The sequence below is a fragment of the Xenopus laevis genome, chromosome 5S, assembly GCF_017654675.1.
Source record: "Xenopus laevis strain J_2021 chromosome 5S, Xenopus_laevis_v10.1, whole genome shotgun sequence".
Lineage (NCBI taxonomy): Eukaryota > Metazoa > Chordata > Amphibia > Anura > Pipidae > Xenopus > Xenopus laevis.
In genome coordinates, this window is record NC_054380.1 from 32,186,073 (window position 1) to 32,258,161 (window position 72,089).

At 40.5% G+C, this 72,089-nt stretch overlaps 3 protein-coding genes across 4 annotated transcripts; all 3 read left to right on the top strand.

The window, feature by feature from the left end:
- Window positions 1-2,432: 2,432 nt before the first annotated feature.
- Window positions 2,433-11,897, top strand: LOC121394355 (cAMP-dependent protein kinase type 1-like). Its single transcript, XM_041565181.1, has 9 exons — window positions 2,433-3,075; window positions 4,658-4,764; window positions 4,875-5,042; window positions 5,527-5,618; window positions 6,683-6,745; window positions 8,706-8,844; window positions 10,322-10,513; window positions 10,615-10,743; window positions 11,311-11,897. The coding sequence occupies exons 1-9, from the start codon at window positions 2,433-2,435 to the stop codon at window positions 11,425-11,427; spliced, it is 1,650 nt and encodes a 549-aa protein (XP_041421115.1). The 3' UTR covers window positions 11,428-11,897.
- A 12,573-nt stretch (window positions 11,898-24,470) lies between these two features.
- LOC108705897 (protein kinase C theta type-like) lies at window positions 24,471-55,738 on the top strand. 2 transcript variants are annotated; one of them, XR_005961533.1, is made up of 10 exons: window positions 24,471-25,368; window positions 26,478-26,584; window positions 26,695-26,862; window positions 27,347-27,438; window positions 28,550-28,612; window positions 30,591-30,729; window positions 32,227-32,418; window positions 32,520-32,648; window positions 33,217-33,557; window positions 54,880-55,738. XR_005961533.1 is itself a non-coding variant. In XM_041564368.1 (9 exons), exons 3-9 carry the CDS (start codon window positions 26,698-26,700, stop codon window positions 33,331-33,333), a joined length of 897 nt encoding a protein of 298 aa, XP_041420302.1. In that variant the 5' UTR covers window positions 24,471-25,368; window positions 26,478-26,584; window positions 26,695-26,697; the 3' UTR covers window positions 33,334-34,413. The 2 variants fall into 2 exon arrangements, 1 of the variants encoding a protein (XP_041420302.1); XM_041564368.1 differs by lacking the exon at window positions 54,880-55,738 and having other exon boundaries at window positions 33,217-34,413.
- LOC108717545 (cAMP-dependent protein kinase type 1-like) lies at window positions 45,707-54,884 on the top strand. Its single transcript, XM_041565182.1, has 9 exons — window positions 45,707-46,346; window positions 47,928-48,034; window positions 48,145-48,312; window positions 48,798-48,889; window positions 49,953-50,015; window positions 51,898-52,036; window positions 53,559-53,750; window positions 53,852-53,980; window positions 54,548-54,884. The coding sequence occupies exons 1-9, from the start codon at window positions 45,707-45,709 to the stop codon at window positions 54,662-54,664; spliced, it is 1,647 nt and encodes a 548-aa protein (XP_041421116.1). The 3' UTR covers window positions 54,665-54,884.
- Window positions 55,739-72,089: the final 16,351 nt, after the last annotated feature.

Genomic DNA, 72,089 nt, shown 5'->3' on the forward strand with positions numbered 1-72,089 from the left:
AAGTCCTTTATTACACAGCCTGTTTATCTTCAGCGCTCTTTAGTGTACTGTCCCTTTAAACAGGATACTCACAAATCCTCTTTGGATACTTCAGAGCTCTCTTTAGGTGAATCCAGCACAGTCAGTCATACAGTGCGATTACCAGCCCCTTTGGATATTCAGATAGGAATCTCCTGCTGGTTGTTCCTCCAGTCTGTATTCCTCTCACACTCTCTGTCTCTCCAGGCACAGTATGTGGCTTCCCTGTGCCAGCCTGATCCAAATGAATGCCTTTGGTGCAGCCTCTCAGCTCTCTGGTCCCACCAGCAGCTCTCTTGCTTCCTTCTCTGTCCACCATGCGGCTCTCTTTGCCAGGCTTTCTTCTTTTGCCAGTCTCTGTGACTTCCTTTTCCTGCCTGCCACTCCTTAGCTGCTGTGTCACTTCCTACTGCACTGAATAGCTGGTTGCTAGGTAACAGCTTACAGCACACAGACACAGGCTCTCTGCCCTTACAGGGATAAGTGCAATGATTTTGCACGGATTCCCTGCAAGGCTTTAACACTGTAAGGGATCAGAGAGTCCTTCCCCCTGTTCTGCCTGTGACATGATCCAGCCCAGTTACAGGCAGACAATGAACTGATTGGTGGGGAGGCGGGAGAAAGGCCTGATGCATGCTGGGAGCCCCAGAGGCACCTGGGAAAAGAGAAGGACCCAGTGAGAGCCTTCCAGGGGCGCCCCCTGTATAATTTTCCAGAAAGTGAGTGAGAGAGCCGCCCAGGATACAGAAAGGATCTGTGACAAGCTGTGGTGTGCTGGGCTTGGGTGAGAAGCCTAGGGCTCTAGCTATACAGGAAGAGCCCATCCTACTCTGTGCCCAGTTTCCTGTGAATCCCTCTGTCAGCTTTGTGAGTCCCCAGTGTGTGATGCACCAGAGGGAAGGTATTGGAAGGTACCAGTGTGTAGCCCCCTGTGTGAGGACATGAGCCTGATACATAGGAGCAACTGACTAGTCCAAAGGAGAGACACTCTGGAGCAGGTAGCCAGGGCCGCCATCAGAGGGGACAGTTGTCCCAGGCCTGTGGATTTTTGTGTGTTAGGGGGGTCCGGCCATGTTTCACTTACTTGATAAGCCGGGCCCCTCTGCTGTCAGCCTGCTGCAAAGTTTAGAAGAGAGGACAGGAGCTCTGGTGTACCCTCATTGGTTGCTTAAGTCTAAGTCCCGGTAAAGCTGTACAGGCATTGGATGGGTGTAGTAGCAACTTCCCCTCCAGCCTATACAAACCCAGTGCAGCTTCACCGGGACTTAGCTTAATCGACCAATGAGGGTACAGAGAACTGAATAATAATACTGGCACCAGAGCTCCTGTACTCTCTTCTAAACTTTGCAGCAGGCTAACAGCAGGGGGCGGATAATCAAGTAAGTGAAGCATGGTATAGTAGATGTGGTATGTGAGGGTATGGTCAAAAATGTTTTCCATGTGAACCAGATCTTTTGGTCCCTCTTTCTCTTTCTAAAATGCTGGGAGGTATGATACTGTATTTAATGTGTTCATCCGTCAGCAGCCCATAAATAATCTGTACATAGTGAGTAGCTGGGCCACTTCCTATATGTGGTGAATAAATACTCCACTCATGAAAACCCCTTTTCTGTCTTATTGCAGTAGTGAGTAGCTTTCTCGTACTTTAATTCACAAGAGTCTCTCAGTGTACAGAAATATCCCCAAATCTTAAAAAAGTAGGCCACATTCCTATTCTGCCTAGTCCATTTCCCCATTCAAGCTAAACCAAACCATGCCCTCTTTCATCCAGACCAAACCCCTCTGCTACTACTAGGGGGTATACAATTTTGGTAACTCCTGATGACAGATCTGAGCTAATGATGTAGTAAACTATGCTTGTATGCCTTTTCTTTCCATTCCCATCATAATTACCTTGCATTCTACAAATATACATTATATTATATTATTAAATTAGACTGTATTAGAAGCTCTTCCATTTCACACCTTAATTATGGTACTAAAGCTGTTCAATCACACTGTGAGTATCAGCTGTACATTCATCTAAAGAAGGCATCCAACCTGAACCAATAGCATTCAAGCTCTACCAGTTTTGTTGTTATTGATCTTTTATATACTTTAATGTAGAGCAGCATACATTTTTGCTCTTCAAAAGTTTTATTTTCTTCTGAATTAGAGAAATGTTTGTAGTAGCATAGTCTTCAGCTTTCAATTGCATGCTTGTTACCCTATGGTAAACCCAATGATGTCGCATGCTACTGCTGTGGTCACATGACACACCTAGCTTAACGGTCACTGCTAGTTCAGACCAACTGCCGTTAGGACAGTGAGTAGGAGAGAGGAGGAGTTTTAGGCTAGCGAGAGCTAAATTCATACAAATTGCGATTAAAAACAAAAAACAGTATAGGAGGTATAGTATAGGAGTAAAGGACATCATGGATTTGCGTGAGAAAAGGAGTGAGAGTCCGGCTGGACAGGTAAGAAATGTAGTGAAAAGCTGCATTGAGGAGAAGACCAACAAGGATTGGATCAAGGATTCAGGTGAAAGAAAAACAGATACAGAAAATAAGAAACGATGCATAAATGCACAGACGAGTCAAGATAGGAGAAGACGTGTCAAGAAACAGACAGAAAACAAAGAGAAGACCATTAAAAGGAGAAGAAATGAAGAAGAAGGACAGATTGAAAAAGAAAGCCAGGCAAAGAAGACCAGTAAAGATGGGAGGATTGAAAGGAGAAGATTTGAAGAAGGACAGATAGTAAAGGAAAAAAAGGGAGAGAAGACCAGCAAAGATAAGAAAATTAAAAGGAGAGGAATTGAAGAAGGACAGACAGAAAAGGAAAGCCAAGCTGAGAAGAAGACCAGTAAGGATGCAAGGATTAAAAGGAGAAGAGTTGAAGAAGGACCGTTACAAATGGAAAGCCATGCAGACAAGAAGACCAGTGAGCATGAGAGCTATAAAAATATACAGATTGATAAAGAGAATAAAAAAACCACAGAAGAAAACAGTAAAGGAACAAATATAGAACAAAAAGAAGAGAAGAATAAAAGATTAAGATCAGAAGACCCCTTAGAAAGTAAGGAAACGTTACTACTCTTTTTGTATATATTTAATAGAGGCATATAGGCTACATCATCAATTCATTTGCAAATTCTTAGTGCAATCATGAGCAATTTTACTAAGCCCCTATCACATTCATACACATTACAGGTATAGGACCTGGGTTTTTTTCTGGATAAGCGGTCTTTCCTTAATTTGGATCTCCATACCTTAAATCAGCTAAAAAAAATAGTGTAAACATTAATTAAACCTAATAGCATTGCTTTGGCTTCAATATGGATTAATTATATCTTAATTGGGATCAAGTACAGGGTACTAGTTTTTTTTAATTATTTGATGAAATGTCAATAGGAGGTGGACATACAGTAATTCAGAGCTGTCTGGATAACAGGTTTCTGGAGAATGGATCCTTTACCTGTATTATCAATTAGGATGAACATACACATTTCTTTAATCCCTAGCTGGAATTGAATCTAGGTGCCCAGTACTACAAGGCAGAACTGTTGTCCCACATTGATATTAACAGTATATGGACTATTGCAAATGACAAAAGTGCTTATAGTAGCAATTTGAGCAATTTAACATTGTCCTAATGTACCATTTATGTGCCCTTCGACCGATACCCTCACTTGGTAATAAACAGCACCATACCTGCTAATTTCCCTATATACCCTGTGCTGCCCAAATCCCACTGCTCCTTTATGCAACACTGACAAACTTAGGCAGATCCACTTACAGATAGAGAGACAAAGGCACAACTCCATCTTGGGCTCTGTGTATATATTTAGAGAGCGTTGGTGCAAAGTAGAAAAAACATGGCACTTTGCAGTACAACTTTTTTCTGCATCTTGTCCCTCACATTTGTAAATGAGCCATTGGGTCATAAAATGAGGTTATGAATAGCCATACATATAAGTGTGTAGGGATCATCCTCTCAATGACATGTCATAAACAAGTACCTTCCAAGAAACCATTTCTAAATTTGAAATATAAATACAAAATGTAAAGGCTGTTTTTATTTCCATATGTCTATTTGTTATGTGTCTAACATACGCTACTATGTACAGTCTAATAATGATAAGTTTATCTGTGTTTCGCAGAAAAATTGTGAAACTGACGAAAAATTTGTGAAACGCATTAAAGTCTTAGTGGGCAACCTTTTTCCAAATGAATTGTCAATGGTTGTTTTTTTCTCACTCTAAATGTATAAAGTCAGTGAGGGTCATTTATAAGCTCAAGGCAAATTTTCACCTGGGCAGTAACCCATGGCAACCAATCAGATGATTGCTTTCATTGCTTAACCTGCAGCTGGCTGGAAAAACGCTAATCACTGATTGGTTGCTATGGTTACTGCCCAGATGCAAATTTGCCCAGCGTTTATAAATGAGCTCCAATGGATGTTTTTTCTCACACTAAATTCATTAACGTCAATGGCAATTTTTTGTGGCAAATTTCTTTTGCAGTTTTGTGAAAAAAAACCCCACTATTGTTGAAATGCAGAATTTCAATATGAATCCATGTGTGGCAAAAAATTTTTGCTCCTCACTACAGTTAATCTTTGATGTGTTTGAATTAACGTAATTCTTTTCTCTAACAAGGTGGAAGCATACAGAAGAGACCCTGTCTGGACATTGAAAGACCTGCTCCCCTGGATGTCAATAACTACAGCTTCCACTCTATAGTTGGACGAGGAGGCTTTGGCTGGGTGAGTGAAGGATTTCCCAAGTCATTAAGCATGTTTGTATAGCAAGATACATTGCTTTTGTTTCTACAAGAGACCCTGTGATATTGAATCTCTTCTCTTATTTTTATTAGGTGATGTTGGCTTCTTTTAGGCCCAAGAAACAACTCGTGGCAATAAAGATCTTGACGAAGGAGTCTGAGAAGAACGACTGCCATGCCATCGCTAAAGAGGCCCGTCTACTGAAGATCAGCAGAGAATGTGCATTTTTATGCCAGTCTTATGCAGTTTTTCAGTCAGAGGTAAAGTATACTGGGCCTCATGCACAATAACGGGTTAAACATAGCACTTTCCATATGTGCCTGAGATTTAGTTCTTGACACTCACAGGACTTATTGTCAGGGGTACTTAAATATATTAAAGTCACATGACTTTGAAATGCACGCTACACAACTCCTAATACTGCCCTATTTGCCCTGTTATGCCGTGATCACTGCCAGATTGCTGGGGAAATGGCATCAAGCAGCAATAGATTGCAGCTACCAGATCCACAGCGCAACTCTGCATTTTATTAACAGGTACTAGCAAATGGGGCAGTATTGGGAGTTGTGTGTGATGCAGTTTGGTGATGCAGTTCGGGGGGTTGGAAGTCACTGCAGACGGCCCAAGTTGCATAGATAGTTTTGTTCCCCTTTAAACAAGTACCTTAAAGCCCGTCTTATCACCAGCTCTATTTTTTGGTATTAATGTCTAATGTCTCACATTCTTCTATTCTGCACTTACCAGCTGGAAGCCTTCTTTGTCCTGGAATATGCCAGTGGGAAGTCTTTATGGAAAATGATTTCGCGTGAAGGAAAGCTACCAACATCAAGAATAAGGTGAGTAATATTAGGCCGAAATAATAATTCCAGAAAGGGTTGCCATCTTTTTTGGAAAAAAATACCAGCCTTCCTATATGTTCGCTTTTTTTCCCTATATCCAGGGCAAGTAAAAGGGAAATAGATGCAATGCTTATACCTTTTCACACTAGCTCTTTTGATCTTGCACCCACATCCTCTATTTATATACGTAAATATTAGGCTAATGAGAATGGTTTATATTTGTAATCTAATGATCTACTTTGCAAAGTCTGAACATGTTTGTCCTGTTAATAGGGATGGTTCACCTTTAAGGTAACTTTTAGTATGTTATAGAATGGCCAATTCTAAGCAACTTTTCAATTGGTCTTCATTATTTACTTTTTATAGTTATTTGCCTTTTTCTTCTGACTCTTTGCAGCTTTCAAATGGGCGTCACTGACCCCTTCTTAAGCTCTTTAGCAAATGCTCTGTAAGGCTACAAATTTATTGCTATTGATACTTTTTATTATTCATCTTTCTATTCAGGGCCGCTCCCTTTCATATTCCAGTCTCTTATTCAAATCAGTGCATGGTTGCTAGGGGAGTTTGGACCCTAGCAACCAGATGCAAATAGAAGAGCTGCTAAATAAAAATCTAATCAACTCAAAAGCCTTAAATAATAAAAAGTGAAAACCAATTGCAAATTGTCTCAATATCACTCTCTACATCATACTAAAATTTATCTCGAAGGTGAACAACCCTTTTAAGAAATAATTTAAACAATAGGCAAAAAAGTAAGTTCATCAAAACCACTTTTCCTTGCCCTCATGTTAAACAAGGGGGTATTATGTCCCATTAATATGTTTATTTTTTCTGGAAACATAGTGTTTAAGTCTCAATTACTCTTGGCTTACACAAACACAAGGCACATCATTGGGACAAACTTGTGCCCAATAAAATACTTTATTTAACAAAAAACTGTGTTCCTGGCAGGATGATTTTTCTAAATACACTAATTGATATACAGATAAGTGCATTACTTCTGAGAGAAACATGAGAAATGATGTGATACAGGAACGTTGATTATTTTCTTCTTTGAACAGGTTCTACACAGCAGAGATGGTGGTTGCCCTCCAGTTCCTGCATTCCAAGGGAATCATTCATCGGTCAGTAAAATTTCATTGAATTGTGTTATACCTTTAACAGGGCAGCCATCAGGGGGGAGAGTTGTAGGGGGCCCCGAGGGTAAGGGGGGCCCAGCCACGTCACACTTACTGTATTAGCCCCCCATCTTTCTAAGAGCTGCTGACTTCGGGAAGGCATGGACGTTTAAGGGGCCCTGGCCACCAATTTTCTCATAATGTGGGGGGGGGAATGGCCACCAATTTTGGCCACCAATTTTTTTTTTCTCATGTAGGGTCCTAGCAATATTTTTTAATGGGGCGGCCCTGGCCACAAATGTTTTTTTTTATGGGGGGCCCTGACCACCAATATCTTTTTATTTTTTATTAACATGTGGGAACCCTAGCAATCAATATTTTTTTTGTTTTTTTACTGTGTGGTGGGGGCAGACCTGTGGGGTGGGGAGGGCGGACCTGTAGGTGGGGCTTGCGGTGGGTGCAGCCCAGGGGGCCCAGGAAATTTTGTGTCGTATTCGGCCCTGTGATTTCTGATGGCAGCCCTGACATTAAGGGCTATTATAGACGAGTGTTTTTACCTGCGCTCCCCTGCGCAGGGATAGACGCATTACATTTTTTCCAATAGGGCTGTACTCACACAGGCGCCTGTAGGCGCCGAATGCAGGAAAAATGCAGCATGTTGTGTCTCAACCGGTGTTCGGCGCCTACAGGCGCCTGTGTGAGTACAGCCCCATTGGAAAAAATGTAATGCGTCTATCCCTGCGCTCCCCTGCGGCTGAACGCAGAAAAACGGAACGCATAGGAGCGCAGGTAAAAACGCTCGTCTGTAAGAGCCCTTAATGTGTTATTTAATGTATAACTATCATGATTCCAATTACTGGTGGAGATCTGTCTTGTAAAGTTCTTTGAGATACCAGTTAATTTAATACAGGCATTTAGATATACACAAAAGGCCTTTGTCATACTAGGGGGGGTTTAGAAGTGGATACTTGTTAGCTATAAATAATTTGCTAACAAGTATCAATCAATCAAGGACAGTGGCACGCAGTGGTTTTTATCACCCACTTACGTTCTCAGTTGCTGGCAGGTGACAAATTGCTGAAAAATACCCTTCAATAGAAGATAATGGTCCCAACTCTAACTGGAAGTGTATTTTTCAGCAATTTATCTCCACTACTTTCATGTAAAAAAAATGTCTTTTTCTAGCCAGATGCAGGTAGCAGCTACTAATACATCTGTGTGGCAGATAATTAATACATATATGGGAAGCTTGTTCACGGATCACATTTGCAGAACTATAGGGGAGCAGACCCCCATAACTGCAGATTAGTACAGAGGAACAGGTAGGGAGAGTGGACAGCAAATAAGGGGACCAATGAATATCCCTGATGCAGTGGCATAACGGCAGGTTGCAGGGGAGCCCAGGGCAACAGAGGGTGTGGCATGAAGAGCTGCGGGTGACCTAGTAACACTTGATTTTGCCCACATCACAATTTCATGTAAGGGGGTCTTGTGAAATCTATTTTGGGGGGTTGGCTTTTGAAGATACACAACTGCTCTGATGCCTATGCTTGTGCAGACAATGCAGGTCATTCTAATGCAACAAATATGGGGGTGGTCATGTGGACCCAGAGTCACACCCCTGACTGCCCACTACAAGAACCTCATGCAAGCACAACATCTGTACAGTACATGATATAAGGCTAGACTTTCTACACAAGTGCTTATAAGGGCCAATGTGCAGCCACCTTGGCTCTTGCATGTGTGCTACAGAGAAATTTATGTTTAGCACCTTTTTAACTTGTTTTTTTTATTCATTACAAGGTTCCTAAAGAGACATAGAAGTGCAGTGTCTTTTGTGACATAGAATGGAATGGAATATGTCATTATAGGAAACCTATACAGGCCTTTGTCTTATTAAATAACCCCTGACCTCTTTCCCAGAACTCTCTCTGAAATATGAAATTTCATAATATTTAACCTGCAGTGATCTCAAGCCGGGCAACATATTGATTGATAAAGACGGCCATATAAAGATCTGTGACTTTGGTATGGCGGAAGAGAATATCATTGGCCAGAGGAAGACCTACGGCTTAGCAGGAACCCCTGGATACCGGGCACCAGAGGTAACATCATTTCTTGTAAAACATTTACAATATATCCATAATAGAATATATATATATTATGCCGCCAATATGATAATAAATGTCATTTTTTATAAAATACTTTAGACCTGTGAGTGCGGTTTCTATTCGATGGACTATTACTTTGAATTTTGATACTGCATCTAGGCAAGTTATTTCTATTTTTCAAGAGTGACGACTTTTGGATGGATTATATATATATATATATATATATATATATATATATGTATATATATATATATATATATATATATATATATATATATATAGAAGGGTTTGTAAAGCTATAAAACAAAAAGTATAGAATAGCTTCAGAATCTCAGATGATCCCATTCCCATGGGAAACCATCACCTAACAAGTGTGCAATCCTACTATACAGTATGTCAGGCAATTTATATTCTTAGACAAGTTTAGACTGGTCTGAACCCACTATGGCCTTTAAAAATGATTATTGAAATGAAATTAAAACTGCCAGGGCCAATGCTAAAACCTTTAAAATTTTACCAGAAGAGGGATTGACTTTGTTGTCTAAAAAACATTTAAACACACTGTACTTCAATATTAAAAGAAATATATTTATTAAATAACAGGCTAACAGTACTTCTCACCTAAAAATCACTGGTGACTAAAAGGAGGGGTCTCTCCTGTTGCAATTAAACTTCAATTAACACAAAGTATACTCAATTACATTCAGTAAATATCAGTTGAAGGTGCAAATTCGTATATGTGTCCTTAGAATCAATAAGTTGATTATAATAGTTTAGGCACAGCAGTACTGTAATTCCTCCCCTTGCCCAGGGTCCTGCTGTGGGAACACATGAATCCACTGACAATTCCTATTATACGTTGGAGTGCATCAAATATCCAGAACTCCAATGCAAATAAATCCCACCCATGTGTGATTCACTTTGTTAGTTGTATGGGAAATTGCAAATTAAATTGAAGGATATACTCCTCATACCTTGTTCCCAAGAGCATATGTTCCCCTCAATTACCCACCAGTGATTTAAGGGATGGATGCACTTTTTTAACTTGTCTACTCACTGCTGCGCATACACAGTAGAGGGAAAAGCCAAAATTTAACGAAAGAGTCGGCTATTTCATTCTACTGCACATGCGTCTGCCCTGGTGTATCCCCAAGTATAAATTGTCTTCCTTCTCCTTTAATGTTACATGTTTTTAAGATAACTGAGTCAGTCCTTTTTCTGATGCAGTTTGGATGTTCCAATTTGCAAAAAGGCATCCCATGTTCTAGGCAAGAATCTCGTTGCTATGACATAAGTAGTGTGATTCCCATTGACAGTAGTGAGAAGCAGTTTATAGCAATTCCATGGAGAAAACTGCCAATGTAACCTTGTAATTAACTTTCAATGCTTGGTTCTCTATACTAACATAAATAAAAGGAGTAAATTAGTTTTTTTGTTGCAGTAATTTGTACCATTTATTTTCTCTTCAAAGATTCTATCATTTGAGGACTACAATGCAGGCGTGGATTGGTGGTCTTTTGGGGTTACAATGTACAAAATGGCCACAGGAGTCTTGCCGTTTTCAGCAGCAGGCAGCATTCAAAAACAACGTTTGGTAATTATTATGAAACCACCAACTTACCCATGTGATATGAATGAGGAAATGCTGGACCTCCTGCCTAAGGTAAATTGGTATACTGGCATATCTTTACCTACTCATAATGCAGACAGTTACCCATTATAACAATTGCAGTACTTAAATATATGATCATGTTTCCCTTTTAGCTTTTGGAAATTAATGAGACTCAACGGATTGGACTGAATGGTAACATCAGGGAGCATGCTTTCTACAGCACCATCAACTGGGAAGATCTGGAGAACCGAAGACTGGAGACCCCTTTTCAGCCAGGAATGGTAAATGAATGTGCTGGGCAATCAATGTGATACATTTAGTAAGACTCACCCTGCAGGTGCACTACTATTCTTTTTGTATATTTTCATAAATTGGTAGGGCAGAGGTCTTATGACTTGGGTTAAGGCTCTCTTTTTGTTATAGCTGTATGAATTGTATAAAAACAGTCATAACCATCATTCCCCCATTGTTTCAGTGATGGTCAGCTAAAACATCTAATATAAGCTTTTACCCCAAATAGTTGTTAAGTTAGGCCTCCCTTAATAACCTTAGGCACCCTTAGGTAGACAGCCCCATCATTTGCTGCTGCTGATATCTACCAGAGTGATAGGGGATAGCAGAGTTAAGATAAAGAGGTTGTCCCAGTTGCATATAACAACCCTTGCTGTTATTGGGATGGAGGGCAGGTCAGCTGCATTACAACACCAGGTAACTGAATTTGCCCCTTTTCTTCCTTGTAGTGAGTAAGCCCTCAGTGACCAATAAGGTGCGAAAACAAATCTACACTATACTAAATTCTGCCATGTGAAATGTTATATAAAAGGTTAAGTGCTTTCCCTTGTTCACAGCCATCTGTAGACGACTTTGAAGAATTTCCGATAACGTTCTCCCGCCAAAGCTCCAGTGAAAAAGAAAATCTGAAAGATTTCTCAGAAGTGGATCCCAACTGGAATTGGCAGGAGTAAGGCATTACCTTTGTTCTAACATGGGACACCATCTTTAGTTGCTGCCTGTAACAACCTGAGAATATTAACATCATACCATATTTGGCAAGCTCCACCCCTAAACAACCAATCCACCTGTATTGTCAAACCTAAACCATTCCCTGTGACTGTCACCTGGTTCTACCATCAACACCAGCACCAGACGGGATCTTTCACTGTAGCTTCTAAAGGATGGAAATAGAAAGGTACTGTGGTGAGTTTACATCTTGAATGAAGAGTACTTAATAAAACCAGTTTACCCCCACCCCCAAACTTCTGCCTCCCTCCTATTCCCTTACCCATGATTAACCCTCATCCCAAGTGGCTCACGCCAGTGGCATAATAATAAAGGAAGTAGACCCCATGGCCGCGGGGGGCCCGGTCTACTTCCTTTATACTGTCTCTCTCCTACTCCCTTATCCTATCCCTGATTTCCCTCATCCTGATCAGTAAACCACACCCCAAACCTCTGTCACTCTCTTATTCCCTCACCTATGATTAACTCCTCTCCTAAATGGGCCACGCCAGTGGCATAATTATAAAGTAAGTAGACCCCATGGCCGCGGGGGGCCCTGGTCTACTTCCTCTATACTGTTTCCTCCTACTCCCTTTCCTCTGATTTCCCTCAATCCTTATCATTACACAACACCTCAAACATCTGCCTTACTCCTATTCCTTTACCTGTGATTAACCCTTTTCTTAAGCAGTGGTGTAACTATAAAGGAAGCAGACACACTGGCCGCGGGGGGCCCAGGTCTACTTCCTCTATACTGTCTCCCTTCTGCTCCCTTATCCCCGATTTCCCTCCTTCCTAATCACTACTAAACTCCTGCCTCTTTCCTATTCCCTTACCTGTGATGACATTACTATAAAGAAAGCAGACCCTGTGGTCGCGGGGGGCCCAGGTCTACTTTCTCTATACGGTCTCCTCCTACTCCCTTTCCAGACCCATTCTCTATTCTCTCCCAGCACCGTTCCTTGCCTGTTCCCATTTTCTGTGTATGTGTGAGTATGTCTGTATGAGTGCTGTGTGTGTATGAGTGCTGTGTGTGTATGTGTAATGTACGTGTATGTGTACTGTGTGTGTTCTATGTATATGTGCTCGGTGTGTGTATGAGTGCTCTGTGAGTGTGTGTGCTGTGTGGATGAGTGCAGCATGTGTATGAGTTCTGGGTGTGTGCTGTGTGTGTGTTGTGGGTGTGTACGGTATGAGTGCTGTGTGTGTTCTATGTATATGTGCTCTGTGTGTGTATGAGTGCTCTGTGAGTGTGTGTGCTGTGTGTGTGTGAGTTCTGGGTGTGTGCTGTGTGTGTGTATGAGTGTTGTGGGTGTGTATGGTATGAGTGATGTGTGTGTTCTATGTATATGTGCTCTGTGTGAGTATATGAGTACTGTGTGAGTGTGTGTGCTGTGTGTATGAGTGCTGTGTGAATGTTGTATGTATTTGTGTGTGTGTGTGTGCTTGAGTGTAAGTCAGTTTAGTAATTTGAAATGCTCACCCATTTGTTAAACAGGAGAACACTGAGATATATTTCTTCACTATTATCCACTAGCATTTCTAGGTGCTTCTAGGGCCATTTTACTTGCAGTCCATGGCCAGTTCAGCATTCAGTGTGTTTGTAGATCTTGTATTAACAGCACAGCTGCGACTGACTACACTGCAGATGAAATTGGCTTAGAAGCCCCTTCAAATGTCTAATGTGTGTGTATTTACATCCTTACTGTTCTCCTGTTCAACAAAACAGTCACCAGTATCAGGATATTTTTATAACCTGGTACTTTAGCAAATGTACTGTATGCCAATACTGAACCAACCCATACGCCCTGTATGTAGCATTGTACTTACTGTACAAGGCTACTGTTATTAGTATAATTAGGCACCATTGATCCAGGGATTATACCGATTGCCATTTTGGAGTCAGGAAGGAATTTTTTCCCCCTTCTGAAGCAAATTAGAGGCTGCTGCAGACGGGGGTTTTTTGCCTTCCTCTGGATCATATAAAAATAATGTAGTATTTGTTTCAGCAAACGGTTGAATTTGGGCATCTTTTTTCAACCATAAGGCCAATGCCACACCAGACTGAAAAAGCTGATTTGCTCCTATTCACTCCACGCTATAAGTGCACTGACAGTCATGGAACAGATTTTGGCATGGAAATGCATAATTACCAGATTCCACACCAAAATCCGCTCTGTGTGAGTCAGTGCATTTACACCATGGAGTGGATGGAGCGGATCTGCTTTTTCACAGCCTGGTGTGGCATTAATCTCAATGCTAAGTAACTATGTCAGTACAGATAAGACCATTAACATCACCATTAGAATATAAATAAAACCAACTAAAAATCCCTAAGGGATACTAAAATTAATCAAATAGAAGGGGGTTCAGTGCTGGCTTTTTAAAGCCGGCGATTGGCTACATATGAAACTAGGATTAGGGACTATTATAGCAAACTACAACAATTATATTAGCTTCTATATACCAGTAGCTTACTCTGTGATTTGCTTTAATGTGTATGAATGTTGTATGGTTTTGTGAGACGTGTGTATGAGTAAATAGGCCACATTGTAAAAATAAGGCCAAAATATCTAGGGCTGTAACAGGTCAGGGCTTGAATAACGAAATGCTGCCTAGAAACCACCTGCTTTGTACCCCCAAGTTTGAGTTAGTAATTTGATCAGCTAAATAGGGTCATCATTAGTCATCCACCAGTATTTATAATCTAAAATCCTTACTGGTTAGGGGAGTATTGCAACAAATCATGTGTTTAGCCAAGCAATGGAGGTAGAAATCCCACCTGTATTAGCTCTCAATGTGGTTTGCTCCAACTCAGAAACAATCGCCAGTGTATGTGTGAGTGAAAGTCTGTGCTGTGTCTGAATGTTTACCTAAAAAAATCCCAGTGAAGAGCTTTAGGGAACAAATAGGGAATGATTGCAGCAAATCATATGGTTAGCAAAGCAGTGGGGATTTAATCCTCCTTAGGGAGGAAATCCGCGGTGCGGCTCGAACCGAAACGTCGCCATGCGACTAAACTCATGTGACGTGTCGGATGTTCTGAAGATACAGGAAGTGAAGGAGAAATCACAGGTAAGAACTACATTTATCTGACTGTTGGATGAAAATGCAGTGTGCAGTGTTTTCATCGAACAGTCGGATAAATGTAGTTCTTTCCTGCGATTTCTCCTTTACTTCCTGTATCTTCAGAACATCTGACACGTCACATGCGTTTTGTCGTATGGCGACGTGTCGGTTTGAGCCGCACCGTGGAGTTCCTCCCTTACGCCTATGATCACCAGCTGATTTGCTCCAATAGAATAAAACTAGCTAGCTATGTGTGAATGAAATGTAATTCTATGTGTGTGTATGAATGTTTAGCTTGCTCCTTGTACCTCTCAGTCATTACTGAAGAGGAAAGGTCCCATGACGGTTTGTCACTCAGTGCTGGACCAGCTAGGGAACTATTGCAGTAAATGAGAGGGTGAGCCATTTGCTGCAATAGGTGTGTGAATGGACAGTAACAAGAGTTGAAGCCTTGACGTGGCGTTACTGCTCATATGGGTAACCATGTGCCAATTCAACCATTTGTGACACTGGAATTGTGGAATGTCTGAGTGTCTTGTAAATGTATTTAGACCCTTGAACAAGTCTCTCATTTCCTAATCTACTAATCTTATATGTACGCTTTGTTTTTATTGAAAAGGAAATATACAGTTTGCATAGGCTGCCCCCATGGCTACACAGCAGCTTGTTTATATAAACTATTGTGGAGTTTCTGCAGCAAACACACAAGTTTTACCAGTGCAGGACAACAGTACATTATATTGTCATTCTTTTAAAACCCTTTTAAAAGAATTTTAAAAAAAACAACAATTTTTTGGTGTTACTGTTCCTTAAAACATACAGTCTATAGATGACAGATGTACTAAGGCTGACCCAGAACCACTGGGAAGAAGCCTAAAGCTTCCTTATCTCAATAAGAGATAGAATCATATATATATGTATCACCTCTACATAACCCCACTCAAGCTCAGAATAATAGGTGGGAAACAAAATGACCTCTGTAGTGTGATAGGGAACAATTTCTCACATGGTCCTGCCATCCTATATCTCAATTTTGTTCAGATGTATTGGAGGTCTTGGCTGATGATCGAGGTTTGCCACATGTCATAGAACAAGTAGTTTGTCTACTGGGAGTGTTAGACATACTCCATCATATCATTTGGCAAAAAAGGAATTCTGATGCAAAGGAAGTGCAATGCCCTTCCAACTGTAGACTTCTGGTGGCAACTGGTGGATGCAGGTGTGGAGATCACAAAAATGTGAAAACCTTTTTGAAGTGCACTGAATAGCCTGTACTGCTGATGAGACATCTCATATATTGCTTTTTCTGTATACTCCTGGGAATGTACCACTCATTGTTTTGTAAGGCATTATGATTATATAGTTTGTTATGCAATTAAAACTAAATAAAAGTAGCCTTTAAAAAATGCAGATTATACAATTAAAATTTTATATTAATTAGTCTGTTCTTCCCTTTAAATATTCATGATTTTTAGAATGATATTTTAATCCAATATATTTGCTTAGTCGTACATATATAGACAAGTAAAATGACTATGTTAAAAACCTTTATTTACAAAACTCCAAACAATGGCATTTAGCACAGTATTCTTAAAAAAAAGATTCCATATCGGTACAAGGTGTGAACTAGCATCCATCCATTTAATAGAATAACAATTGCAGATACTTTTTATTGAAGTTTGAAGCTGTCATGTTAGACAGGGTGCTCCAAGTTATACTCTGCAAACCCCATGTTTGGAGCATTCTGGATAACAGATTTTGTATTTACTGTATCTAAGTCTCAGATGAAAACAATGGCTATGAAACTTTTTTATTTTTCTGCCATGCAAATGTCCTTTGTAAAAACAACTATATGTCAGTGTAACAGAATATTGTTCATGTTTTAGTGTGACAAGCCCAAATTAAATCATTAAAGATTGAGAGAGGCAAACCGCATAATAACCTGCCACTCCATTTCCATTCCCAAAAACAACCAAGGCACTCACAGATTTCTTTCTTCCTTCTTTAGCAGTCATCTTGAAAACATTTTTCACCTGAAATAGAAAAACAACATGCATTCTTTACTGAAAACGTCAAATATAATAAGGGTGTCTCCGAATCTCACATTTACTTAATATAACAGATAGCTTATAGGCTATTCAAGTCTCTGCAAAAATTAACATTACAAGTAAAAAAAAGCACCAGACCCAGAAGAGCTGTTCATGAGCAAATTGTCATTTATCATGTGCTTGGCCCTAAAGGTACTACTATTTAGCTTTCTTATGGCTTATAATGGCAGTGAGAGCGGCTGGTTTTGACACAAGCCGTTGGAATACCAGAGCATTTCCATTTATTTCCTGTAATATCCAATGAAATAATAGCTGTTTTGTCACAAAAACAAATAGAATTCAGTGGGTAAATAAGACACACTAATCATTTTATGAGTCTCTCTATAAAGCAGCAATAAGGCTATGCTATAATAATTGTTTTGATTTAATTCACTAGACACCCAGCATATTTTACTCTTTTCTCACAAACTTCAGTTCTCCCATTATCTGGCTGCATAAAAGCATCATATTCAGCAACACACAGATTCTGAAAGCAGGCTTTTAGCAATGATCTTTCATCCTGCTTTATGCTGTTTATTTTAATAGGCAAAAGTCTTCCTGCTTTGCTTTTGAAACCTGAAGTAAGATTCATGTGTAAAGGCATAAAGGAATTCTCTAAAAATCTATTCTTAATAGAGATGCACCAAATCCAGGATTCAGTTCGGGATTCGGCCTTTTTCAGCAGGATTCGGCCAAATCCTTCTGTCCAGCCGAACCAAATCCTAATTTGCATATGCAAATTATGGGTGGGGAGGGAAATCGCGTGACTATTTGTCACAAAACAAGGAAGTAATTTTTCCCCTTCCCACCCCTAATTTGCATATGCAAATTGGGGTTTGGATTTGGTTCGGTATTTGGCCGAATCTTTCACAAAGGATTCGGGGGTTCAGCCGAATCCAAAATAGTGGATTCTGTGCATCCCTAATTCTTAATCCTAATTCTGGGATAAATACAAGCAAAACAAAAAGGAGACTCCTTGCCCTGAACAGGACACACCCTGGTGGTCAAAACCATTCACTTATCATCTAGTATCCCTAGGGCACGCACTTGTCTGCTGTCTAGAAAGAGACCTCCGCATTGGATGCTACAGAAAGAGCAAACCTACATAACCAAGAACAGGCAGCATTTTAAGAAACAGTGTACTCTTACTTTAAAAAATACTATTGTTAGAAGTCACATTGGAGTTCCAGTGTGGCCAGTGTTGGTCTGGGACCCACCAAACATGCAAGCACACCAGCTACTGCAGCCAAATGCTTCAGAAAATATATTCTAAGCATAGTATAGCCAGACATGTCAGTAAGATTGCCACACAAATGAATGAGCACTCCATTCACTCCAAATATGGCAGTCAGATCAGTGCAGAATATGAACAATGAGCACTAACCATAGACATACCTCCCAACTGTCTGGTTTTTAGAGGGACAGTCCCTATTTTGACAGCTCAACCTGCAGTCCCTCATTTGTACTGGAAAGTCCTGTTTTTCTCTGCACTGAACAGCCAGAAAAAGAAACAACGTTTCTAACTTAATTGGCTTTTGGCAGAGAGCCCAGAACAGCCACAACAGAAGATAAGATACATTTGTAACAATTCAAATGTATCTAGATAAGCAAATAATTAATTGTAACAATATAAGATAACAGGTCCCTTGGGAAAAGTTAGACTCACGGCTTAAAGGGCAATTCACCTTCATTAGCAAAATTGTATTAACTAAAAAAAATTGTAAAATTGAAAGATATATTATATATAAATCATACAGTGCTGCAAAATTTTTGCATGTCCTAGTGATGTCATTGGAATCGAAGTCACTAGGAAAAGAGCTGCTGAAGGCAGCTGATTTCTGCCTGTGCACAAATAGTTCTCTGACTTCACGGAATGCTTCTGTACATACGCACACTGAATTTGGCCAGAGAAACTTGAACACAACTACGGGACCTTCCAGAATGCTCTGGGGCATTCCCAATAACGGATATTTCCATAATTTGGATCTTCACATTTTAAGATGACTAGAAAATCATGTAAACATTAAATAAACCCAATAGGCTGGTTTTGCTTCCAATAAGGATTAACTATATCTTAGTTTGGATCAAGTACAAGGTACTGTTTAATTACTACAGAGAAAAAGGATATCGTTTTTAAAAATTTGGATAATGGAGTCTATGGGAGACAGCCTTTCCGTAATTCGGAACTTTCTGGATAATGGGTTTCCGGATAGCGTATCCCATACCTGTACTCAGGGGATCACTTATAGTCAGTGTCAGACTGGCAGGTCCGAGGCTATCCAGGGCTTTCAACCACATGCACCGTCACCCCTCCCTGCCTTTGCCGCAACCCCCTTACTGGCCCCCAAGAGTTCATGTCTTGTAGTTTTGTAGTGATCAGGGGCAGAGGGCGATATCAGGGGGCAGAGAAGGTGGTAAACGGGTGCAGGTCTGGGTCGGCAGTGCCCACAAGGTCTGAGGCCCACCGGGTTTTTACCCTCCTTATAGTGACAATGATGGGAATTTGATATTTTTGGCAGATAGACCTGATGTGCTGCACATGTGCCAATTGCAGAGATTTAGGTGTCCCTACCCTCAAAACTTATTTAGAGAAGCCTACCCTAACTCTGCTTAACTACCAAATGAAATACCACATACAGTACTACATCTCTCACTCACTGAATTCTGATCTTGCCCACTACCACACCTTCTGTCTTACGCCCTTCTCTTTAGATTGTAAGCTCTTTTGCACAGGGCCTTCCTCACCTTTTGTACCTGTATTGGTTGTGATGTATGTAACGCCATATGTTCCAATGATTAAAGGGGAACTCCACAAAAACATACTGTAACTCAAGCATTTTGAAAAGTAAACACAATTTCAAGCAACTTTGCATTATACATAAATTAAAAAATATGCAGACTTTCATGATTTTAATGGTTTGTGACAGTTCCCTAAGCCTAGCCCCCTGCATTCCTTCTGATCTCTCTGACTACTTTGCTGAGTTGGCTGACTACTGTTACTTTGTATCAACAGCCATCGTCTTTAGACTGTATCTTTCAAACCCCACAATTCCCTGCACACGTGATTTCAATAAGGAACAGAACATCCCAGTGCAATGCATTGTGGGTTATGTAGTTCCTGCATGCTGTCTGTAAGCTGTGGAGAAGTTGTTACAATTTGTAACATCAGTGTTTAGTCCCTCCTTCCCTGCCAGGATTTCAAATGATGCAGAAAGAGAAGAACTGTTAAACAGCTGGATTTCAGCATAGAAAATTACATTTATTCATGCATTTTGAAGAAACCGAGAACATTGATGGGTATATAGGGGTTTCTGTGTTATGTGGGCCTCTTTATCAAATTTTGTTTTCCCTTTAATAATGATAGTAATAACTTTTTTGCCTTCCAACACCCAGGGGCTGCCCTAGGCATGGGCCCTCTCCAGTGCTTTTATGGTAATTATGGTCCTGATTTTAGAGAGGTTTTAAAATTGATTCATATCACTCCCTGTCTGCATGTTTGTGGAGTGCAGAAGCAAAACAGAGTTAGCTGGAGAACAGGGTGTTAACATATAAACTCTATATGAGTACTGTCCAGGCCAGAGTAAAACTCAGAACTCCAGGATTGCAAGGCAGCTAGGGTTGCCACCGGGTGGAATCTGGGCAGGGGGAGGGGCAGTGATGTGGATGGGGCGGGTCGTTCCAGCAAAGGGCGGGGCTATGATTCAGTGATTGCCCGGTCATTGCGTCAATCATAGGAAATCCTGCCTGGTTTTTCTAATTTGGAAAACCGAGCAGGCAGTTTTGACCTGGCCAGCCCTTCAAAGAACCAGGCAGATGGGAACCCTAAAGGCAGCCATGCTAAACTTTATGAAGAAGGACTTTTGCTGCTGTTAAACTGGCTTTAAGCTGCCATTTTCACCAAGTTGCCACAAAAATACTTTCTTTAACAGGCTGTAACCATTTTGACACCCTGTTGTCTGTGTTACACTTCACGTGTGGCGCTTACCTGATGAAACGGGACAAACCTGAGCCACTCCGCAGTGGTATTGGGAGAGAATGGGTACCTGGTACTTACTAGCGCAGTGCCTCCACCTAGTGGGATCCGGGAATGACCTACGGTTGGCCCCACTAGGAATATAGTTATAACACACACACACACTATTGGTTAAACTAAATAACAGTTTATATAAAATAAATGGGCACCTAATACATGCAGCACTCCTAACCGGTGGCAATAGGGCCTCACTAACTAACTTGCTAGCGCAATCTGTCTAGCTAACTAAGAAAAACGGTAAAGTCCTTTATTACACAGCCTGTTTATCTTCAGCGCCTTTTAGGGTACTGTCCCTTTAAACAGGAAACTCCCAAATCCTCTTTGGATACTTCAGAGCTCTCTTTAGGTGAATCCAGCACAGTCAGTCATACAGTGCGATTACCAGCCCCTTTGGATGCTCAGATAGGAATCTCCTGCTGGTTGTTCCTCCAGTCTGTATTCCTCTCACACTCTCTGTCTCTCCAGGCACAGTATGTGGCTTCCCTGTGCCAGCCTGATCCAAATGAATGCCTTCGGTGCAGCCTCTCAGCTCTCTGGTCCCACCAGCAGCTCTCTTGCTTCCTTCTCTGTCCACCATGCGGCTCTCTTTGCCAGGCTTTCTTCTTTTGCCAGTCTCTGTGACTTCCGTTTCCTGCCTGCCACTCCTTAGCTGCTGTGTCACTTCCTACTGCACTGAATAGCTGGTTGCTAGGTAACAGCTTACAGCACACAGACACAGGCTCTCTGCCCTTACAGGGATAAGTGCAATGATTTTGCACGGATTCCCTACAAGGCTTTAACACTGTAAGAGGGATCAGAGAGTCCTTCCCCCTGTTTTGCCTGTGACATGATCCAGCCCGGTTACAGGCAGGCAATGAACTGATTGGTGGGGAGGCGGGAGAAAGGCCTGAGGCATGCTGGGAGCCCCAGAGGCATCTGGGAAAAGAGGAGGACCCAGTGAGAGCCTTCCAGGGGCGTCCCCTGTATAATTTTCCAGAAAGTGAGTGAGAGAGCCGCCCAGGATACAGAAAGGATCTGTGACAAGCTGTGGTGTCCTGGGCTTGGGTGAGAAGCCTAGGGCTCTAGCTATACAGGAAGAGCCCATCCTACTCTGTGCCCAGTTTCCTGTGAATCCCTCTGTCAGCTTTGTGAGTCCCCAGTGTGTGATGCACCAGAGGGAAGGTATTGGAAGGTACCAGTGTGTAGCCCCCTGTGTGAGGACATGAGCCTGATACATAGGAGCAACTGACTAGTCCAAAGGAGAGACACTCTGGAGCAGGTAGCCAGGGCCGCCATCAGAGGGGACAGTTGTCCCAGGCCTGTGGATTTTTGTGTGTTAGGGGGGTCCGGCCATGTTTCACTTACTTGATAAGCCGGGCCCCTCTGCTGTCAGCCTGCTGCAAAGTTTAGAAGAGAGGACAGGAGCTCTGGTGTACCCTCATTGGTTGCTTAAGTCTAAGTCCCGGTAAAGCTGTACAGGCATTGGATGGGTGTAGTAGCAACTTCCCCTCCAGCCTATACAAACCCAGTACAGCTTCACCGGGACTTAGCTTAATTGACCAATGAGGGTACAGAGAACTGAATAATAATGCTGGCACCAGAGCTCCTGTACTCTCTTCTAAACTTTGCAGCAGGCTAACAGCAGAGGGCGGATAATCAAGTAAGTGAAGCATGGTATAGTAGATGTGTTATGTGATGGTATGGTCAAAAATGTTTTCCATGTGAACCAGATCTTTTGGTCCCTCTTTCTCTTTCTAAAATGCTGGGAGGTATGATACTGTATTTAATGTGTTTATCCGTCATCAGCCCATAAATAATCTGTACGTAGTGAGTAGCTTTAAATAAATCTGGTGGCAGGCACTCAAATAAAGGCAATCTTCCAACAAGTTGTAGAAATCAAGTTGAAAAGATTTATTGTGTCCAACGTCTTATGCGTTTCGCGTATGATTAACTGTTTGTAACACGAAACGCGCAAGGCAGAGGACACGTTAAATCTTTTCTACTTGATTTCTACAGCCTGTTGGAAGATTATGTGGTGAATAAATACTCCACTCATGAAAACCCCTTTTCTGTCTTATTGCAGTAGTGAGTAGCTTTCTCGTACTTTAATTCACAAGAGTCTCTCAGTGTACAGAAATATCCCCAAATCTTAAAAAAGTGGGCCACATTCCTATTCTGCCTAGTCCATTTCCCCATTCAACCTAAACCAAACCATGCCCTCTTTCATCCAGACCAAACCCCTCTGCTACTACTAGGGGGTATACAATTTTGGTAACTCCTGATGACAGATCTGAGCTAATGATGTAGTAAACTATGCTCGTATGCCTTTTCTTTCCATTCCCATCATAATCACCTTGCATTCTACAAATATACTTTATATTATATTGTTAAATTATACTGTATTAGAAGCTCTTCCATTTCACACCTTAATTATGGTACTAAAGCTGTTCAATCACATTGTGAGTATCAGCTGTACATTCATCTAAAGAAGGCATCCAACCAATAGCACCAATCAGTATATATATAAGGATTCAAGCTCTGCTAGTTTTGTTGTTATTGATCTTTTATATACTTTAATGTAGAGCAGCATACATTTTTGCTCTTCAAAAGTTTTATTTTCTTCTGAATTAGAGAAATGTTTGTAGTAGCATAGTCTTCAGCTTTCAATTGCATGCTTGTTACCCTATGGTAAACCCAATGATGTCGCATGCCACTGCTGTGGTCACATGACACACCTAGCTTAACGGTCACTGCTAGTTCAGACCAACTGCTGTTTGGACAGTGAGTAGGAGAGAGGAGGAGTTTTAGACTACCGAGAGCTAAATTCATACAAATTGCAATTAAAAACAAAAAACAGTATAGGAGGTATAGTATAGGAGTAAAGGACATAATGGATTTGCGTGAGAAAAGGAGTGAGAGTCCGGCTGGACAGGTAAGAAATGTAGTGAAAAGCTGCATTGAAGAGAAGACCAACAAGGATTGGATCAAGGATTCAGGTGAAAGAAAAACAGATACAGAAAATAAGAAACGTTGCATAAATGCACAGACGAGTCAAGATAGGAGAAGACGTGTCAAGAAACAGACAGAAAACAAAGAGAAGACCATTAAAAGGAGAAGAAATGAAAAAGGACAGATTGAAAAAGAAAGCCAGGCAGAGAAGACCAGTAAAGATGGGATGATTGAAAAGAGAAGATTTGAAGAAGGACAGATAGTAAAGGAAAAAAAGGGAGAGAAGACCAGCAAAGATAAGAGAATTAAAAGGAGAGGAATTGAAGAAGGACAGACAGAAAGGGAAAGCCAAGCTGAGAAGAAGACCAGTAAGGATGCAAGGATTAAAAGGAGAAGAGTTGAAGAAGGACCGTTACAAATGGAAAGCCATGCCGACAAGAAGACCAGTGAGCATGAGAGCTATAAAAATATACAGATTGATAAAGAGAATAAAAAAACCACAGAAGAAAACAGTAAAGGAACAAATATAGAACAAAAAGAAGAGAAGAATAAAAGATTAAGATCAGAAGACCCCTTAGAAAGTAAGGAAACATTTCTACTCTTTTTGTATATATTTAATAGAGGCATATAGGCTACATCATCAATTCATTTGCAAATTCTTAGTGCAATTATGAGCAATTTTACTAAGCCCCTATCACATTCATACACATTACAGGTATAGGACCTGGGTTTTTTTCTGGATAAGTGGTCTTTCCTTAATTTGGATCTCCATACCTTAAATCAGCTAAAAAAAATAGTGTAAACATTAATTAAACCTAATAGCATTGCTTTGGCTTCAATATGGATTAATTATATCTTAATTGGGATCAAGTACAGGGTACTAGTTTTTTTTAATTATTTGATTAAATGTCAATAGGAGGTGGCCATACAGTAATTCAGAGCTGTCTGGATAACAGGTTTCTGGAGAATGGATCCTTTACCTGTATTATCAATTAGGATGAACATACACATTTCTTTAATCCCTAGCTGGAATTGAATCTAGGTGCCCAGTACTACAAGGCAGAAGTGTTGTCCCACATTGATATTAAAGGAGAAGGAAAGGCAAAAACAAACTTTAGCTGTAAGCGTTGCCAATATATGGTACATATAGTTTGCAGCAAGCATTCCCCTGTTACTTTTTCCAACAACATTTTTGCTCCAATCGATTTTTCAAAAAGTAAAGACAAGTATGAAAAAGATTACCTTTCTTTCTGTAAGAAATCTGTTCAAGTAGGGCACACGCATGCGCAATAGCTTCAATCCGTGCCCTGCGCATGCGCACAAGACTATTTTTTCTTCCCCTTGCTGCGATGACGATACGGTCACGTGACCCAGCCGCATGTCATCGCTGACCTCTCTGCCCCGCCTCATAAATCTAAGCCAATAGCTGAGGCAGCTTCCCGGGGAAGCTTTGAAGCTGCTGCGCTGCTCTGATATTATTTACAATCTGTCAGTGAGCGAGCGCAGCAGCTTAGGAAGGGGGGCGATACAAAAAGGCAGCCAAGGATCGGGTCTGTCTGACTGAGGTCTGTACTAAGCCATAAAGTCAAATACAGATTTTATTTTGACTGACGTGACGTCAGCGGGGTCACGAAGGCAGTGCATGCGGAAGAGAAGCTCAAATTTAAAATGGCGGCGCTAAACTGCTTTAACGGGAGAAACTTCCAAGCGCTTGTGCACAGATTGAGCACGGATTTAAGCATTTTAACTGCAGCGTTTCAGAAGGGGGAAGGATGGAGAACACAGTGAAGGTAGCATAGTTTTTTGCCTTTCCTTCTCCTTTAACAGTATATGGACTATTGCAAATGACAAAAGTGCTTATAGTAGCAATTTGAGCAATTTAACATTGTCCTAATGTACCATTTATGTGCCCTTCGACCGATACCCTCACTTGGTAATAAACAGCACCATACCTGCTAATTTCCCTATATACCCTGTGCTGCCCAAATCCCACTGCTCCTTTATGCAACACTGACAAACTTAGGCAGATCCACTTACAGATAGAGAGACAAAGGCACAACTCCATCTTGGGCTCTGTGTATATATTTAGAGAGCGTTGGTGCAAAGTAAAAAAACATGGCGCTTTGCAGTACAACTTTTTTCTGCATCTTGTCCCTCACATTTGTAAATGAGCCATTGGGTCATAAAATGAGGTTATGAATGGCCATACATATAAGTGTGTAGGGATCATCCTCTCAATTACATGTCATAAACAAGTACCTTCCAAGAAAACATTTCTAAATGTTGAAATATAAATGCAAAATGTAAAGGCTGTTTTTATTTCCATATGTCTATTTGTTATGTGTCTAACATACGCTACTATGTACAGTCTAATAATGATAAGTTTATTTGTGTTTCGCAGAAAAATTGTGAAACTGACGAAAAATTTGTGAAACGCATTAAAGTCTTAGTGGGCAACCTTTTTCCAAATGAATTGTCAATGGTTGTTTTTTTCTCACTCTAAATGTATAAAGTCAGTGAGGGTCATTTATAAGCTCAAGGCAAATTTGCACCTGGGCAGTAACCCATGGCAACCAATCAGATGATTGCTTTCATTGCTTAACCTGCAGCTGGCTGGAAAAACGCTAATCACTGATTGGTTGCTATGGTTACTGCCCAGATGCAAATTTGCCCAGCGTTTATAAATGAGCTCCAATGGATGTTTTTTCTCACACCAAATTCATTAACGTCAATGGCAATTTTTTGTGGCAAATTTCTTTTGCAGTTTTGTGAAAAAAAAAAACACTATTGTTGAAATGCAGAATTTCAATATGAATCCATGTTTGGCAAAAAATTTTTGCTCCTCACTACAGTTCATCTTTGATGTGTTTGAATTAACGTAATTCTTTTCTCTTACAAGGTGGAAGCATACAGAAGAGACCTTGTCTGGACATTGAAAGACCTGCTCCCCTGGATGTCAATAACTACAGCTTCCACTCTATAGTTGGACGAGGAGGCTTTGGCTGGGTGAGTGAAGGATTTCCCAAGTCATTAAGCATGTTTGTATAGCAAGATACATTGCTTTTGTTTCTACAAGAGACCCTGTGATATTCAATCTCTTCTCTTATTTTTATTAGGTGATGTTGGCTTCTTTTAGGCCCAAGAAACAACTCGTGGCAATAAAGATCTTGACGAAGGAGTCTGAGAAGAACGACTGCCATGCCATCGCTAAAGAGGCCCGTCTACTGAAAATCAGCAGAGAATGTGCATTTTTATGCCAGTCTTATGCAGTTTTTCAGTCAGAGGTAAAGTATACTGGGCCTCATGCACAATAACGGGTTAAACATGACACTTTCCATATGTGCCTGAGATTTAGTTCTTGACACTCACAGGACTTATTGTCAGGGGTACTTAAATATATTAAAGTCACATGACTTTGAAATGCACGCTACACAACTCCTAATACTGCCCTATTTGCCCTGTTAAGCCGTGATCACTGCCAGATTGCTGGGGAAATGCCATCAAGCAGCAATAGATTGCAGCTACCAGATCCACAGCGCAACTCTGCATTTTATTAACAGGTACTAGCAAATGGGGCAGTATTGGGAGTTGTGTGTGATGCAGTTTGGTGATGCAGTTCGGGGGGTTGGAAGTCACTGCAGACGGCCCAAGTTGCATAGATAGTTTTGTTCCCCTTTAAACAAGTACCTTAAAGCCCATCTTATCACCAGCTCTATTTTTTGGTATTAATGTCTAATGTCTCACATTCTTCTAATCTGCACTTACCAGCTGGAAGCCTTCTTTGTCCTGGAATATGCCAGTGGGAAGTCTTTAGGGCAAATGATTTCGCATGAAGGAAAGCTACCAACATCAAGAATAAGGTGAGTAATATTAGGCCGAAATAATAATTCCAGAAAGGGTTGCCATCTTTTTTGGAAAAAAATACCAGCTTTCCTATATGTTCGCTTTTTTTCCCTATATCCAGGGCAAGTAAAAGGGAAATAGATGCAATGCTTATACCTTTTCACACTAGCTCTTTTGATCTTGCACCCACATCCTCTATGTACCTTTTCACACTAGCTCTTTTGATCTTGCACCCACATCCTCTATTTATATACGTATATATTAGGGTAATGAGAATGGTTTATATTTGTAATCTAATTATCTACTTTGCAAAGTCTGAACATGTTTGTCCTGTTAATAGGGATGTTTCACCTTTAAGGTAACTTTTAGTATGTTATAGAATGGCCAGTTCTAAGCAACTTTTCAATTGCTCTTCATTATTTACTTTATATAGTTATTTGCCTTTTTCTTCTGACTCTTTGCAGCTTTCAAATGGGCGTCACTGACCCCTTCTTAAGCTCTTTAGCAAATGCTCTGTAAGGCTACAAATTTATTGCTATTGATACTTTTTATTATTCATCTTTCTATTCAGGGCCGCTCCTATTCATATTCCAGTCTCTTATTCAAATCAGTGCATGGTTGCTAGGGGAATTTGGACCCTAGCAACCAGATGCAAATAGAAGAGCTGCTAAATAAAAATCTCATCAACTCAAAAACCTTAAATAATAAAAAGTGAAAACCAATTGCAAATTGTCTCAATATCACTCTCTACATCATACTAAAATTTATCTCGAAGGTAAACAACCCTTTTAAGGAATAATTTAAACAATAGGCAAAAAAGTAAGTTCATCAAAACCACTTTTCCTTGCACTCATGTTAAACAAGGGGGTATTATGTCCCATTAATATGTTTATTTTTTCTGGAAACATAGTGTTTAAGTCTCAATTACTCTTGGCTTACACAAACACAAGGCACATCATTGGGACAAACTTGTGCCCAATAAAATACTTTATTTAACAAAAAACTGTGTTCCTGGCAGGATGATTTTTCTAAATACACTAATTGATATACAGATAAGTGCATTACTTCTGAGAGAAACATGAGAAATGATGTGATACAGGAACGTTGATTATTTTCTTCTTTGAACAGGTTCTACACAGCAGAGATGGTGGTTGCCCTCCAGTTCCTGCATTCCAAGGGAATCATTCATCGGTCAGTAAAATTTCATTAAATTGTGTTATACCTTTAACAGGGCAGCCATCAGGGGGGAGAGTTGTAGGGGGCCCCAAGGGTAAGGGGGGCCCAGCCACGTCACACTTACTGTATTAGCCCCCCATCTTTCTAAGAGCTGCTGACTTCGGGAAGGCATGGACGTTTAAGGGGCCCTGGCCACCAATTTTCTCATAATGTGGGGGGGGGGGGAATGGCCACCAATTTTGGCCACCAATTTTTTTTTTCTCATGTGGGGTCCTAGCAATATTTTTTAATGGGGGGGCCCTGGCCACAAATGTTTTTTTTTATGGGGGGCCCTGACCACCAATATCTTTTTATTTTTTATTAACATGTGGGAACCCTAGCAATCAATATTTTTTTTGTTTTTTTACTGTGTGGTGGGGGCAGACCTGTGGGGTGGGGAGGGCGGACCTGTAGGTGGGGCTTGCGGTGGGTGCAGCCCAGGGGGCCCAGGAAATTTTGTGTCGTATGGGGCCCTGTGATTTCTGATGGCAGCCCTGACCTTAAGGGCTATTATAGACGAGTGTTTTTACCTGCGCTCCCCTGCGCAGGGATAGACGCATTACATTTTTTCCAATAGGGCTGTACTCACACAGGCACCTGTAGGCGCCGAATGCAGGAAAAATGCAGCATGTTGTGTCTCAACCTGTGTTCGGCGCCTACAGGTGCCTGTGTGAGTACAGCCCCATTGGAAAAATGTAATGCGTCTATCCCTGCGCTCCCCTGCGGCTGAACGCAGAAAAACGGAACGCAGGGGAGCGCAGGTAAAAACGCTCGTCTGTAAGAGCCCTTAATGTGTTATTTAATGTATAACTGTCATGATTCCAATTACTGGTGGAGATCTGTCTTGTAAAGTTCTTTGAGATACCAGTTAATTTAATACGGCATTTAGATATACACAAAAGGCCTTTGTCATACTGGGGGGGTTTAGAAGTGGATACTTGTTAGCTATAAATAATTTGCTAACAAGTATCAATCAATCAAGGACAGTGGCACGCAGTGGTTTTTATCACCCATTTACTTTCTCAGTTGCTGGCAGGTGACAAATTGCTGAAAAATACCCTTCAATAGAAGATAATGGTACCAGCTCTAACTGGAAGTGTATTTTTCAGCAAATTATCTCCACTACCTTCATGTAAAAAAAATGGGCAACAAAATATTCCGTCTTTTTCTTGCCAGATGCAGGTAGCAGCTACTAATATATCTGTGTGGCAGATAATTAATACATATATGGGAAGCTTGTTCACGGATCACATTTGCATAACTATAGGGGAGCAGACCCCCATAACTGCAGATTAGTACAGAGGAACAGGTAGGGAGAGTGGACAGCAAATAAGGGGACCAATGAATATCCCTGATGCAGTGGCATAACGGCAGGTTGCAGGGGAGCCCAGGGCAACAGAGGGTGTGGCATGAAGAGCTGCGGGTGACCTAGTAACACTTGATTTTGCCCACATCACAATTTCATGTAAGGGGGTCTTGTGAAATCTATTTTGGGGGGTTGGCTTTTGAAGATACACCACTGCTCTGATGCCTATGCTTGTGCAGACAATGCAGGTCATTCTAATGCAACAAATATGGGGGTGGTCATGTGGACCCAGAGTCACACCCCTGACTGCCCACTACAAGAACCTCATGCAAGCACAACATCTGTACAGTACATGATATAAGGCTAGACTTTCTACACAAGTGCTTATAAGGGCCAATGTGCAGCCACCTTGGCTCTTGCATGTGTGCTACAGAGTAATTTATGTTTAGCACCTTTTTTAACTTGTTTTCTTTATTCATTACAAGGTTCCTAAAGAGACATAGAAGTGCAGTGTCTTTTGTGACATAGAATGGAATGGAATATGTCATTATAGGAAACCTATACAGGCCTTTGTCTTATTAAATAACCCCTGACCTCTTTCCCAGAACTCTCTCTGAAATATGAAATTTCATAATATTTAACCTGCAGTGATCTCAAGCCGGGCAACATATTGATTGATAAAGACGGCCATATAAAGATCTGTGACTTTGGTATGGCGGAAGAGAATATCATTGGCCAGAGGAAGACCTATGGCTTAGCAGGAACCCCTGGATACCGGGCACCAGAGGTAACATCATTTCTTGTAAAATATTTACAATATATCCATAATAGAATATATATATATATATATATATATATACCGCCAATATGATAATAAATGTCATTTTTTATAAAATACTTTAGACCTGTGAGTGCGGTTTCTATTCGATGGACTATTACTTTGAATTTTGATACTGCACCTAGGCAAGTTATTTCTATTTTCAAGAGTGACGACTTTTGGATGGATTATATATATATATATATATATATATATATATATATATATATATATATATATATATATATATATATATATATATATATATATATATATAGAAGGGTTTGTAAAGCTATAAAACAATAAGTATAGAATAGCTTCAGAATCTCAGATGATCCCATTCCCATGGGAAACCATCACCTAACAAGTGTGCAATCCTACTATACAGTATGTCAGGCAATTTATATTCTTAGACAAGTTTAGACTGGTCTGAACCCACTATGGCCTTTAAAAATGATTATTGAAATGAAATTAAAACTGCCAGGGCCAATGCTAAAACCTTTAAAATTTTACCAGAAGAGGGATTGACTTTGTTGTCTAAAAAACATTTAAACACACTGTACTTCAATATTAAAAGAAATATATTTATTAAATAACAGGCTAACAGTACTTCTCACCTAAAAATCACTGGTGACTAAAAGGAGGGGTCTCTCCTGTTGCAATTAAACTTCAATTAACACAAAGTATACTCAATTACATTCAGTAAATATCAGTTGAAGGTGCAAATTCTTATATGTGTCCTTAGAATCAATAAGTTGATTATAATAGTTTAGGCACAGCAGTACTGTAATTCCTCCCCTTGCCCAGGGTCCTGCTGTGGGAACACATGAATCCACTGACAATTCCTATTATACGTTGGAGTGCATCAAATATCCAGAACTCCAATGCAAATAAATCCCACCCATGTGTGATTCACTTTGTTAGTTGTATGGGAAATTGCAAATTAAATTGAAGGATATACTCCTCATACCTTGTTCCCAAGAGCATATGTTCCTCTCAATTACCCACCAGTGATTTAAGGGATGGATGCACTTTTTTAACTTGTTTGGTCTACTCACTGCTGCGCATACACAGTAGAGGGAAAAGCCAAAATTTAACGAAAGAGACGGCTATTTCATTCTACTGCACATGCGTCTGCCCTGGTGTATCCCCAAGTGTAAATTGCCTTCCTTCTCCTTTAATGTTACATGTTTTTAAGATAACTGAGTCAGTCCTTTTTCTGATGCAGTTTGGATGTTCCAATTTGCAAAAAGGCATCCCAGGTTCTAGACAAGAATCTCGTTGACATAAGCAGTGTGATTCCTATTGACAGTAGTGAGAAGCAGTTTATAGCAATTCCATGGAGAAAACTGCCAATGTAACCTTGTAATTAACTTTCAATGCTTGGTTCTCTATACTAACATAAATAAAAGGAGTAAATTAGTTTTTTTGTTGCAGTAAATTGTACCATTTATTTTCTCTTCAAAGATTCTATCATTTGAGGACTACAATGCAGGCGTGGATTGGTGGTCTTTTGGGGTTACAATGTACAAAATGGCCACAGGAGTCATGCCGTTTTCAGCAGCAGGCAGCATTCAAAAACAACGTTTGGTAATTATTATGAAACCACCAACTTACCCATGTGATATGAACGAGGAAATGCTGGACCTCCTGCCTAAGGTAAATTGGTATACTGGCATATCTTTACCTACTCATTATGCAGACAGTTACCCATTATAACAATTGCAGTACTTAAATATATGATCATGTTTCCCTTTTAGCTTTTGGAAATTAATGAGACTCAACGGATTGGACTGAATGGTAACATCAGGGAGCATGCTTTCTACAGCACCATCAACTGGGAAGATCTGGAGAACCAAAGACTAGAGACCCCTTTTCAGCCAGGAATGGTAAATGAATGTGCCGGTCAATCAATGTTATACATTTAGTAAGACTCACCCTGCAGGTGCACTACTACTCTTTTTGTATATTTTCATAAATTGGTAGGGCAGAGGTCTTATGACTTGGGTTAAGGCTCTATTTTTGTTATAGCTGTATGAATTGTATAAAAACAGTCATAACCATCATTCCCCCATTGTTTCAGTGATGGTCAGCTAAAACATCTAATATAAGCTTTTACCCCAAATAGTTGTTAAGTTAGGCCTCCCTTAATAACCTAAGGCCCCCTTAGGTAGACAGCCCCATCATTTGCTGCTGCTGATATCTACCAGAGTGATAGGGGATAGCAGAGTTAAGATAAAGAGGTTGTCCCAGTTGCATATAACAACCCTTGCTGTTATTGGGATGGAGGGCAGGTCAGCTGCATTACAACACCAGGTAACTGAGTTTGCCCCTTTTCTTCCTTGTAGTGAGTAAGCCCTCAGTGACCAATAAGGTGCGAAAACAAATCTACACTATACTAAATTCTGCCATGTGAAATGTTATATAAAAGGTTAAGTACTTTTCCCTTGTTCACAGCCATCTGTAGACGACTTTGAAGAATTTCCGATAACGTTCTCCCGCCAAAGCTCCAGTGAAAAAGACAATCTGAAAGATTTCTCAGAAGTGGATCCCAACTGGAATTGGCAGGAGTAAGGCATTACCTTCGTTCTAACATGGGACACCATCTTTAGTTGCTGCCTGTAACAACCTGGGAATATTAACATCATACCATATTTGGCAAGCTCCACCCCTAAACAACCAATCCACCTGTATTGTCAAACCTAAACCATTCCCTGTGAATGTCACCTGGTTCTACCATCAACACCAGCACCAGACGAGATCTTTGACTGTAGCTTCTAAAGGATGGAAATAGAAAGGTACTGTGGTGAGTTTACATCTTGAATGAAGAGTACTTAATAAAACCAGTTTACCCCCACCCCCAAACTTCTGCCTCCCTCCTATTCCCTTACCCATGATTAACCCTCATCCCAAGTGGCTCACGCCAGTGGCATAATCATAAAGGAAGTAGACCCCATGGCCGCGGGGGGCCCGGTCTACTTCCTTTATACTGTCTCTCTCCTACTCCCTTATCCTATCCCTGATTTCCCTCATCCTGATCAGTAAACCACACCCAAACCTCTGTCACTCTCTTATTCCCTCACCTATGATTAACTCCTCTCCTAAATGGGCCACGCCAGTGGCATAATTATAAAGTAAGTAGACCCCATGGCCGCGGGGGGCCCTGGTCTACTTCCTCTATACTGTTTCCTCCTACTCCCTTTCCTCTGATTTCCCTCAATCCTAATCATTACACAACACCACATCTGCCTTCCTCCTATTCCTTTACCTGTGATTAACCCTTTTCTTAAGCAGTGGTGTAACTATAAAGGAAGCAGACACCCTGGCCGCGGGGGGCCCAGGTCTACTTCCTCTATACTGTCTCCCTTCTGCTCCCTTATCCCCGATTTCCCTCCTTCCTAATCACTACTAAACTCCTGCCTCTTTCCTATTCCCTTACCTGTGATGACATTACTATAAAGAAAGCAGACCCTGTGGTCGCGGGGGGCCCATTTCTACTTTCTCTATACGGTCTCCTCCTACTCCCTTTCCAGACCCATTCTCTATTCTCTCCCAGCACCGTTCCTTGCCTGTTCCCATTTTCTGTGTATGTGTGAGTATGTCTGTATGAGTGCTGTGTGTGTGTGTATGAGTGCTGTGTGTGTATGTGTAATGTGTGTGTGTATGTGTAATGTACGTGTATGTGTACTGTGTGTGTTCTATGTATATGTGCTCGGTGTGTGTGTATGAGTGCTCTGTAAATGTGTGTGCTGTGTGGATGAGTGCAGCATGTGTATAAGTTCTGGGTGTGTGCTGTGTGTGTGTTGTGGGTGTGTACGGTATGAGTGCTGTGTGTGTTCTATGTATATGTGCTCTGTGTGTGTATATGTGTGCTGTGAGTATGTGTGCTGTGTGTGTATGAGTGTTGTGTGTGTGTATGTGTATGCGTGCGTGTATGTGTGCTGTTTGAGTATGTGGTCTGTGTGTGTTCTATGTATATGTGCTCTGTGTGTGTATGAGTGCTCTTTGAGTGTGTGTGCTGTGTGTGTGTATGAGTTCTGGGTGTGTGCTGTGTGTGTGTATGAGTGTTGTGGGTGTGTACGGTATGAGTGATGTGTGTGTTCTATGTATATGTACTCTGTGTGTGTATATGAGTACTGTGTGAGTGTGTGCGCTGTGTGTATGAGTGCTGTGTGAGTGTTGTATGTATTTGTGTGTGTGTGTGCTTGAGTGTAAGTCAGTTTAGTAATTTGAAATGCTCACCCATTTGTTAAACAGGAGAACACTGAGATATATTTCTTTACTATTATCCACTAGCATTTCTAGGTGCTTCTAGGGCCATTTTACTTGCAGTCCATGGCCAGTTCAGCATTCAGTGTGTTTGTAGATCTTGTATTAACAGCACAGCTGCGACTGACTACACTGCAGGTGAAATTGACTTAGAAGCCCCTTCAAATGTCTAATGTGTGTGTATTTACATCCTTACTGTTCTCCTGTTCAACGAACCAGTCACCAGTATCAGGATATTTTTATAACCTGGTATTTTAGCAAATGTACTGTATGCCAATACTGAACCAACCCATACGCCCTGTATGTAGCATTGTACTTACTGTACAAGGCTACTGTTATTAGTGTAATTAGGCACCATTGATCCAGGGATTATACCGATTGCCATTTTGGAGTCAGGAAGGAATTTTTTCCCCCTTCTGAAGCAAATTAGAGGCTGCTGCAGACGGGGGTTTTTTGCCTTCCTCTGGATCATCTAAAAATAAGGTAGTATTTGTTTCAGCAAACGGTTGAATTTGGGCATCTTTTTTCAACCATAAGGCCAATGGCACACTAGACTGAAAAAGCTGATTTGCTCCTATTCACTCCACGGTATAAGTGCACTGACAGTCATGGAACAGATTTTGGCATGGAAATGCATAATTACCAGATTCCACACCAAAATCCGCTCTGTGTGAGTCAGTGCATTTACACCATGGAGTGGATGGAGCGGATCTGCTTTTTCACAGCCTGGTGTGGCATTAATCTCACTGCTAAGTAACTATGTCAGTACAGATAAGACCATTAACATCACCATTAGAATATAAATAAAACCAACTAAAAATTCCTAAGGGGTACTAAAATTAATCAAATAGAAGGGGGTTCAGTGCTGGCTTTTTAAAGCCGGCGATTGGCTACATATGAAACTAGGATTAGGGACTATTACAGCAAACTACAGAAATAATATTAGCTTCTATATACCAGTAGCTTACTCTGTGATTTACTTTAATGTGTATGAATGTTGTATGGTTTTGTGAGACGTGTGTATGAGTAAATAGGCCACATTGTAAAAATAAGGCCAAAATATCTAGGGCTGTATCTGGCATAAAATGCAGGGAAATGCAGTGAAAACAGGTCAGGGCTTGAATAACGAAATGCTGCCTAGAAACCACCTGCTTTGTACCCCCAAGTTTGAGTTAGTAATTTGATAAACTAAATAGGGTCATCATTAGTCATCCACCAGTATTTATAATCTAAAATCCATACTGGTTAGGGGAGTATTGCAGCAAATCATGTGTTTAGCCAAGCAATGGAGGTAGAAATCCCACCTGTATTAGCTCTCGATGTGGTTTGCTCCAACTCAGAATCAATTGCCAGTGTATGTGTGAGTGAAAGTCTGTGCTGTGTCTGAATGTTTACCTAAAAAAATCCCAGTGAAGAGCTTTTGGGAACAAATAGGGAATGATTGCAGCAAATCATATGGTTAGCAAAGCAGTGGGGATTTAATCTTCCTTAGGGAGGAACTCCGCGGTGCGGCTCGAGCCGAAACGTCGCCATGCGACTAAACTCATGTGATGTGTCGGATGTTCTGAAGATAGAGGAAGTGAAGGAGAAATCACAGGTAAGAACTACATTTATCCGACTGTTGGATGAAAATGCAGCGTGCAGTGTTTTCATCGAACAGTCGGATAAATGTAGTTCTTTCCTGCGATTTCTCCTTTACTTCCTGTACCTTTAGAACATCTGACACGTCACATGCGTTTTGTCGAATGGCGACGTGTCGGCTTGAGCAGCAGAGTTCCTCCCTTATGCCTATGATCACCAGCTGATTTGCTCCAATAAAATAAAACTAGCTAGCTATGTGTGAATGAAATGTAATTCTATGTGTGTGTATGAATGTTTAGCTCCTTGTACCTCTCAGTCATTACTGAAGAGGAAAGGTCCCATGACGGTTTGTCACTCAGTGCTGGACCAGCTAGGGAACTATTGCAGTAAATGAGAGGGTGAGCCATTTGCTGCAATAGGTGAATGAATGGACAGTAACAAGAGTTGAAGCCTTGACGTGGCGTTACTGCTCATATGGGTAACCATGTGCCAATTCAACCATTTGTGACACTGGAATTGTGGAATGTCTGAGTGTCTTGTAAATGTATTTAGACCCTTGAACAAGTCTCTCGTTTCCTAATCTACTAATCTTATGTGTACGCTTTGTTTTTATTGAAAAGGAAATATACAGTTTGCATAGGCTGCCCCCATGGCTACACAGCAGCTTGTTTATATAAACTATTGTGGAGTTTCTGCAGCAAACACACTAGTTTTACCAGTGCAGGACAACAGTACATTATATTGTCATTCTTTTAAAACCCTTTTAAAAGAATTTAAAAAAACAACAACAATTTTTTGGTGTTACTGTTCCTTAAAACATACAGTCTATAGATGACAGATGTACTAGGGCTGACCCAGAACCACTGGGAAGAATCCTAAAGCTTCCTTATCTCAATAAGAGATAGAATCATACAGAAAAATATGTTGTATCACCTCCACATAACCCCACTCAAGCTCAGAATAATAGGTGGGAAACAAAATGACCTCTGTAGTGTGATAGGGAACAATTTCTCACATGGTCCTGCCATCCTATATCTCAATTTTGTTCAGATGTATTGGAGGTCTTGGCTGATGATCGAGGTTTACCACATGTCATAGAACAAGTAGTTTGTCTACTGGGAGTGTTAGACATACTCCATCATATCATTTGGCAAAAAAGGAATTCTGATGCAAAGGAAGTGCAATGCCCTTCCAACTGTAGACTTCTGGTGGCAACTGGTGGATGCAGGTGTGGAGATCACAAAAATGTGAAAACCTTTTTGAAGTGCACTGAATAGCCTGTACTGCTGATGAGACATCTCATATATTGCTTTTTCTATATACTCCTGGGAATGTACCACTCATTGTTTTGTAAGGCATTATGATTATATAGTTTGTTATGCAATTAAAACTAAATAAAAGTAGCCTTTAAAAAATGCAGATTATACAATTAAAATTTTATATTAATTAGTCTGTTCTTCCCTTTAAATATTCATGATTTTTAGAATGATATTTTAATCCAATATATTTGCTTAGTCGTACATATATAGAGAAGTAAAATGACTATGTTAAAAACCTTTATTTACAAAACTCCAAACAATGGCATTTAGCACAGTATTCTTAAAAAAAAGATTCCATATCGGTACAAGGTGTGAACTAGCATCCATCCATTTAATAGAATAACAATTGCAGATACTTTTTATTGAAGTTTGAAGCTGTCATGTTAGACAGGGTGCTCCAAGTTATACTCTGCAAACCCCATGTTTGGAGCATTCTGGATAACAGATTTTGTATTTACTGTATCTAAGTCTCAGATGAAAACAATGGCTATGAAACTTTTTTATTTTTCTGCCATGCAAATGTCCTTTGTAAAAACAACTATTTGTCAGTGTAACAGAATATTGTTCATGTTTTAGTGTGACAAGCCCAAATTAAATCATTAAAGATTGAGAGAGGCAAACCGCATAATAACCTGCCACTCCATTTCCATTCCCAAAAACAACCAAGGCACTCACAGATTTCTTTCTTCCTTCTTTAGCAGTCATCTTGAAAACATTTTTCACCTGAAATAGAAAAACAACATGCATTCTTTACTGAAAACGTCAAATATAATAAGGGTGTCTCCGAATCTCACATTTACTTAATATAACAGATAGCTTAAAGGCTATTCAAGTCTCTGCAAAAATTAACATTACAAGTAAAAAAAAGCACCAGACCCAGAAGAGCTGTTCATGAGCAAATTGTCATTTATCATGTGCTTGGCCCTAAAGGTACTACTATTTAGCTTTCTTATGGCTTATAATGGCAGTGAGAGCGGCTGGTTTTGCCACAAGCCGTTGGAATACCAGAGCATTTCCATTTATTTCCTGTAATATTCAATGAAATAATGGCTGTTTTGTCACAAAAACAAATAGAATTCAGTGGGTAAATAAGACACACTAATCATTTTATGAGTCTCTCTATAAAGCAGCAATAAGGCTATGCTATAATAATTGTTTTGATTTAATTCACTAGGCACCCAGCATATTTTACTCTTTTCTCACAAACTTCAGTTCTCCCATTATCTGGCTGCATAAAAGCATCATATTCAGCAAAACACAGATTCTGAAAGCAGGCTTTTAGCAATGATCTTTCATCCTGCTTTATGCTGTTTATTTTAATAGGCAAAAGTCTTCCTGCTTTGCTTTTGAAACCTGAAGTAAGATTCATGTGTAAAGGCATAAAGGAATTCTCTAAAAATGTATTCTTAATAGAGATGCACCAAATCCAGGATTCGGTTCGGGATTCGGCCTTTTTCAGCAGGATTCGGCCAAATCCTTCTGTCCGGCCGAACCGAATCTTAATTTGCATATGCAAATTATGGGTGGGGAGGGAAATCGCGTGACTTTTTGTCACAATACAAGGAAGTAATTTTTCCCCTTCCCACCCCTAATTTGCATATGAAAATTGGGGTTTGGATTCGGTTCGGTATTCGGCCGAATCTTTCACAAAGGATTCGGGGGTTCAGCCGAATCCAAAATAGTGGATTCTGTGCAGCCCTAATTCTTGATCCTAATTCTGGGATAAATACAAGCAAAACAAAAAGGAGACTCCTTGCCCTGAACAGGACACACCCTGGTTGGTCAAAAGAATTCACTTATCAGCTAGTATCCCTGTCTAGAAAGAGACCTCCGCATTGGATGCTACAGAAAGAGCAAACCTACATAACCAAGAACAGGCAGCATTTTAAGAAACAGTGTACTCTACTTACTTTAAAAAATACTATTGTTAGAAGTCACATTGGAGTTCCAGTGTGGCCAGTGTTGGTCTGGGACCCACCAAACATGTAAGCACACAGCTACTGCAGCCAAATGCTTCAGAAAATATATTCTAAGCATAGTAAACCCAGACATGTCAGTAAGATTGCCACACAAATGAATGAGCACTCCATTCACTCCAAATATGGTAGTCAGATCAGTGCAGAATATGAACAATGAGCACTAACCATAGACATACCTCCCAACTGTCTGGTTTTTAGAGGGACAGTCCCTATTTTGACAGCTCAACCTGCAGTCCCTCATTTGTACTGGAAAGTCCTGTTTTTCTCTGCACTGAACAGCCAGAAAAAGAAACAACGTTTCTAACTTAATTGGCTTTTGGCAGAGAGCCCAGAACAGCCACAACAGAAGATAAGATACATTTGTAACAATTCAAATGTATCTAGATAAGCAAATAATTAATTGTAACAATATAAGATAACAGGTCCCTTGGGAAAAGTTAGACTCACAGCTTAAAGGGCAATTCACCTTCATTAGCAAAATTGTATTAACTAAAAAAAATTGTAAAATTGAAAGATATATTATATATAAATCATACAGTGCTGCAAATTTTTTGCATGTCCTAGTGATGTCATTGGAATCGAAGTAACTAGGAAAAGAGCTTCTGAAGCAGCTGATTTCTGGCTGTGCACAAATAGTTCTCTGACTTCACGGAATGCTTCTGTACATACGCACACTGAATTTGGCCAGAGAAACTTGAACACAACTACGGGACCATCCAGAATGCTCTGGGGCATTCCCAATAACGGATATTTCCATAATTTGGATCTTCACATTTTAAGATGACTATAAAATCATGTAAACATTAAATAAACCCAATAGGCTGGCTCTGCTTCCAATAAGGATTAACTATATCTTAGTTTGGATCAAGTACAAGGTACTGTTTAATTACTACAGAGAAAAAGGATATCGTTTTTAAAAATTTGGATAATGGAGTCTATGGGAGACAGCCTTTCCGTAATTCGGAACTTTCTGGATAATGGGTTTCCGGATAGCGTATCCCATACCTGTACTCAGGGGATCACTTATAGTCAGTGTCAGACTGGCAGGTCCGAGGCTATCCAGGGCTTTCAACCACATGCACCGTCACCCCTCCCTGCCTTTGCCGCAACCCCCTTACTGGCCCCCAAGAGTTCATGTCTTGTAGTTTTGTAGTGATCAGGGGCAGAGGGCGATATCAGGGGGCAGAGAAGGTGGTAAAGGGTACAGGTCTGGGTCGGCAGTGCCCACAAGGTCTGAGGCCCACCGGGTTTTTACCCAGTGTCCTGCTGGCCCAGTCCAACCCTCCTTATAGTGACGATGATGGGAATTTGATATTTTTGGCAGATGGACCTGATGTGCTGCACATGTGCCAATTGCAGAGATTTAGGTGTCCCTACCCTCAAAACTTATTTAGAGAAGCCTACCCTAACTCTGCTTAACTACCAAATGAAATACCACATACAGTACTACATCTCTCACTCACTGAATTCTGATCTTGCCCACTACCACACCTTCTGTCTTACGCCCTTCTCTTTAGATTGTAAGCTCTTTTGCACAGGGCCTTCCTCACCTTTTGTACCTGTATTGGTTGTGATGTATGTAACGCCATATGTTCCAATGATTAAAGGGGAACTCCACAAAAACATACTGTAACTCAAGCATTTTGAAAAGTAAACACAATTTCAAGCAACTTTGCATTATACATAAATTAAAAAATATGCAGACTTTCATGATTTTAATGGTTTGTGACAGTTCCCTAAGCCTAGCCCCCTGCTCTCCTTCTGATCTCTCTGACTACTTTGCTGAGTTGGCTGACTACTGTTACTTTGTATCAACAGCCATCGTCTTTAGACTGTATCTTTCAAACCCCACAATTCCCTGCACACGTGATTTCAATAAGGAACAGAACATCCCAGTGCAATGCATTGTGGGTTATGTAGTTCCTGCATGCTGTCTGTAAGCTGTGGAGAAGTTGTTACAATTTGTAACATCAGTGTTTAGTCCCTCCTTCCCTGCCAGGATTTCAAATGATGCAGAAAGAGAAGAACTGTTAAACAGCTGGATTTCAGCATAGAAAATTACATTTATTCATGCATTTTGAAGAAACCGAGAACATTGATGGGTATATAGGGGTTTCTGTGTTATGTGGGCCTCTTTATCAAATTTTGTTTTCCCTTTAATAATGATAGTAATAACTTTTTTGCCTTCCAACACCCAGGGGCTGCCCTAGGCATGGGCCCTCTCCAGTGCTTTTATGGTAATTATGGTCCTGATTTTAGAGAGGTTTTAAAATTGATTCATATCACTCCCTGTCTGCATGTTTGTGGAGTGCAGAAGCAAAACAGAGTTAGCTGGAGAACAGGGTGTTAACATATAAACTCTATATGAGTACTGTCCAGGCCAGAGTAAAACTCAGAACTCCAGGATTGCAAGGCAGCTAGGGTTGCCACCGGGTGGAATCTGGGCAGGGGGAGGGGCAGTGATGTGGATGGGGCGGGTCGTTCCAGCAAAGGGCGGGGCTATGATTCAGTGATTGCCCGGTCATTGCGTCAATCATAGGAAATCCTGCCTGGTTTTTCTAATTTGGAAAACCGAGCAGGCAGTTTTGACCTGGCCAGCCCTTCAAAGAACCAGGCAGATGGGAACCCTAAAGGCAGCCATGCTAACTTTATGAAGAAGGACTTTTGCTGCTGTTAAACTGGCTTTAAGCTGCCATTTTCACCAAGTTGCCACAAAAATACTTTCTTTAACAGGCTGTAACCATTTTGACACCCTGTTGTCTGTGTTACACTTCACGTGTGGCGCTTACCTGATGAAACGGGACAAACCTGAGCCACTCCGCAGTGGTATTGGGAGAGAATGGGTACCTGGTACTTACTAGCGCAGTGCCTCCACCTAGTGGGATCCGGGAATGACCTACGGTTGGCCCCACTAGGAATATAGTTATAACACACACACACACTATTGGTTAAACTAAATAACAGTTTATATAAAATAAATGGGCACCTAATACATGCAGCACTCCTAACCGGTGGCAATAGGGCCTCACTAACTAACTTGCTAGCGCAATCTGTCTAGCTAACTAAGAAAAACGGTAAAGTCCTTTATTACACAGCCTGTTTATCTTCAGCGCCTTTTAGGGTACTGTCCCTTTAAACAGGAAACTCCCAAATCCTCTTTGGATACTTCAGAGCTCTCTTTAGGTGAATCCAGCACAGTCAGTCATACAGTGCGATTACCAGCCCCTTTGGATGCTCAGATAGGAATCTCCTGCTGGTTGTTCCTCCAGTCTGTATTCCTCTCACACTCTCTGTCTCTCCAGGCACAGTATGTGGCTTCCCTGTGCCAGCCTGATCCAAATGAATGCCTTCGGTGCAGCCTCTCAGCTCTCTGGTCCCACCAGCAGCTCTCTTGCTTCCTTCTCTGTCCACCATGCGGCTCTCTTTGCCAGGCTTTCTTCTTTTGCCAGTCTCTGTTACTTCCGTTTCCTGCCTGCCACTCCTTAGCTGCTGTGTCACTTCCTACTGCACTGAATAGCTGGTTGCTAGGTAACAGCTTACAGCACACAGACACAGGCTCTCTGCCCTTACAGGGATAAGTGCAATGATTTTGCACGGATTCCCTACAAGGCTTTAACACTGTAAGAGGGATCAGAGAGTCCTTCCCCCTGTTTTGCCTGTGACATGATCCAGCCCGGTTACAGGCAGGCAATGAACTGATTGGTGGGGAGGCGGGAGAAAGGCCTGAGGCATGCTGGGAGCCCCAGAGGCATCTGGGAAAAGAGGAGGACCCAGTGAGAGCCTTCCAGGGGCGTCCCCTGTATAATTTTCCAGAAAGTGAGTGAGAGAGCCGCCCAGGATACAGAAAGGATCTGTGACAAGCTGTGGTGTCCTGGGCTTGGGTGAGAAGCCTAGGGCTCTAGCTATACAGGAAGAGCCCATCCTACTCTGTGCCCAGTTTCCTGTGAATCCCTCTGTCAGCTTTGTGAGTCCCCAGTGTGTGATGCACCAGAGGGAAGGTATTGGAAGGTACCAGTGTGTAGCCCCCTGTGTGAGGACATGAGCCTGATACATAGGAGCAACTGACTAGTCCAAAGGAGAGACACTCTGGAGCAGGTAGCCAGGGCCGCCATCAGAGGGGACAGTTGTCCCAGGCCTGTGGATTTTTGTGTGTTAGGGGGGTCCGGCCATGTTTCACTTACTTGATAAGCCGGGCCCCTCTGCTGTCAGCCTGCTGCGAAGTTTAGAAGAGAGGACAGGAGCTCTGGTGTACCCTCATTGGTTGCTTAAGTCTAAGTCCCGGTAAAGCTGTACAGGCATTGGATGGGTGTAGTAGCAACTTCCCCTCCAGCCTATACAAACCCAGTACAGCTTCACCGGGACTTAGCTTAATCGACCAATGAGGGTACAGAGAACTGAATAATAATGCTGGCACCAGAGCTCCTGTACTCTCTTCTAAACTTTGCAGCAGGCTGACAGCAGGGGGCGGATAATCAAGTAAGTGAAGCATGGTATAGTAGATGTGTTATGTGAGGGTATGGTCAAAAATGTTTTCCATGTGAACCAGATCTTTTGGTCCCTCTTTCTCTTTCTAAAATGCTGGGAGGTATGATACTGTATTTAATGTGTTTATCCGTCATCAGCCCATAAATAATCTGTACGTAGTGAGTAGCTTTAAATAAATCTGGTGGCAGGCACTCAAAGAAAGGCAATCTTCCAACAAGTTGTAGAAATCAAGTTGAAAAGATTTATTGTGTCCTCCGCCTTATGCGTTTCGCCTATGATTAACTGTTTGTAACACGAAACGCGCAAGGCAGAGGACACGTTAAATCTTTTCTACTTGATTTCTACAGTCTGTTGGAAGATTGCCTTTATTTGAGTGCCTGCCACCAGATTTATTTCCGGTTGTCCGCTCCCCAAAGCTGAGGGCTCAGGGCGGTGCACCTGGGGCACTTCCTTTATGTGGTGAATAAATACTCCACTCATGAAAACCCCTTTTCTGTCTTATTGCAGTAGTGAGTAGCTTTCTCGTACTTTAATTCACAAGAGTCTCTCAGTGTACAGAAATATCCCCAAATCTTAAAAAAGTGGGCCACATTCCTATTCTGCCTAGTCCATTTCCCCATTCAACCTAAACCAAACCATGCCCTCTTTCATCCAGACCAAACCCCTCTGCTACTACTAGGGGGTATACAATTTTGGTAACTCCTGATGACAGATCTGAGCTAATGATGTAGTAAACTATGCTCGTATGCCTTTTCTTTCCATTCCCATCATAATCACCTTGCATTCTACAAATATACTTTATATTAAATTATTAAATTATACTGTATTAGAAGCTCTTCCATTTCACACCTTAATTATGGTACTAAAGCTGTTCAATCACACTGTGAGTATCAGCTGTACATTCATCTAAAGAAGGCATCCAACCAATAGCACCAATCAGTATATACATAAGGATTCAAGCTCTACTAGTTTTGTTGTTATTGATCTTTTATATACTTTAATGTCGAGCAGCATAAATTTTTGCTCTTCAAAAGTTTTATTTTCTTCTGAATTAGAGAAATGTTGGTAGTAGCATAGTCTTCAGCTTTCAATTGCATGCTTGTTACTCTATGGTAAACCCAATGATGTCGCATGCCACTGCTGTGGTCACATGACACACCTAGCTTAACTGACACTGCTAGTTCAGACCAACTGCCGTTAGGACAGTGAGTAGGAGAGAGGAGGAGTTTTAGACTAGCGAGAGCTAAATTCATACAAATTGCAATTAAAAACAAAAAACAGTATAGGAGGTATAGTATAGGAGTAAAGGACATCATGGATTTGCGTGAGAAAAGGAGTGAGAGTCCGGCTGGACAGGTAAGAAATGTAGTGAAAAGCTGCATTGAAGAGAAGACCAACAAGGATTGGATCAAGGATTCAGGTGAAAGAAAAACAGATACAGAAAATAAGAAACGTTGCATAAATGCACAGACGAGTCAAGATAGGAGAAGACGTGTCAAGAAACAGACAGAAAACAAAGAGAAGACCATTAAAAGGAGAAGAAATGAAAAAGGACAGATTGAAAAAGAAAGCCAGGCAGAGAAGACCAGTAAAGATGGGAGGATTGAAAGGAGAAGATTTGAAGAAGGACAGATAGTAAAGGAAAAAAAGGGAGAGAAGACCAGCAAAGATAAGAGAATTAAAAGGAGAGGAATTGAAGAAGGACAGACAGAAAAGGAAAGCCAAGCTGAGAAGAAGACCAGTAAGGATGCAAGGATTAAAAGGAGAAGAGTTGAAGAAGGACCGTTACAAATGGAAAGCCATGCAGACAAGAAGACCAGTGAGCATGAGAGCTATAAAAATATACAGATTGATAAAGAGAATAAAAAAACCACAGAAGAAAACAGTAAAGGAACAAATATAGAACAAAAAGAAGAGAAGAATAAAAGATTAAGATCAGAAGACCCCTTAGAAAGTAAGGAAACGTTTCTACTCTTTTTGTATATATTTAATAGAGGCATATAGGCTACATCATCAATTAATTTGCAAATTCTTAGTGCAATTATGAGCAATTTTACTAAGCCCCTATCACATTCATACACATTACAGGTATAGGACCTGGGTTTTTTTCTGGATAAGTGGTCTTTCCTTAATTTGGATCTCCATACCTTAAATCAGCTAAAAAAATAGTGTGAACATTAATTAAACCTAATAGCATTGCTTTGGCTTCAATATGGATTAATTATATCTTAATTGGGATCAAGTACAGGGTACTAGTTTTTTTTAATTATTTGATTAAATGTCAATAGGAGGTGGCCGTACAGTAATTCAGAACTGTCTGGATAACAGGTTTCTGGAGAATGGATCCTTTACCTGTATTATCAATTAGGATGAACATACACATTTCTTTAATCCCTAGCTGGAATTGAATCTAGGTGCCCAGTACTACAAGGCAGAAGTGTTGTCCCACATTGATATTAACAGTATATAGACTATTGCATATGACAAAAGTGCTTATAGTAGCAATTTGTGCAATTTAACATTGTCCTAATGTACCATTTATGTGCCCTTCGACCGATACCCTCACTTGCTAATAAACAGCACCATACCTGATAATTTCCCTATATACCCTGTGCTGCCCAAATCCCACTGCTCCTTTATGCAACACTGACAAACTTAGGCAGATCCACTTACAGATAGAGAGACAAAGGCACAACTCCATCTTGGGCTCTGTGTATATATTTAGAGAGCGTTGGTGCAAAGTAGAAAAAACATGGCGCTTTGCAGTACAACTTTTTTCTGCATCTTGTCCCTCACATTTGTAAATGAGCCATTGGGTCATAAAATGAGGTTATGAATGGCCATACATATAAGTGTGTAGGGATCATCCTCTCAATTACATGTCATAAACAAGTACCTTCCAAGAAACCATTTCTAAATGTTGAAATATAAATGCAAAATGTAAAGGCTGTTTTTATTTCCATATGTCTATTTGTTATGTGTCTAACATACGCTACTATGTACAGTCTAATAATGATAAGTTTATTTGTGTTTCGCAGAAAAATTGTGAAACTGACGAAAAATTTGTGAAACGCATTAAAGTCTTAGTGGGCAACCTTTTTCCAAATGAATTGTCAATGGTTGTTTTTTTCTCACTCTAAATGTATAAAGTCAGTGAGGGTCATTTATAAGCTCAAGGCAAATTTGCACCTGGGCAGTAACCCATGGCAACCAATCAGATGATTGCTTTCATTGCTTAACCTGCAGCTAGCTGGAAAAACGCTAATCACTGATTGGTTGCTATGGTTACTGCCCAGATGCAAATTTGCCCAGCGTTTATAAATGAGCTCCAATGGATGTTTTTTCTCACTCTAAATTCATTAACGTCAATGGCAATTTTTTGTGGCAAATTTCTTTTGCAGTTTTGTGAAAAAAACCCCACTATTGTTGAAATGCAGAATTTCAATATGAATCCATGTGTGGCAAAATTTTTTTGCTCCTCACTACAGTTAATCTTTGATGTGTTTGAATTAACGTAATTCTTTTCTCTAACAAGGTGGAAGCATACAGAAGAGACCTTGTCTGGACATTGAAAGACCTGCTCCCCTGGACGTCAATAACTACAGCTTCCACTCCATAGTTGGACGGGGAGGCTTTGGCTGGGTGAGTGAAGGATTTCCCAAGTCATTAAGCATGTTTGTATAGCAAGATACATTGCTTTTGTTTCTACAAGAGACCCGATGATATTGAATCTCTTCTCTTATTTTCATTAGGTGATGTTGGCTTCTTTTAGGCCCAAGAAACAACTCGTGGCAATAAAGATCTTGACGAAGGAGTCTGAGAAGAACGACTGCCATGCCATCGCTAAAGAGGCCCGTCTACTGAAAATCAGCAGAGAATGTGCATTTTTATGCCAGTCTTATGCAGTTTTTCAGTCAGAGGTAAAGTATACTGGGCCTCATGCACAATAACGGGTTAAACATAGCACTTTCCATATGTACCTGAGATTTAGTTCTCGGCACTCGCAGGACTTATTGTCAGGGGTACTTAAATATATTAAAGTCACATGACTTTGAAATGCACGCTACACAACACCTAATACTGCCCTATTTGCCCTGTTATGCCGTGATCACTGCCAGATTGCTGGGGAAATGGCATCAAGCAGCAATAGATTGCAGCTACCAGATCCACAGCGCAACTCTGCATTTTATTAACAGGTACTAGCAAATGGGGCAGTATTGGGAGTTGTGTGTGATGCAGTTTGGTGATGCAGTTCGGGGGGTTGGAAGTCACTACAGACCGCCGAGGGTTGCATAGATAGTTTTGTTCCCCTTTAAACAAGTACCTTAAAGCCCGTCTTATCACCAGCTCTATTTTTTGGTATTAATGTCTAATGTCTCACATTCTTCTATTCTGCACTTACCAGCTGGAAGCCTTCTTTGTCCTGGAATATGCCAGTGGGAAGTCTTTAGGGCAAATGATTTCGCATGAAGGAAAGCTACCAACATCAAGAATCAGGTGAGTAATATTAGGCCGAAATAATAATTCCAGATAGGGTTGCCATCTTTTTTGGAAAAAAATACCAGCCTTCCTATATGTTTGCTTTTTTTCCCTATATCCCGGGCAAGTAAAAGGGAAATAGGTGCAGTGCTCATACCTTTTCACACTAGCTCTTTTGATCTTGCACCCACATCCTCTATTTATATACGTAAATATTAGGCTAATGAGAATGGTTTATATTTGTAATCTAATTATCTACTTTGCAAAGTCTGAACATGTTTGTCCTGTTAATAGGGATGGTTCACCTTTAAGGTAACTTTTAGTATGTTATAGAATGGCCAATTCTAAGCAACTTTTCAATTGGTCTTCATTATTTACTTTTTATAGTTATTTGCCTTTTTCTTCTGACTCTTTGCAGCTTTCAAATGGGCGTCACTGACCCCTTCTTAAGCTCTTTAGCAAATGCTCTGTAAGGCTACAAATTTATTGCTATTGATACTTTTTATTATTCATCTTTCTATTCAGGGCCTATCCCATTCATATTCCAGTCTCTTATTCAAATCAGTGCATGGTTGCTAGGGGAATTTGGACCCTAGCAACCAGATGCAAATAGAAGAGCTGCTAAATAAAAATCTAATCAACTCAAAAGCCTTAAATAATAAAAAGTGAAAACCAATTGCAAATTGTCTCAATATCACTCTCTACATCATACTAAAATTTATCTCGAAGGTGAACAACCCTTTTAAGAAATAATTTAAACAATAGGCAAAAAAGTAAGTTCTTCAAAACCACTTTTCCTTGCCCTCATGTTAAACAAGGGGGTATTATGTCCCATTAATATGTTTATTTTTTCTGGAAACATTGTGTTTAAGTCTCAATTCCTCTTGGCTTACACAAACACAAGGCACATCATTGGGACAAACTTGTGCCCAATAAAATACTTTATTTAACAAAAAACTGTGTTCCTGGCAGGATGATTTTTCTAAATACACTAATTGATATACAGATAAGTGCATTACTTCTGAGAGAAACATGAGAAATGATTGATACAGGAACGTTGATTATTTTCTTCTTTGAACAGGTTCTACACAGCAGAGATGGTGGTTGCCCTCCAGTTCCTGCATTCCAAGGGAATCATTCATCGGTCAGTAAAATTTCATTAAATTGTGTTAATTTTTAAGAGCTGCTGACTTCGGGAAGGCATGAACGTTTAAGGGGCCCTGGCCACCAATTTTCTCATAATGTGGGGTGGGAATGGCCACCAATTTTGGCCACCAATTTTTTTTTCTCATGTGCGGTCCTAGCAATATTTTTTAATGGGGGGGCCCTGGCCACAAATGTTTTTTTTTATGGGGGGCCCTGACCACCAATATCTTTTTATTTTTTATTAACATGTGGGAACCCTAGCAATCAATTTTTTTTTTGTTTTTTTACTGTGTGGTGGGGGCAGACCTGTGGGGTGGGGAGGGCGGACCTGTAGGTGGGGCTTGCGGTGGGTGCAGCCCAGGGGGCCCAGGAAATTTTGTGTCGTATGGGGCCCTGTGATTTCTGATGGCAGCCCTGACCTTAAGGGCTATTATAGACGAGTGTTTTTACCTGCGCTCCCCTGCGCAGGGATAGACGCATTACATTTTTTCCAATAGGGCTGTACTCACACAGGCGCCTGTAGGCGCCGAATGCAGGAAAAATGCAGCATGTTGTGTCTCAACCGGTGTTCGGCGATTACAGGCGCCTGTGTGAGTACAGCCCCATTGGAAAAAATGTAATGCGTCTATCCCTGCGCTCCCCTGCGGCTGAACGCAGAAAAACGGAACGCATGGGAGCGCAGGTAAAAACGCTCGTTTGTAAGAGCCCTTAATGTGTTATTTAATGTATAACTATCATGATTCCAATTACTGGTGGAGATCTGTCTTGTAAAGTTCTTTGAGATACCAGTTTATTTAATACAGGCATTTAGATATACACAAAAGGCCTTTGTCATACTGGGGGGGTTTAGAAGTGGATACTTGTTAGCTATAAATAATTTGCATATATTATGCCCTCAATCAATCAAGGACAGTGGCACGCAGTGGTTTTTATCACCCACTTACTTTCTCAGTTGCTGGCAGGTGACAAATTGCTGAAAAATACCCTTCAATAGAAGATAATGGTCCCAACTCTAACTGGAAGTGTATTTTTCAGCAATTTATCTCCACTACTTTCATGTAAAAAAAATGGGCAACAAAATATTCCGTCTTTTTCTTGCCAGATGCAGGTAGCAGCTACTAATATATCTGTGTGGCAGATAATTAATACATATATGGGAATCTTGTTCACGGATCACATTTGCATAACTATAGGGGAGCAGACCCCCATAACTGCAGATTAGTACAGAGGAACAGGTAGGGAGAGTGGACAGCAAATAAGGGGACCAATGAATATCCCTGATGCAGTGGCATAACGGCAGGTTGCAGGGGAGCCCAGGGCAACAGAGGGTGTGGCATGAAGAGCTGCGGGTGACCTAGTAACACTTGATTTTGCCCACATCACAATTTCATGTAAGGGGGTCTTGTGAAATCTATTTTGGGGGGTTGGCTTTTGAAGATACACCACTGCTCTGATGCCTATGCTTGTGCAGACAATGCAGGTCATTCTAATGCAACAAATATGGGGGTGGTCATGTGGACCCAGAGTCACACCCCTGACTGCCCACTACAAGAACCTCATGCAAGCACAACATCTGTACAGTACATGATATAAGGCTAGACTTTCTACACAAGTGCTTATAAGGGCCAATGTGCAGCCACCTTGGCTCTTGCATGTGTGCTACAGAGAAATTTATGTTTAGCACCTTTTTTAACTTGTTTTTTTTATTCATTACAAGGTTCCTAAAGAGACATAGAAGTGCAGTGTCTTTTGTGACATAGAATGGAATGGAATATGTCATTATAGGAAACCTATACAGGCCTTTGTCTTATTAAATAACCCCTGACCTCTTTCCCAGAACTCTCTCTGAAATATGAAATTTCATAATATTTAACCTGCAGTGATCTCAAGCCGGGCAACATATTGATTGATAAAGACGGCCATATAAAGATCTGTGACTTTGGTATGGCGGAAGAGAATATCATTGGCCAGAGGAAGACCTACGGCTTAGCAGGAACCCCTGGATACCGGGCACCAGAGGTAACATCATTTCTTGTAAAACATTTACAATATATCCATAATAGAATATATATATATATATATATATATATATATATATATATATATATATATATATATATATATATATATATATATATATATATATATATATATTATGCCGCCAATATGATAATAAATGTCATTTTTATAAAATACCTTAGACCTGTGAGTGCGGTTTCTATTCGATGGACTATTACTTTTTGAATTTTGATACTGCACCTAGGCAAGTTATTTCTATTTTTCAAGAGTGACGACTTTTGGATGGATTATATATATATATATATAGAATATATAGAATATATATATAGAAGGGTTTGTAAAGCTATAAAACAAAAAGTATAGAATAGCTTCAGAATCTCAGATGATCCCATTCCCATGGGAAACCATCACCTAACAAGTGTGCAATCCTACTATACAGTATGTCAGGCAATTTATATTCTTAGACAAGTTTAGACTGGTCTGAACCCACTATGGGCTTTAAAAATGATTATTGAAATGAAAGATCTGTGCCAGGGCCAATGCTAAAACCTTTAAAATTTTACCAGAAGAGGGATTGACTTTGTTGTCTAAAAAACATTTAAACACACTGTACTTCAATATTAAAAGAAATATATTTATTAAATAACAGGCTAACAGTACTTCTCACCTAAAAATCACTGGTGACTAAAAGGAGGGGTCTCTCCTGTTGCAATTAAACTTCAATTAACACAAAGTATACTCAATTACATTCAGTAAATATCAGTTGAAGGTGCAAATTCTTATATGTGTCCTTAGAATCAATAAGTTGATTATAATAGTTTAGGCACAGCAGTACTGTAATTCCTCCCCTTGCACAGGGTCCTGCTGTGGGAACACATGAATCCACTGGCAATTCCTGTTATACGTTGGAGTGCATCAAATATCCAGAACTCCAATGCAAATATATCCCACCCTTATGTGATTCACTTTGTTAGTTGTATGGGAAATTGCAAATTAAATTGAAGGATATACTCCTCATACCTTGTTCCCAAGAGCATATGTTCCCCTCAATTACCCACCAGTGATTTAAGGGATGGATGCACTTTTTTAACTTGTTTGGTCTACTCACTGCTGCGCATACACAGTAGAGGGAAAAGCCAAAATTTAACGAAAGAGTCGGCTATTTCATTCTACTGCACATGCGTCTGCCCTGGTGTATCCCCAAGTGTAAATTGTCTTCCTTCTCCTTTAATGTTACATGTTTTTAAGATAACTGAGTCAGTCCTTTTTCTGATGCAGTTTGGATGTTCCAATTTGCAAAAAGGCATCCCATGTTCTAGGCAAGAATCTCGTTGCTATGACATAAGTAGTGTGATTCCCATTGACAGTAGTGAGAAGCAGTTTATAGCAATTCCATGGAGAAAACTGCCAATGTAACCTTGTAATTAACTTTCAATGCTTGGTTCTCTATACTAACATAAATAAAAGGAGTAAATTAGTGTATTTGTTGCAGTAATTTGTACCATTTATTTTCTCTTCAAAGATTCTATCATTTGAGGACTACAATGCAGGCGTGGATTGGTGGTCTTTTGGGGTTACAATGTACAAAATGGCCACAGGAGTCATGCCGTTTTCAGCAGCAGGCAGCATTCAAAAACAACGTTTAGTAATTATTATGAAACCACCAACTTACCCGTGTGATATGAGCGAGGAAATGCTGGACCTCCTGCCTAAGGTAAATTGGTATACTGGCATATCTTTACCTACTCATTATGCAGACAGTTACCCATTATAACAATTGCAGTACTTAAATATATGATCATGTTTCCCTTTTAGCTTTTGGAAATTAATGCGACTCAACGGATTGGACTGAATGGTAACATCAGGGAGCATGCTTTCTACAGCACCATCAACTGGGAAGATCTGGAGAACCGAAGACTGGAGACCCCTTTTCAGCCAGGAATGGTAAATGAATGTGCTGGGCAATCAATGTGATACATTTAGTAAGACTCACCCTGCAGGTGCACTACTACTCTTTTTGTATATTTTCATAAATTGGTAGGGCAGAGGTCTTATGACTTGGGTTAAGGCTCTCTTTTTGTTATAGCTGTATGAATTGTATAAAAACAGTCATAACCATCATTCCCCCATTGTTTCAGTGATGGTCAGCTAAAACATCTAATATAAGCTTTTACCCCAAATAGTTGTTAAGTTAGGCCTCCCTTAATAACCTAAGGCGCCCTTAGGTAGACAGCCCCATCATTTGCTGCTGCTGATATCTACCAGAGTGATAGGGGATAGCAGAGTTAAGATAAAGAGGTTGTCCCAGTTGCATACAACAACCCTTGCTGTTATTGGGATGGAGGGCAGGTCAGCTGCATTACAACACCAGGTAACTGAGTTTGCCCCTTTTCTTCCTTGTAGTGAGTAAGCCCTCAGTGACCAATAAGGTGCGAAAACAAATCTACACTATACTAAATTCTGCCATGTGAAATGTTATATAAAAGGTTAAGTGCTTTCCCTTGTTCACAGCCATCTGTAGACGACTTTGAAGAATTTCCGATAACGTTCTCCCGCCAAAGCTCCAGTGAAAAAGACAATCTGAAAGATTTCTCAGAAGTGGATCCCAACTGGAATTGGCAGGAGTAAGGCATTACCTTTTTTCTAACATGGGACACCATCTTTAGTTGCTGCCTGTAACAACCTGAGGCCCTTAACATCATACCATATTTGGCAAGCTCCACCCCTAAACAACCAATCCACCTGTATTGTCAAACCTAAACCATTCCCTGTGAATGTCACCTGGTTCTACCATCAACACCAGCACCAGACGGGATCTTTGACTGTAGCTTCTAAAGGAAAAGGTACTGTGGTGAGTTTACATCTTGAATGAAGAGTACTTAATAAAACCAGTTTACCCCCACCCCCAAACTTCTGCCTCCCTCCTATTCCCTTACCCATGATTAACCCTCATCCCAAGTGGCTCACGCCAGTGGCATAATAATAAAGGAAGTAGACCCCATGGCCGCGGGGGGCCTGGTCTACTTCCTTTATACTGTCTCTCTCCTACTCCCTTATCCTATCCCTGATTTCCCTCATCCTGATCAGTAAACCACACCCCAAACCTCTGTCACTCTCTTATTCCCTCACCTATGATTAACTCCTCTCCTAAATGGGCCACGCCAGTGGCATAATTATAAAGGAAGTAGACCCCATGGCCGCGGGGGGCCCTGGTCTACTTCCTCTATACTGTTTCCTCCTACTCCCTTTCCTCTGATTTCCCTCAATCCTTATCATTACACAACACCTCAAACATCTGCCTTCCTCCTATTCCTTTACCTGTGATTAACCCTTTTCTTAAGCAGTGGTGTAACTATAAAGGAAGCAGACACACTGGCCGCGGGGGGCCCAGGTCTACTTCCTCTATACTGTCTCCCTTCTGCTCCCTTATCCCCGATTTCCCTCCTTCCTAATCACTACTAAACTCCTGCCTCTTTCCTATTCCCTTACCTGTGATGACATTACTATAAAGAAAGCAGACCCTGTGGTCGCGGGGGGCCCATGTCTACTTTCTCTATACGGTCTCCTCCTACTCCCTTTCCAGCCCCATTCTCTATTCTCTCCCAGCACCGTTCCTTGCCTGTTCCCATTTTCTGTGTATGTGTGAGTATGTCTGTATGAGCGCTGTGTGTGTGTGTGTGAGTGCTGTGTGTGTATGTGTAATGTGTGTGTATGTGTAATGTACGTGTATGTGTACTGTGTGTGTTCTATGTATATGTGCTCGGTGTGTGTATGAGTGCTCTGTGAGTGTGTGTGCTGTGTGGATGAGTGCAGCATGTGTATGAGTTCTGGGTGTGTGTTGTGTGTGTGTTATGGGTGTGTACGGTATGAGTGCTGTGTGTGTTCTATGTATATGTGCTCTGTGTGTGTATATGTGTGCTGTGAGTATGTGTGCTGTGTGTGTGTGTGTGTGTATGTGTGCGTGTATGTGTGCTGTTTGAGTATGTGGGCTGTGTGTGTTCTATGTATATGTGCTCTGTGTGTGTATGAGTGCTCTGTGAGTGTGTGTGCTGTGTGTGTGAGTTCTGGGTGTGTGCTGTGTGTGTGTATGAGTGTTGTGGGTGTGTGCTGTGTGTGTATGAGTGTTGTGGGTGTGTACGGTATGAGTGATGTGTGTGTTCTATGTATATGTGCTCTGTGTGTGTATATGAGTACTGTGTGAGTGTGTGTGCTGTGTGTATGAGTGCTGTGTGAGTGTTGTATGTATTTGTGTGTGTGTGTGCTTGAGTGTAAGTCAGTTTAGTAATTTGAAATGCTCACCCATTTGTTAAACAGGAGAACACTGAGATATATTTCTTTACTTTTATCCACTAGCATTTCTAGGTGCTTCTAGGGCCATTTTACTTGCAGTCCATGGCCAGTTCAGCATTCAGTGTGTTTGTAGATCTTGTATTAACAGCACAGCTGCGACTGACTACACTGCAGGTGAAATTGACTTAGAAGCCCCTTCAAATGTCTAATGTGTGTGTATTTACATCCTTACTGTTCTCCTGTTCAACGAACCAGTCACCAGTATCAGGATATTTTTATAACCTGGTACTTTAGCAAATGTACTGTATGCCAATACTGAACCAACCCATACGCCCTGTATGTAGCATTGTACTTACTGTACAAGGCTACTGTTATTAGTATAATTAGGCACCATTGATCCAGGGATTATACCGATTGCCATTTTGGAGTCAGGAAGGAATTTTTTCCCCCTTCTGTAGCAAATTAGAGGCTGCTGCAGACGGGGTTTTTTTGCCTTCCTCTGGATCATATAAAAATAATGTAGTATTTGTTTCAGCAAACGGTTGAATTTGGGCATCTTTTTTCAACCATAAGGCCAATGCCACACCAGACTGAAAAAGCTGATTTGCTCCTATTCACTCCATGGTGTAAGTGCACTGACAGTCATGGAACAGATTTTGGCATGGAAATGCATAATTACCAGATTCCACACCAAAATCCACTCTGTGTGAGTCAGTGCACTTACACCATGGAGTGGATGGAGCGGATCTGCTTTTTCACAGCCTGGTTGTGACATTAATCTCACTGCTAAGTAACTATGTCAGTACAGATAAGACCATTAACATCACCATTAGAATATAAATAAAACCAACTAAAAATCCCTAAGGGGTACTAAAATTAATCAAATAGAAGGGGGGTTCAGTGCTGGCTTTTTAAAGCCGGCGATTGGCTACATATGAAACTAGGATTAGGGACTATTACAGCAAACTACAGCAATAATATTAGCTTCTATATACCAGTAGCTTACTCTGTGATTTACTTTAATGTGAATGAATGTTGTATGGTTTTGTGAGACGTGTGTAAATAAGAGTAAATAGGCCACATTGTAAAAATAAGACCAAAATATCTAGGGCTGTATCTGGCATAAAATGCAGGGAAATGCAGAGAAAACAGGTCAGGGCTTGAATAACGAAATGCTGCCTAGAAACCACCTGCTTTGTACCCCCAAGTTTGAGTTAGTAATTTGATCAGCTAAATAGGGTCATCATTAGTCATCCACCAGTATTTATAATCTAAAATCCTTACTGGTTAGGGGAGTATTGCAGCAAATCATGTGTTTAGCCAAGCAATGGAGGTAGAAATCCCACCTGTATTAGCTCTCAATGTGGTTTGCTCCAACTCAGAATCAATTGCCAGTGTATGTGTGAGTGAAAGTCTGTGCTGTGTCTGAATGTTTACCTAAAAAAATCCCAGTGAAGAGCTTTAGGGAACAAATAGGGAATGATTGCAGCAAATCATATGGTTAGCAAAGCAGTGGGGATTTAATCCTCCTTAGGGAGGAAATCCGCGGTGCGGCTCGAACCGAAACGTCGCCATGCGACTAAACTCATGTGACGTGTCAGATGTTCTGAAGATACAGGAAGTGAAGGAGAAATCACAGGTAAGAACTACATTTATCTGACTGTTGGATGAAAATGCAGCGTGCAGTGTTTTCATCGAACAGTCGGATAAATGTAGTTCTTTCCTGCGATTTCTCCTTTACTTCCTGTATCTTCAGAACACCTGACACGTCACATGCGTTTTGTCGTATGGCGACGTGTCGGTTTGAGCCGCACCGCGGAGTTCCTCCCTTATGCCTATGATCACCAGCTGATTTGCTCCAATAAAATAAAACTAGCTAGCTATGTGTGAATGAAATGTAATTCTATGTGTGTGTATGAATGTTTAGCTCCTTGTTCCTCTCAGTCATTACTGAAGAGGAAAGGTCCCATGACGGTTTGTCACTCAGTGCTGGACCAGCTAGGGAACTATTGCAGTAAATGAGAGGGTGAGCCATTTGCTGCAATAGGTGTGTGAATGGACAGTAACAAGAGTTGAAGCCTTGACGTGGCGTTACTGCTCATATGGGTAACCATGTGCCAATTCAACCATTTGTGACACTGGAATTGTGGAATGTCTGAGTGACTTGTAAATATATTTAGACTTTTGAACAAGTCTCTCATTTCCTAATCTACTAATCTTATGTGTACGCTTTGTTTTTATTGAAAAGGAAATATACAGTTTGCATAGGTATTCATTTACCACATTCTGTAAAGTTGCAGCAATAACAGGTTTAAGCACTTGGATAAGCAAATACCAGCAGGGGGTTGGGCTACTGCCAGAGGGACTGGGCTTCCTACATAATGTGGAGTTCATTGGTTTGTGGTGGGTGAGGATGAGGGGGATGGATTTAAGGATCAAGGCATTTCCAGGTGGGATTGAAGCTCTACAATTCCTATCATTAACCTTAATTGTAGGGCAATTATTGAAGGATAAGGAAATCTAAATTCCCTGAGGTGCCAAATTCTTTGGTACCCCTATTTCAATCACTAAGGTCTCTTCTTCTGTCTCCCTATTTCAATCTATAAGGTTTCCCCTGGTCTGGTGACCCTTTTCAGAAAGAAATTGTACTGGCACATGTTACTTTCTGTAGCAGCTACGAGCGACAACTTTCCTTTACTTTCCCACATTTAGACTTGCGTCTTCAGATTAGAGGAAAACTGTCTTTCCTGATAAAAAGCAGCCCCATAGCAAGGGCCAATTCCATCATGGTTGCAGTCTGCTTACAATGAGTTGAACCATACAAAGCATTTCTGATTGGTCTGTCATTGACAGCAAGAGCCATGGATAAAACGTTGCCCGTCCTTTGCTACTGGAAGATTTTGGATATTTTTACCGCCTCTTTCCTCTGCAAGAACACATGTGAGATGGGCCTTATTGAAGAGATCAAATACAACAGTCTGCTTTTCTTGTCATACTTTCATTACTAAGTTCATATTAGGGGTGGATGGATCACTACAGTAGTTAAAGGGGTTGTTCATGTTTAGTAAGATGTAAAGAGGGATATTCTGAGATGCAATCGGTTTTGAGTTTTTATTATTTCTTTTCTTTTTTTGAGTTATTTAGCTTTTTATTCAGAAGCTTTCCAGTTTCCTATCTGGTTGCTAGGGTCGCAATTATCCTAGCAACCATGCATTGATTTGAATAAGAGAATAGGAGAGAAACCAAAAAAAAGACGAGTAATAAAGCACTGCGTATCTTGACAGTGGTATATAAATAAATGGTGATGATGATGATGATAAAAAGTAGAAATAACAACTAGAAAAGGAAGTTTGAGAAAAAAACTTCATGTTGGTTTGAAAAACGTGGTCACTGAATGAAATCTGATTGGCTGTTGGTGGCTTCACCTAATTTTTAAAACCTAAAACTGCTGGGTCCTAGTGACCAACCATGAAGAGTGTGGGGACGCTGGCGTTCATACTGTTAGAATGGCAGTAGGTTCAATTTCCCCATTGAAAGTTAGTAGTTAAAATCTGATTGACTGTTGGTGGCTCCTCCCACTTTTGGGTATCCAACAAATGTCGCTGTTTCATTCTGAATGACCCAATGACTATGAGATTCACGTTTGGTGAGTGTAGCCTCAAAGCTATAAGAGTGGCAGCAATTGAAATTTCCTCAACTAAAGTCAAGTTAGTGGTTGTTGGCTCCTCCTACTTTTGGGCATCCAACAAATGCCACTGTTTCATTCGGTGTGACCCCATTATTATTTTATTTAAGTTTGGTGAGGGTGGCTTCAAAGCTGTAAGAGTGTAAGAGTTTGAAATCTTCCCTGTAAAAGTCAAATTGGGGTGTTTTGAGTGTCGCCCCAAAAATGAAGAGGACTTTTAGGAAAGCACAAGCAACCTGCTCCACTGAATGACAAAGAAGTGTGGAGAGTTTGGGAGTTGTAGCCCTAAACCTGTAGGAGGAGAAGTGTTTAGAATGTGGCCGGCGCTAAGAATAAGAATTAGATTAAAAAGCAGAAGAATAATCTGAAGTCAAAGTACAGTATGTTAATATGTAGCCTTACAGAGCATTTATCTAGTATAGGTAAATCTAAAAACAACTGGACTTGCTGAGTAATCAATGAAGACGTTTCACTACTCACCCGAGCAGCTTCTTCAGTTCAACTGACTGGTGTGGGAAGTTCTCCGCATCTAAACTCTTTCACTAATCCAATCACAATGGCACATTGTAACTCTTCAAAGAGGTGACATCTGAAGAAATTCACCCGAAGACGAAGCGATTTATTGCTGGGCTCCTAAAAAAGCAACGTGTGTCTCTGTCCTAGTTGCTAAATTATAAATAATATATGAAATATATGGTTTAGCAATTAGACTGTTAATATTATCAGGAAGAGGGAAGTAAGGCTGGCTGAGTGTGAGGCCTTTTAAAGCAAACGGTTTTGTGTAAAAACTTGCAGAACAGGGCCGGGTCAGCCAGTTGCCCTAAGCAACCCGGCTGGTAAGCCCTGCCCCCCAGTGCGCATGTGCAACTGGCGGAGAGTGAAGAGACGGATACAGTGTCAGACTGACCCGGCGGGATACCGGGAAAAAACCCAGTGGGCCCCGACTCTTAATGGGCCCTTGCTGGGCCAGACGCCTCTCCTGATCAGTTTTTACTAACAAAACGTTTTCTTTAAGCGCAGTGCCATCAGCGCCTTTCAATCAGGCACACTGAGCGGCGTCCCTACGAAGGCGCGCCGATTGCGATCGGCGCATCAAAGTAGGGGGTTTCAGAGGGGGCCTTGGACAGCAGTCCCGGTGGGCCCCGGGCCCCCCAGTCCGACCCTGGGCCGTTGGGGAGGGAGGGGTAAGTGACAGAGGGAGGGGACAGCAATGGAGGGGAGGGTTTCAAGAGGGAAAAAGTAAGACTGAGAGGTGAGGACTAAGGGTAGGCAGGCCCGGATTTGCGGCAAGGCCGCATAGGCCCGGGCCTAGGGCGGCAAAGAAATAGGGGCGGCATGCCGCCCAGCCGCCGTTCAACTGCACCAGCTGCGCCGGCGTTTTTTCCCCGGCGCGCTGGGAAGGCGGGCGCCTGGTCGGACCGCGCGGCCTAGGGGCTCGCAAAAGTTAAATCCGGCGCTGGGGGTAGGCGCAAGACACTTTTAGAGGTAGCTGCCCAGCACCCCCCTATTATTGCTCTCTAGGCAGCTGCCTATTCTGCCTAGTTCCGGCCCTGCTGTGTAATATTAATGCATGTTATTGGATCTAGTTTGTTAATTTTAGGGTGACTCACTGCTGTGTTTTCAAGCAATAAGTTCCAGGCAACAACAAGGTCCAAATTCCCATGAAAGTCTAGGGAGAGGCAATTTGAGGCTTACTTGTAATAATCTGAGCACAATGTCAATCAACGAATCCTTTTTATGTAAATGAAGACCCCATTTGGGGGTAAACAAATATGTAAGCTGTAAACAGAAGTGAAACTTTGTTGTGGAATAACACAAGTCTTATAAGAAAATGACGTTTTCTGTAATAACTTAAAAAAATACCAGTACATAACCTGCTGGAACACTGACAGACAACACCAGTAGGTGGCAGCCTTTACACACAGACATTTTCACACAGTAAAGCGTTAGATTTCTGATTCTTACAGAAATATATGGTCCATCACATATCACTGACACATGCTGCAGTTCTCTTCAGCTCTGTGAAGGCAATTTATGTTTCCCCGTATACCACTGATCTTTCTTCACTGCACAATATATATATATGTCTCCTAACCAGACAGCATCTCATTTATTTGATACTATGTACTCAGCGTGACAAGGAGAATTACAGTGTATAAAGATATATGGGGCAAATTCACTATACGTCGAAAATGCGCTAGTGACGGCTTCGGCAGGCGTAGTTTCGGCTGCGCAAATTCACGAAGATCTGAAGTTGCACACAGGTTAACGAACGGTTGCGATGTTGTGCTACCGATAATACGATAAGCAGTCCGAAGTTACACTAGCAATGCCTAATTAGCATACGGCGTGCAGTTAAAGTACAATGGACGTGTGTGCTGCAGCAACTACATTACACTACACAAGGCCAGGGAAAACTTAATAAAATGTAATAGAGTTCTTATACTGCCCTACACGTGTCCACTGTATAGTTTAGGTGCCAAATGTAAGGGGGAAGGAGGGTACCCCAAAAAAATGTCGATCTTTTTCAGCCTATCACCCAGTAAAAAGTAAAAAAACGCCAGCGCAACTTTTTTTTGACAAACTCCTATTATTATTAACATGTATTTATATATCGCCAACATATTGCGTAGCACTGTCTCCTATCTACTCTATTGCACTTCGCCTGTTCTGTGCTGGCAAAGTCAAGTCTGGCGCAAGAGGTAACGTTTAGTAAATTCCGCAACTTAGTGAATTAGCGTAGTTACGTCCATTCGCCAGAGCGAAGCTTCTGGCGTAAGGGTGCAAAGAAGCTCTAGAGTAGGTCTACTTCGCCAGCGAATTTACGCCAGCACCCATTAGTAAATTGGCGAAGTGGCAAAATGACGTCACGCTGGTGAATTTTCGCTAGCGTTAGCCACTTCGCCCATTAGTAAATTTGCCCCAAAGAGTTTATATTTCCCTTATGGCTGCTGGGGGTTTGCTTGGGATAACAACATATTAGTTTATGCTGTCAATATGCCAATAGGTAAAAAGACCAAATTACACAAAGTCTACCTAATGGCCTTCTCTGTCGCCTTTGCCCAATGATCAATTTTCTGTAGGTAAGAAAGGTTTCTATTTAATCCTGTTAATACACACATATGCTTTACAGGGGCAGGGAACTTCTGTTTGGACAAGCATTATTTACAGCCATTTTAAACATGTCGTCGGCAAAGCAGGTAGAGAACATCCCTTTTCATCAATATAAACATGTGGCTGGTTAAAACAATGCACCCACATACCATGTATGACAGGCTTTATTTCAATAGCTAAAGAATACTGCAAGAGCAGCTATGATATATTCAATCCAGGTAACCATTTTGCTCGTTTTTAATAAATCAGGAAGCTGTACAGCGACAAAAATTGCTAAGGATTCACCCGGGAAATTAAGGGCAGTTCAAAACTACTTTATGAGACTTCCTTAGATTTGCTGCAAACCAATGTCCAGGGGAGCTGCTGGAGTCACTTTAAAGACCATCGTTACATGACAAATTTAAAATATAGTGTTTTTTCTAGGGGCTGCATTATAAAATATGGATTCCTGGCAGCAGTATCCAAGTGCAAATAAGAATACTTAGGCACAGCAGAATCTCCGTTCTGATGGAATAAACTAGGCAGTGGGCTTCATCATTTCTACACACTAGCTTGTACTGAGATTTCTTAACTATACTATTTTGAACAAAATGCCTTGCAGCCTTCTAGGTTTGATTCCAGCCAAGGAGTTAGCAGTCCTTTCTGCACTTCTGAGGGTTTCCTGCAAAACTCATACATAAAGGTTATTTGGCTCCTAATAAAATTGATTAGTGATAGGGACCTTAGATTGGAAGGTCCACTGGGGCAAGGAATAACGTATAGTCTCTGAGCCGCCACATAAAGGGCAATAATAATAGTATCATAAAAACTAGTAAGATACAAGAATCAAAATAAAAAGACTCGTTTATGGACAAACACAAATGTGCATGGTTTAGTGAAAGGAAAAGAATGTTGTATGAGGACAATCGCACCCTGAGGTCTGAGTTAACGAAGTTAACTTCATCTTAACCAGATACCTTTAGAGACAACCCTGCTAAGAAGCCTAGTTAGCAGTCTTTCCCTAAATATGGACATTCCCTTATCACTGAACTGCACATATGTCACTAAACGTGTTTTGGTGAACAAAAATGTCTTCTTAAAGAAAAAGTAAACCCTAAGAATACTATATTTTATATACTGCACTTATTGCACCAGCCTAAAGTTTCAGCTTGTCAATAGCAGCAATGATCCAGGACTTCAAACTTGTCACAGGGGGTCACCATCTTGGAAAGTGTCTGTGACACTCACATGCTCAGTGGGCTCTGAGCAGCTGTTGAGAAGCTAAGTTTAGGGCTCGTCACTAATTATCCAGCAGAATTCTAGAAGGATTCGGGATTCGGCCAGGATTCAGCCTTTTTCAGCAGGATTCGGCCAAATCCTTCTGCCCAGCTGAACCGAATCCGAATCTTAATTTGCATATGCAAATTAGGGGCGGGGAGGGAAATCGCATGACTTTTTGTCAGAAAACAAGGAAGTAAAAAATGTTTCCCCCTTCCCACCCCTAATTTGCATATGCAAATTAGGGTTCGGATTCGGTTCGGTATTCGGCCGAATCTATCGCAAAGGATTCGGGAGTTCGGCCGAATCCAAAATAGTGGATTCGGTGCATCCCTAAATATAAGCTGATGCTACAGGGCTGATTATTAAATTCTGATGCTAGATGAACTGGTTTCTGAGCTGCCATGTAGTAATTATCTGTATTAATTACTAATCAGCTTTATACTGTGACATTTATATTATATGTGTACTGTATATTGTGAGTGGGTCCCTAAGCTCAGTAAGTGACAGCAGCACAGAGCATGTGCAGTGAATCAGCAGAAAAGAAGATGGGGAGCTACTGGGGCATCTTTGATGACACAGATCTTTACTGCTAAAGGGCTGTGGTTGCCTTGGGCTGGTACAGAAGCACAAAACATAATGTACAACATTTCTAGCTACTTCTTAAGTTAAGCTTCAGTTCTCCTTTTATCCATAAAGAAACAAAACCATTTTTACATCATCACATTTAGTGGCTGACTGCTTGGCATGGCACAATTTGTAACCCCCAAAGCTTAGTCCAGACTTCTAACATTATCCTTCTGAACCATTTATTTGACACTAACACCAACAGATACCATCATCTGCCCACAAAGTCCACAGTAATTGAACCAGAGTAGCCAGACAGACACATGTATCTCTGGAGACAGAATACCCTGTTTACTTTCTAAATTACACAGCTCCCTAACTCCAGATCAATTTTGTTTGACTGCTATTCGGATTCCCAGGAAGATGGGAACATTACCATTTATAATACATAGGGGTTTTGGTGTGAATGTATGTCACCACGGGGGTTACGTGCAGAGAAGTAGAAGTGTTAGGAACAGGAGCGTTGTCAAATGACAGTATACCTGTATACAATTTCACTCAACCAGGGGTGATTGCACACCATGATCCTCAGTCAGTGGCTAGGTTATGGAAGGTGGGTAGACTTTAACGACTGTACATCAATGAAGAAAATAAGGAATGGGCTATAAAACATATAAATCAAATACTGTAGACAAGACTGTACATTTATCATGATGAATTTCAGTTGGGTTCAGCAGTGCTATCTGAAGGGAGACTGCACCACTAGTGATGGGCAAATTTCTCCAGTTCCGCTTCAACGAAAAATTTGCGAATTTCCCACAAAATTAACGAAACGGCAAAAAATTCCTGAAATTTGAAGGATTTCACTAAAAAATCATGAAATTTGAAGGTTTTTCATGAAAATCCTTAAAATTTCAAGATTTTGTATTGAAAACCTTCAAATTTCAAGATTAGCGAAGACGACGAAAAATTGCCAAAAATCATGAAATCGGAAAGTTCACGAACAAATCGTGATATTCGGACGTTTTCATGAAAAAAATCGTGAAATTTGAAGGGTTTCACTACAAAATCGCGAAATTTGAAGGATTTCACAAAAAAAATCATGAAATTTGAACGTTCTCACAAAAAAACGTGAAAATCTGACATTTTCACAATAATATCTTAAAGATCAGAAATTGAAGCCAGCGAATTTTCACCAGCGAATTTTTGCTGGAGATTCGCAAATGTATTCGCCGCGGTGAAACGCGGAAATTAACCGCACATTTGTGCCAGCCGAATTTATTCGCCCATCACTATGCATCACCAGTGAAAATATATTTCTTATTTAAATAAACAAGATATTTTAATTTTATTGCAGGAGTTAAACATGTTCTTGTTAATCATGATTATATTACACAGTCTCCGGCAAATTGCTTATTCAGGCAGATATTTCTATAGCAGGGGTGGGATTTTAACTGGGAATCAATAATAAGTCTCATTAAACTCTCCACTTCTCATTTTTAGTTCATTGGGTACTTATTCTAGTCAGTGGGAGAGAATTATGCACAGACTGCAGCCCGGCAGATGTTTCCAGAACATGATGCTCTTTTCATGAGATTTGTTTTATACAAACATGGGACCTGTTATCCAGAATGCTTGGGAATTTAGACCTTGATACTTGTGGAGGCTTATTTATTAACATTCTCATTTTTGTGGTGTAAGTGGTTGAAACTACAACTAAACTCACATTCTCTAAAGCCACGAATGTCATGGAATTTTTTAAAAGACCCAAATATAAAAAACACGAATTAAAAAAAATAACAAATACCTCTAAAATCTGTAAAAATTCATTTTTTCAGACAATTCCCAGTGAAAAAAACTCTGAAAACCTCAAAGTCCAAATTGATTTAAAGAGATCAGCACAGCTCCCGTTGCCCTCTATAGGACCTTGACAACTTTTACTTGGTGAATTTTTACATTTGAGTTTTCTTGGTTTTTACACTTAAAGGGGTTGTTCATCTTCAAACAACTAGTTGTTTTCAGATAGATCACCAGAAATATCGACTTTTTCCAATTACTTTCTAGTTTCTATTTGTGACTGTTTTTCTAATATTCAAGTAGAAGGTGTCATTTTTCACCTTCTAAAGCAGCTCTGGCAGGGGGGTCGCCGACCCCCCAAACTGTTCTAAATTGATAAGTTTTTTTTTTGATCGAAGGAAAATCGTTCGATTTAATCAATTTTTCCTTCGATCGAAGCATTTGCGGTAAATCCTTAGACTTCGATATTCGAAGTCGAAGGATTTTACTTCAAGAGTCAAATATCGAGGGTTAATTAACCCTCGATATTCAACCAATAGTAAATGTGCCCCTAAATGTTGCAAAATTGTTACGGTTTAGAGTCTGCACCTGAATTTCTGAGCTGCCAGACTCAAACACCAGAGACGCGAACGTTCAACTTTAAACTTAGGGGGTTATTTATCAAAGTCCGAATTTATCTCAATATTTTCTGCTACAAACTCCGATCAAATCCGCTCTGATTTCTTACCTTATTTATTATTACATTTTCCCGAAAATTGGCTTTGCGGGAAAAAATCATATTTTCACGTTTTTTTTCAGAATTTTCACCGAAAAAAACCAAACTTTTCAGGGTATTGCACGAAACCCAGCGCACATCAAAAAATCATTGGGACTTCTCCCATTGACTTATATGCAACCTCAACAGGTCTAAAATGATGGATTTTCAGATTCGGACTTTTCCATCCGCAGGGTTTAATAAATTCTGTAAAATTCACGATTTCACGAATATCGAGGGTAAATTAACCCTCGATATTCGACCCTTGATACATCTGCCCCCTAATGTTGTGCAGTATCTAGTACTGAAAAGCTATAAAGCAGGAATGCTTTTAAAAAAAGTACAATTTTTTTTAATGATTACAGCATTTTATAGAATGTTTCTTGAATAACAAAATCTTGGCCAGATATGTATTATGCAAGTCATTGGGCGAAGACCACAGTTGTTAGTTGATGCAGTCCAACTGGTCCCCAGAGGCCTACAGTATAATCTGGATTAACAACTGGATTAGCCACATTTGCCCCAGTGCATATCTGATAAAACTGAGAAATGTTCCAGTTGGTGACCTTTGTAATGAGGGAGATGTCAGAGGGTATGACCAGCTTACATGTCCTAAATCCCTCTAAAATCCAAAATAAAACCTCTAAAAATGTCATTTTCTACATACAGTCAGCAATGCTATTGTAGCTTTTTAACAAGACTGGAGGCGAAATACTAATTACTCGTTTATAGGCTGGTGTTTTCCTTAATGCTGCAGAAAGTGAAAGGGAAATTAGAGAAGTGATATAGGATTGTTACTTCACATCTTAATACCATGTATTATAATAAAATCAACGCTAATTTAAATGTAGTCTTAATTAATGGCTTGCAAAAATCTAATTACAGTATGTAAATACAGTCACAAAAAGAGGCAGAGGAAGATTATGCATGCAATTACTTTGTGATAAATGGTTACAAGAACATCTCAAGACATTTCCAGTTTACAAAAACTATTAGGAGAGGAAGTATCATTCAATGTCATATAAAAAAAATGCAACATTCAAAGTGACAAAGCTCGCATTTGGCGAGTGAAACGTGCGTCAGGCGCACCATTTAGTTTCAGTCAGGCAGGACGGGTTGATAGGGACTTTGTTTGTAAAACGGATCGGGAGGGGTGCTACAAGGGTCAAGGGGTTGGCTTTGGCATACGGATCCGCGGGTCTGGACTCTAACTCTATGTAGAAATTAAGCACCTATACAATACTGAATGGCTTCTTGCAGCGGGTGGTGAATCGGAGGGTGAAGGGGTTGGAAACGGCTTTTGAACTGTGGGCTAGAATTTATTATTAGTGCTAGAACTGATATTCATCAGCAAGGCAAGCTGGCTATTTGTCTAATCAAGCCCTCAGTCTATACCAATACCCATTAAGATCAACCGTCGCTGGGTTAAATGGATGCTTAGCACGATCAGTGATAACCCTCCTTTATCAGTCAATCAACGTCCTGTTTCTCGCTGGTTTTTTAATATTTTCTTTGATCTGGACAATTTAACACATATATATTAAAAGTTACGTTTTAATTTCAACACTTCTAAATGCTTTGGAGGTTACATATGGGAAGGTGCAACTGTGAGGGCCAGTTCTTTCTAATTTTCTCCCCCCTATTTCGTATTTAATGAAAAAGAAACCTATCTCCAAAATACTTAAATTAAAAAATGTGTACTGTTTTTATAAGAAACCTGACTGTATGCAGTGAAATTCTCCCTTTATTTACAGCTGTGGATAGGAATTGTCAGACAGTCCCTAACTGCTGAGCAGGGAAACAATCATACTTATGAACAGCAGGGGGAGCCCCACCTTACTTCCCAGCCTTTCAGAACTCAAGCAGCTTTGTTTATGACGATCCCTAAGCAGCCTAGACCACACTGAGCATGTGCACAGTCTTAGTCTTACAACGATGTTTAACAAAGTTACAAGATGGTGACCCCCTGTAGCCAACTTTGAAAGCATAAATTATTTGTTTAATTAGACTTGTGGTGCAGTAAGTTCCTGTTTATATTTAGTATACAAAATACAGCATTTCTAGCCTTACTCTATTTTAGATTTTACATGCCCTTTAAATACAGTTACAGGTATGGGACCTGTTATCTAGAATGTTCAGGACCTGGGGTTTTACAGATAATGGATCTTTCCGTAATTTGAATCTTCATACCTATAAGTCTACTAGAAAATCATGTAAACATTAAATAAACCCAATAGACTGGTTCTGCTTCCAATAAGGATTAATTATATCTTAGTTTGGATCAAGTATGAGGTACTGTTTTATTATTACAGAGGAAAAGGAAATCATTTAAAACTTTGGATTATTTGATTATAATGGAGTCAATGGGAGACAGCATTTCCCTAATTCGGAGCTTCTTAGATAACAGGTTTCCAGATAATAGATCATATACCTGTACTTCTATTAAGTACCTTAATGAAAAAAATGAATTCACAAAATGCGAATTTTGACGACGGGCGTCGATTCGCAGGCATCAAAATCAAGGTCGGCGACAATTTGACGCATGGCTATTTTGTCCAATTGCATTTACGTCAATGGCCGTGCGTTAGATTGTCGCCGGTGCCAGAATTTTCGTGGCAGTTTTGCAAATTTATTCGCTGCTGGCGAAACACAAAGATTCACTGCAAATTCGCGCCTGGCTATGCCATTACTACCTGTTATTACACATGGAGTGGATCTTGGTACCAACAAAAGCAGAGGTGACAGACTTACAGTAACAGATGGGAAGGGTTTTAAGGCAGATTTGTGAAAAGGGAAGGCAATAAAGGGTGGGAAAGAAGGAATAATAATGAAGTATACATCAGCATTTTAGATGGTTTAGATACGTGCTAGAAGTTTGTGAAGAGGACAAAAGAGAAACAATAGAAAAATGGAAATTAAAAACAATAAACATTGTGCAGGAGGCCAGGGAGATTTGAGGGCTGTGGTGCAAACGAGGTGGGGAGAGGGAGAGCTGCAATTTGGTTTGGTTCTTAAAGGAGACGGAAAGGCTAAAATTAAGTAAGCTTTATCAGAAAGATCTATAAAAATATACCAGTAAACCCTCAAAGTAATGCTGCTCTGAGTCCTCTGTCAAAAGAAACAGCACATTTCTTTCCTTCTATTGTGTACATGGGCTTCTGTATCAGACTTCCTGTTTTCAGCATAGACCTCTAGGGCAGGGCTTGAGCATGCTCAGTTTGCTACTCTTCCCCTCACTCCTCCCATCCCTGCTGTAATCTGAGCTCAGAGCTGTAAGTGAGCAGGGAGAGACTCAGACAGGAAGTGATGTCACACCAAGCTTATATGGCAGCTTCTATCCTAAACAAACAGAGACAGTGTCTACAGCTGTTTACTCAGGTATGGTAAAGCATTCTACAGAATAAATATAGCATTCTAGCTTGTACTATTGTGGCTAATCTGTTGGCAATAAACTGTATTGGAACTTTCCTTCTCCTTTAAAACCAGCTGATCACCTTTCTTGTGAGGAGGTTTATATTTCAGTAAATGCATGAAATGCCAATCCCTAGGCCACTGTAATATAATTGTTAGTACAAATTAATATTTACTTAATAAGAGACAAAAGAGAAGACACTAGTTGGCTTTTAGTGTTTGGAGGTTTGTATGAAACCGCATGATGCTTTTTTATTACTAAACTGCAAAAACTAGGCAACGGGCCAAGTCTAAGCTGAACAAAACCACCAAATATTGTTCCAGTATTTGATACTGTGTAATTATTTTGTACCTAAATAAGTATTGACAGGACGCCCCATGGGAATTCGGAAAAATCAATACATGAAAAAAAGTTACTGTGAAATAGCAATTAATCAAAACTGCTGAGAATTATTAGTTTGAAATAAATGAAGGTTTTTAAAACATTATCCAAGAAAATAAATAAATATTGCAGCATTTTATAAAGCAAAATGTTGTTCAGGGTTACATTTTTAAGCAAGTAAATATATCTGGTCCTCAGTTCTGTGAGGTTAATTGGCTTTATGATTTATTTAACAGGGACCCACTTTTAACAGAATGTCAGTTAAGATACCAGCATAGTACATGCCCCTAAGTAAGTTGGATTCAACAATGAAATGCGTTGGGCTATTACTCTGATAAGCCGAGTGTACTTCTAATGCTGTAAGTGCATTTTATTTCATTAAATTGTGTCCCGCCTGTTTTATTATTAACATATTATTATTTTTATTAACATTTATTTATATAGCGCCAACATATTTCGCAGCGCTTTAAAGTAAATGTGTTGATACAACTAAATCACATGTATTACATACATAGAACATATGGGGCTACATACGTTACAACCAATACCGGTACAGAAGGTGAGGAAGGCCAAGGGCAAAAGGAGTTTACAATCTAAAGGGAAGGGAATAAGACACAAGGGGGCAGATTTATCAAGGGTCGAATTTCGAAGTTGAAAATACTTCGAAATTCGACCATCAAATTAAATTTCTTCGAATATCTAAGTCAAATTTTTTTTTCATCAAATTTGGCCATTTGCAGTCAAAGTAAAATCCTTTGATCGAGCGATGAAATCCTTCGAATAGAACGATTCAAAG

What these genes read in the sequence shown, in the direction of transcription:
- LOC121394355 (XM_041565181.1), top strand. Translation starts at nt 2,433, where the DNA reads ATGGATTTGCGTGAGAAAAGGAGTGAGAGTCCGGCTGGACAGGTAAGA. An exon ending in CTACCAACATCAAGAATAAG is followed by an intron (nt 5,619 to 6,682) that starts GTGAGTAATATT and finishes TTCTTTGAACAG; the next exon opens with GTTCTACACAGCAGAGATGG. An exon ending in TCCAAGGGAATCATTCATCG is followed by an intron (nt 6,746 to 8,705) that starts GTCAGTAAAATT and finishes TTTAACCTGCAG; the next exon opens with TGATCTCAAGCCGGGCAACA.
- LOC108705897 (XM_041564368.1), top strand. Translation starts at nt 26,698, where the DNA reads ATGTTGGCTTCTTTTAGGCCCAAGAAACAACTCGTGGCAATAAAGATC. An exon ending in ATGCAGTTTTTCAGTCAGAG is followed by an intron (nt 26,863 to 27,346) that starts GTAAAGTATACT and finishes TGCACTTACCAG; the next exon opens with CTGGAAGCCTTCTTTGTCCT. An exon ending in CTGGATACCGGGCACCAGAG is followed by an intron (nt 30,730 to 32,226) that starts GTAACATCATTT and finishes TTCTCTTCAAAG; the next exon opens with ATTCTATCATTTGAGGACTA.
- LOC108717545 (XM_041565182.1), top strand. Translation starts at nt 45,707, where the DNA reads ATGGATTTGCGTGAGAAAAGGAGTGAGAGTCCGGCTGGACAGGTAAGA. An exon ending in TCCAAGGGAATCATTCATCG is followed by an intron (nt 50,016 to 51,897) that starts GTCAGTAAAATT and finishes TTTAACCTGCAG; the next exon opens with TGATCTCAAGCCGGGCAACA. An exon ending in CTGGATACCGGGCACCAGAG is followed by an intron (nt 52,037 to 53,558) that starts GTAACATCATTT and finishes TTCTCTTCAAAG; the next exon opens with ATTCTATCATTTGAGGACTA.